Consider the following 72,089-nt stretch of genomic DNA (forward strand, 5'->3'; position numbering starts at 1 on the left):
ATTAACTAATTCACACTGTGACATCATACATCAGTTTTTGTAAGGACTTATTTGCAGACCATGTATTTTTGTGCATACAATAATAACAACCCAGGGTTCAAGCCTAATCTAAGTAAACTGTGCCAATCCAAAGAAGAGGCCTAGAGCAGCGGGACCGGATCCTGTACAAACAGACCAGAAACAAGCTGAGCAAGGAGCTCAGGGTAGCTAAGAGGAGGTAAAGTGAGCAGTTAGAAAACAGGTTCTCAGCCAGCGACCCAGCACCAGTTTGGAGAAGCTTGCAGCACATCACAAGCTACAGGAGTCAATCCCCCAATCCTGTGGTGAATCCTCAACTGGCTGACAACCTTAAGAACTTCTACTGCACATTACAAAGACCACCATTTACACCTCCCATCTCCGCACACTCAACTCACACCTACACATAAACACTACCTGGAGCCCTCACCCCCCTCTTTTCTGACCCACTGTCTGCTCTAAAGATCTGTGAGAAGGATGTGTGTCTGCTCTTTTAGAGACAGAACACCAGGAAGGCTCCAGGATGGCTCCAAGACCTGATGGTCTGTCACCCTCCTGCAGATCTGTCCTCACTAACTGGCGCCCATCTTCACCCAAATCTTTAACAGATCTCTGGAGCTGCTCCACTATCAACCCAGTCTCAAATAAGTCTACCATCACAGGATTATGTGACTACAGGCCTGTTGCCCTTATGTCTCAAGCACATCACAGGGCCCTTGGTGGACCCCTTCAGTTTGCTTACCGGGCAAACGGGTTGGCCAGTGATGCAATCAATATGGGACAGCACCACAACATGCATCCAAGACCAAACCAAAACCAAGGACGGATGCCAGGTTCTTGTTCATGGACTTCAACTCAGCTTTCAAGACCGTCATCCCAGGCATCCTGATCACAATCAGTGGATCACCTGCTTTCTGACAGGACAGGAAGCAGGTGACTCTCTTGTCCCATCAGAGCTGTTACCTGGAGGACTGAAAAATCTGATCTGCTAAGCTCATTAAAGCACCGCCCACGCCCCAACTGTATGTCTCATTTTCAGTGGTGTCTTAGGTCGTTCACTGGATCCATACAGCAAAATTCCCTTGACACCTCAAAATTAGCTCAAATGTTGATCTTGGTGGCCTTCTCTAGAAATAAATTTCTGTGACCATGTATTGGCTTGTACTACCTGTGGCAGAAATGTCTTGATGCATGCTCAATCCTCTAGATATGAAAATCCAAAAAACTGATTCTGTTCATCTGGATGTAGTGTTTTCAGTGGGAGAAACGTTTCGTCACTCATCCAACTTAGTGACTTCTTCAGTCTCAGCTGACTGCAGGTTTCCTCAACCTTATAAACAGTACCTTTGTACAATGACTGAAAGAAGCACCACTGATGAACAATGGGCAACTGCAGCTTTCCGTTTATCTCTGGCATTTGTTAACAAACTCTCTTGTTCTTTACACATCCTCCCATCATTATTGCTTAAAAGAGTCCATCCATCCATCCATCATAGGGCAAGAGGTGATTTTCTCTCTACTGTTATATCGTTATATACTATTTACCTTACCGTAAAGCACCTTGAGGCAGCTGTTATTGGAGCTATGTCAATAAAACAAAATTGCACTGAATTGATGTAAAACATCAATTCCACATCAGACATATACACAGTGATTGTCAGCCATATCTATAACAGATTTCATGGCCATGGATTGCAGCAATAAGGCAGTATGTGTAATGACAGAATTAAGACTTGTTCTGCATATATAGAGTTTCAAGGAAAATAAAGACAGATGCTTCACTTTTGCTGTTCTCACGCATCAACAGAAATAAGGCAAAAACACATTCCTGGTGTCAACGCTGGCTGTGTTTAGCCCTGTGTGTGTGTGTGTTCTGCCCTCGCACTAGGGCCCAAATAACAAGCAGTGCTGGATGCGTTGACTCAAACTTGAGGCTCCTTGCCATCGTCAGCTGATAACGTCAGTAATGAGCTCTGTCAGACATTGAGGCTGACTGATGTTTTCCACTGCTGATGAATCTCACTGACAGCTGAAGGCCACATGCTAATGACAGATCCATTTGTGCAAATAGTACTCTGACTAGGTTCTGCAGTGAGAGGTGATGAGGTCACTAAATTCTCAGCTCAGGGTAATGACCAAGTGAAGTAATGAAACTTTGCACTTTAAGCTTTTTGGTTAATATTTCAGCAAACTGGATAGAAACTGGATAGACGATAAGAAGCACAAGTTCACTTGTGCTTCTTATCTATCTATGTAAGAGTACAAGTTCACTTGTACACTTTTATGCAGGAGACTTTTGTGTCTTCAACAATTACAATTTTTTGTCAGATCCAGTTGTTATATCAGTACACGCTAATATGAGTAGCTTGAAGTGAGGATTTAGGGGGAAGAAGGAAGTAATTATAAGCTTCGAAGGTGTACAATGTTTCTGAAATTTTAAAGTAAAGCAAAGTTGGTCTCTTTTTTGATTACCTGACAGGAGAGGCTTTGAGGCTTTGACTTACACAATCTTGTACACGATTTTTACAACGAGATGTTTTCAATTAAATTTTAGTGCTCTGAGCATTTTTATTTCCTTAAGCATATTTCTGGCCATTTAATTTCTGCAATGTCTCAATATAAAAAAGAAGAGCAATTTCAACAATATAACTTAGTTATATATATATATATATATATATATATATATATGGTATATAAAATTATAGATACATATAATTGTATTTTTCAATTCAGTCATATATTTATTTTTATTGGGGATCTACTGTGAAAAATAGACATTTCAATACTACATAGTAGAAAACCAGGAACCTTTCTTTTCATTTAATTATTTATCTATTATTTAATTACTTTAGTGTCGTATTAATTGCTGTTGGCGGACCTTTATCACTAGAATAAGCTGTAAAATTTGTGAAAATATAGTTACAATTTCAAAATGTATGCCCTCTGTCACATTTTCCAGTGATGTTCAGTGGGTTGGATTGGAGTCATTGCTGGGCAGATTCTGGTCCCTGCGCCTTATGTTTGACACCCCTGGTTTTAGCCATGGTTACATTCAGAAACAACCCATTTGATTGCTTTATTTTATCACTGTTTGTATTACTTTTTAGCAGTTTTTTCCCCTTTCCAGATGGAATTGACAGACTTGACCTCTCAGCTTTCTGTGCCCAAACTCATTTTTATTCTCGATATGCAGCGAGACCTCTAATGTACAGCCCACACAATGGGAAAAACAAAAGTTCCTCGCCTGATTCAGTGTGAAGGTGAGTATTATTAAGTATTATTTTCTTGACCTTCACAACAATATTTTCTTACAGTTTTAGTTAAAATTAGTTAAAATTAGTTAAAATTAAGAAGGCATCGGGCGGGGGTGCAGGGGTGGGGGGGGGGGGGGGAATAAATCCCTGTTTGTTTTATAGTGAGTGATTGTTTCCCCCATTGGTCTAGTGGAAAGCGGAAGAAACCAAACAAACAAAATTCTCTGCTTTAAAGGACACACCCTTAGTGTTTCTAACACATTAAGGGAACCTTGAGGCCACTCATAAAATAAAACAACATCTTTCTCTCTTGGCCATAAAATAAAACAAGATTGGCTGCCTCCGCAAAAAAACACACAGGCAGCACTTTTCTCCCTGTTTTCCTCTGAGAAGAATGATTGTAAATGTGTAATTAAATTAATAAAATAGTCCCAGATACTAAATCACCGCCCCTGAGGATGCCTGATTGCACAGCTGTGTTTGTGCATGAATGCATTTTTTGTGTCCAAGCAAAATGCCTGCAACAGTGGGTGCGTGCAGGAGTGTGTGGTTACGGGTTAGCATATTAAAAACACAATGGCAACACAGCCTTTAATTGTTCCCCATTCCTGAGGGCATGCGGCCCATACTGCATTACCTCTGGCAGTTTGTTAGAAAGTTAAGGATGAGGACAATGTGGCATTAGTTTTGGTACATGGTGCCAAGTTCTGCCATAATAAAGGCATTAAAAGCTCCTCATTAAGTTATTTTTGGTTCAGGGGTTGGCATGGTGGGGTGCTGTAGGTTAGGGGGGGGGGGCACAGAAATTAAGGTAGGGTATTAGATGCCAGTGATTCTGTGCCAGGGCACCTCTATGTCACTGGTGGCTACAGGGATAATTAGAAACAGATGCTTCTTAATGTGGCTCCATGGGACCTGTGTGTTGTGAGAAAAAAGAGAGATTTCAGGGGTGTAGTGGAGAAGAAGGTCTAAGCCGTGTTAACATACATGGAGATGAATTTAGATTTTCTTTTCTACAGTTTTTGGCTTTGTTTTCAAACATGTATGGACAGCTTTCATTCTACTAGATATGCAGGAATTTTTCTCTGAAATGATTTACAGCCAGGATAAGAACTAGATAAGCTCTTATCATAGATAAGAACTAAAAGCAAAACAAAAAAACAGCATAAAGTAGAGATTGTTTCACAGGCAGTAGCTCACTGGCTATACCTGTTGTTCCTAAACAAGTGGATCCTGAATCCCAACCTGGGCTTGTCCCATATGTGTGGACTTGATATATTCCATGTTTTTTTTCCCTAGAGTGCTGCTTTTTTCTTGTCATTGAGAAAGGGGAAGTAAAAAAAAAACTGCGTATGTTGACTCAGGATATGCACTGTAAAATCTTCTTAGTTCCCAAAACTTTAAAAAATTGTGCAAACTTGTTGCCTTAAAAGACAACTAAGTACAGTTAATAAGTTCATCTAAATTAAAAAAAAACAAAAACAACCCCAAACAGCTGCCGTTTGTATCCGCGATCTTGTTATTTAAATCACTCCCCAAGCTCATGATTATAGTGTTGTAGTCAGAATGTGTGGCAGGCACGTTTATAAACCAAATGCAGGACTCCAAAGCACACAGGTTGAATTCAAAGTTTATCACTTCAGTTTTATTGCAGAGCTTTTGAGGAACTGGACTAGAGGTCACCGTCAGCGGCGGAGACCATTGAGTGGTCTGAAAGGACAGACGTCAGCGGACGATATGGGATCCCTCAGGCTGTCTGCCTGGCTACTGGTCGTGATGGAAAGGCTGAACCTCAGATGCAGGTGGAGCAAGATCCTGCTGATGCAGGAGGCTCTTGTGGCTCAGCTGAGCATCTAGGTGATGTAGTAGGCTGCACCAGTGCAGCGTCTTCCAGAGGCCCAGAGTGAAATTTAAATTTAACTGCATTCCTGTCATTCTACAATTTTGGTAGTCAAAAACTAATTTCCACAGTTTATTATTATTCATTCTAAAGTTATTAAGCTACCAAAAATGTCTTTAAAAAAAAGCTAGAATATGATTACAACACTAAAAAGAAATTAAAAATCCCAGATTTGACTTGACTTTTATTCTGTGGGCATATTTACATGAGCAATAAAAATATAACCTGACCAAGCACCTGCTTAACTTTGGTTTATTGTATGCATCATTCTAAATGAACGTGTGTAATTTGCCTGCATTGGTTCCCATGGTATAATACCATCACATTCCCTGTTCCCCAGTATCAACTTGTCTGTTGTGGTTTGACGATGCAGCTCAGGAAACTGTCACTATGAGCAAACTTCATCATGATGTTTACAATGGGGCCCATAAAATATGGAGTTGGTTTCTGAAGGGAAAAAACTCTATGGCTCTGTGCCCTGGATCTGATTAACTCTGTGTTTGTGGGAGGATATCTTGATTAGTGTGCCTCTATTACAATGTACTCCTTCAGTTTATCATTTCCTTAGATAACCTTCTCTGATTTTGTTCAGTAGAGAAATTTGTGGAAGACAGATGTTTATGGAAGCTACAAGTACCAATATGATTTAAATATATCCAAGAAGGAAAAAAAAAAAGATATAGACAGCTAAACTGAATGGACCAAAGACATTTTATGGAAAAGAGTAGGGGAGACCGGGGATAGTTGTAACATTTTTCACATTTCTGTCTGTAGCTTGGAGCTCTTTTAAGGTAGTGGATTCAAAATGTAATGCAAAGTATTTACATGTCTCGGCTATTAAATAGTGCAGCTATTTTCTCTGCAGCACAATTACCCATTGCATGGTATGGTCTCAAACACAAAGAGTGAAATGTTACAATTAACCCCATAGTCTGGGTTAGTTGTAACATATCCTGGGGTGAAATGTAACACAATGAAATAAGGGTACTGACAAAACATTAACATGTAATCTTTTTTATTCAACACATGAATGCACTTACATCCATTTATGTAGCTATGTGTGTGTGTGACAGAATGCAGAAATCTAGCTTTTGAACATATTCCAAACCCCCAAAAAAAACATATTATGGAATTTTCTGCAACTGAATATTTCATTAATTTTGGTTGGTCTTCCTTGAGTTTGGCCTCATTGGCTCAGTGGGCATTATAACCTACAACTCTTGCACCAATTTTGAACATAACAATGAAGCTGAAAAAATGTAGTTGTTCACCAGCATCGCAATTCCATTACTTTTTATCATGGCTTACCTTGGTGTGGTTTGCAAAGTGCTTCAGAAAGATGAGGGAATCTGTTTCTTGCATCCATCCTGATTTATTTCCACTACCAGTACTTCCTACTGGTCCATCTCTGACACAGTGGTCTGCATAATGTATGTGTGGGAACACAAACAGTGGAGGAATTAACCGCATATACATAAGCGACCAGTGACCCTCTCTCTGCTGATGTCGTTCACAAACTTGTTTAATATAAGTTAAAGTAATAGTGTGGTAAGTTGTAACATCTGCATTATTGTTACAACTAACCCAGACTGTTGCTGTTACAACTGACCCAGACTCCTATAGCCATGAACTAGCTAATATTACAGCCAACGGCTAAAACATTAGCACTAAAGACCTACACAGAATATATCCCCATAGACATACAAATAACATAATTTAAGTTTGATGAGTTTAACTGCAAAGCAGATAATGCTATTAGAAATTGAAATAAAGTAGAAAAACTTACTTTTTGGCATACAAATTACTTTTTTTCGTGTTAAATTGTCTGTGTTTGACAAAATGTGCTGATTTTTCACATGTGATAGCAGAACTGAATTGGGCATGCACAGGATGAGTCACATCATTTGAAACTTAGCCCTGATTGGAGAAATTGGAAGTGTTACAACTGACCCACGTTACAACTATCCCCGGTCTCCCCTATGTGTTATTCTAACTTTTGTCACAGGAATATAAAAAGAATTAAAAAAAAAAAAGTTAAATGCTGTTGGTTTGTGAGCTATGTTAGCTAGTCAAGGTCAAGGTCAAGGTCAGATTTATTTATATAGCACATTTCCAACAGCCGATGCTGCACAAAGTGCTTAACAATAACAATAAAATTAAAAACTACAGTGTAATACAATAATAACAATAGAAACAATAAAATAGAAGAATTGAAACAATACTAACTAATTCAGATAAATCCAAAATGCTTGGGTCATAATGTGTTAAAAGCCAGAGCGTAAAAGTGTGTGAGCTATGTTTATTACTATACTTACATTTGTAACCACACATTTGTGAGGTTGTGTCTTCATAGTAACCTACGGTGGCCCCTAGAGACAAAGCATGTATAAACTCCAAAACACTTACAAATTCCAAATAGCACGCACAAACTCCTCAACACATACAAAATCCAAAACACATGCAAACTCCAAAACACATGCAAAATCCAAAACACATGCAAAATCCAAAACACGTACAAAATCCAAGACACGTACAAGCTCCAAAACACATACAAAATCCAAAACACGTACAAAATACAAAACACGTGCAAAATACAAAACACGTGCAAAATCCAAAACACGTGCAAACTCCAAAACACGTGCAAACTCCAAAACACGTACAAAATTCAAAACACGTACAAAATTCAAAACACGTGCAAACTCCAAAACACATACAAAATCCAAAACACGTACAAAATTCAAAACACATACAAAATCCAAAACACGTACAAAATCCAAAACACGTGCAAAATCCAAAACACGTGCAAAATCCAAAACACGTACAAAATTCAAAACACGTGCAAACTCCAAAACACATGCAAAATCCAAAACACGTACAAAATCCAAGACACGTACAAGCTCCAAAACACATACAAAATACAAAACACGTACAAAATACAAAACACGTGCAAAATCCAAAACACGTGCAAAATCCAAAACACGTGCAAACTCCAAAACACGTGCAAACTCCAAAACACGTACAAAATTCAAAACACGTACAAAATTCAAAACACGTGCAAACTCCAAAACACATACAAAATCCAAAACACGTACAAAATTCAAAACACATACAAAATCCAAAACACGTACAAAATCCAAAACACGTGCAAAATCCAAAACACGTGCAAAATCCAAAACACGTACAAAATTCAAAACACGTGCAAACTCCAAAACACATGCAAAATCCAAAACACATACAAAATCCAAAACACGTGCAAAATCCAAAACACGTACAAAATTCAAAACACGTGCAAACTCCAAAACACATACAAAATCCAAAACACGTACAAAATTCAAAACACGTGCAAACTCCAAAACACATACAAAATCCAAAACACGTACAAAATTCAAAACACATGCAAACTCCAAAACACATACAAAATCCAAAACACATGCAAAATCCAAAACACGTGCAAAATCCAAAACACGTACAAAATCCAAAACACATGCAAAATCCAAAACACGTACAAAATCCAAAACACGTACAAAATCCAAAACACATGCAAAATCCAAAACACGTACAAAATCCAAAACACGTGCAAAATCCAAAACACGTACAAAATTCAAAACACATGCAAACTCCAAATCACAACGGAAGTGCTCCAGGACGCTAGGGGCAGCGTTGAGCTCGATTTGTAATATAAACGGCAAGTTTGTTGCAAACACATGGGCTCTAGTCTCCATTGCGCTTCCCAGGTTGCCTAGCAACTATGATACTAACAGCTGGAAACGTGTCATACAACTTTTTTTGACAGAAATGAAGGAGAACATATTTTTTTTCATTTGTTTGTTTGTTTCTACAAGAGCTTTGTGTGATTTGATAAGTATCTGAGGCTGAGACCACAGGACAGTAAAACATGATTTTTGGGCTTCATTTCTGTACTGAACAGTCATTTAAGATTAGCTAGTAAATAACAATGAGCTAATGTTGTTCATGAGACTAAAGTCATATCACTTTGGTAATGTAAATATAATATGGCCAATATTATGGTTATTATATTAGTCATTATTAGGTATTACAGCAGTGAACATGAACTCTTTGTCAAATACTGAGCTTCAGTACAGATTCAAGTTGCAGTTATTTACATGTCTTACCACCTTAAATCTTCACTCAAAGACAAGTATATAGGAATGACTGCCAAATTTATTTGCCACTGAAGCCGAAGGATGGCATCTGAATAAAACCTCTCTTGACATGCCTAGATGACATTAAAGCTTGGTTGGCTCTAAACTTTTTAAATTTGAATGAAAAGAAAACAGATTTGTTGGTGTTTGGACCCAGTGGCCCCTGTGAGTCCTCTTCTTTTCATTTGGAACCCCTGGAGGTTTATTTTAAACCTGTTGTTACTCCCCTTGGTTTTAAGTTGGACCAGTCCATTTTTATCATTTAAGGCGACTGGCAAGAGTGAAATCGTTTCTTTCTAGGCAGCACTTTGAAACCGTGATCCATGCTTTTATTTCTTCCCCTGTGGACTACTGTAACACACTTTATGTGGGGGTCAGTCAGTTGTTACTCTGACATCTGCAGCTGGTTCAAAATGTATATTGACAGTGCATAGGTGTATCATATATGAGACAAATGTTGTTCCTTCAGTATGTTGGCATTACTAAATTTGGCTCAAATGCTTACATACATGTGTAAAAAGAAAATGTACAAGCTGTGAGCTGTTTCAAATCAAATCACTTTTATTGTCACATCACATGTGCAGGTACATTGGTACAGCACATGTGAGTGAAATTCTTGTGTGCGAGCTTCACAAGCAACAGAGTTGTGCAAAATACAATAATGTAAACAAGCAAAATACAAGAATGGCTACATCTGAAACTAATAAATATATGTACAATATATAATAGTATATATATGTTTCTGATAAAATGAAGAGTAGACTGATGTATTAAATATTCCTTTATTGGGTGAGAAAATCAGACCATGTCATAACTGCTTTAAGTCATACAGAATAGATATCAGAGCTTTAAACAGGCTGACGTCTGCTAAATGGGTCAAACTGGGCAGAAAGTATACAAACTAGAGATGGCACGATACCACTTTTTTATGTCCGATACCGATACCGATATCATAAATTTGGATATCTGCCGATACCGATATGAATCCGATATAGTGTTTTTTAATCAACAAAACTGTTTTTTAAAATATCTTGCTGCATTTTGCAAGTCTGCAAGTTCATACTCAAGTTTAAAACAACAACTACACTAAAGCTATTCTGTTATACCTGTATACAAAAAAAATATTTCATAGTTCAGCAATACTGATCAATCTAATAAACTTAGACCTACACCATCCTCCCTATTCTGGTATTTTAAAGAGTACTTAGCGTAAATATTAAGCAACCTAACTAATAGGGTTCCAACTCCCAGCAACAACAAAAATAAATAAATAAAAAATAGGGAACCACCCCTCACACTCCACCTCATGATGCTTAATCAACGTAATCAACCTTAATTTGATGCAGTGTGAAAAAAAATGCACAGAAATCAATTATTTTTCAAGAAATATTAAATAGATTCAACATCTTTCTTCAACAAAATTGCAGACTGCACAGATGGTACCTTCCCAAATGAAAAAGTACTATAGCTTACTAGGGTATATATATTAGACTTAATAGTTACTATATACAGTAATTGACTTCTATTCATTTTACATCAAATTAAAACTTTGGGTGTCAGATAATTATTTATTAAAAGCTAGACATTTTAAATGAGAATAAGAAAGAAAAGTATGTCTTTGTGCCCCCTTTTCCCAGTTAATGCCCTATCGGCCCCCCTGGCTAAACTTTGCTAGATCCGCCCCTGCACAGTTACCAGCCGTCAGCTACGTAGAAAAAGATCCTCGAGTAGAAAGTAATATTAAATAAATTCTAACAACAGCTTATCAAGCTTAAACGTGCTGCTGTTGTTCAGCCGCTGGTTTGCTCTTTCTGGCGCAAAGTGGACCAAAAACAAACAAGAGAGACTCACGACAGAAAAGCCGATCAGCTGATCATTAGCAGTTTCACGATTGAAGTAGCAGCCGGAGAGCGAGAGGCAGTCGCTCGTTAAGCTTAACGTGGGAATGCTTTACAAACATTCAGAGATGGACTTACACACTTGCTTTACTTTTCTCGGGGATAACTTTGTCGGAGATGAAATGCCAGGTTGCTAGCGAAGCTCCAAATGCTATCCAGACCACCGACAGGTCCTGCATGCCACAGCTGCTCTATCACGTGATGCATACTGCTCCGACGTTCTGAGGCGAGTTACGGCGTGTTGCAAGTTTTGTGAGGTGCTTTCGTGATATTTAATGGATCGGATTACATTTTTTATTTTTCTCCGATATCCGATCCAGTAATTTAGGTCAGTATCGGACCGATACCGATACGTAATATCGGATCGGTCCATCTCTAATACAAACACATAACATCCTTATAGAATATGATGTAACACTATAGATCAACTTACTTCAGAATATATAAAGCATATAAACAATTACAGCAATATGATGCAACAAACACAGCAGTGCTACTGATCCAAAATACTCAAAGCTTCATAGAACTGAAACAAACATTTATTTTTAGTTCCATTCTGCTGCTGATACAGACTTTAGGTTTCTGAACATTAAACTTGTTGCTGCCTTTCATAGTGTGTAACTTGAAGGCCCTGAGTACTTTCTCCCACACTGGAAACACTGGAATGATAAAATTATTTGAACATTACCTAATAAGACTGATTCAGGACAGACAATTAGTAATTTTAAACTTTCCTAGCAGTCCTTCACAAACAGGGAACAGTCTGTCTATTCTCTCCATCTGTCAGCTGCTGCTGGCTCTTCCTCCTCCTCTTCCTCACATACTGCTGAGATTGTCCTGGTGGATCATCAGGGGTGCAAAGCCTCACAGATGATGTAATGCAGTGGGTCCCTCAGTCTGTCCTCACTCTGGACACTTGCAGGTGTCACACATAGAAATCAAATGTGTGATAAGCTGCAGGATTCAAACACAAGTGTGACTTATAAATACATGTTCATACTTTTATTCCACAATCAGAGAGAAAGAAACAGAGAGAGAGTGCAGGACAGACAGGTGACAGTCTCAGGTGTACACACTGCTACAAAACAGCACCAGAGAAGGAGGATTTAGTGTTTGTGTCATTACGAGTGCTAAACAAGAAGAGTTCCCAGATGGTACAGTGGACACATGTGTGACTCCTGTGATTAAAGCATCTTTCTTTCAGCTTAACGAGTGAACCGTCAGCTGACTGACATGACTGACTTTAATTACGCATAAAATCATCACATTCTCTGTAAGATTAAAGTCAGCTATTGAACGGCGAATATTTTGAAGTGAAGGCTTTAAAACCAAGTTAGTACAAACGTCGCTAATGTCACATAACTTTCCCGACATGTTGCCAACAGTAATGTTTTAATGTTCTTCATTATAAAAACATTTGCGCATAAATAAGTGACATAATATTCAGTACTTACTTCTGGAAGTTTACTCTTCGTCCGCTCCGCTTCCGCCATTTTTTTTCGGCAAAATTATCCAAACCACCGCCGCGCTATGAAGTCTGGGATATGTTGGGCCATGAAGGCTACACAGACCCATCCTTAAAATTCAGGGAAATTAAGGACACATTTGAGGGCCGCATTTCGAGCAGCCTTTGAATTGGGACAGTCTTTGTCGTGTCGCTGTGACATAATCGGCCTTAAAATGCGGCCTTTAAGGCTGCAGACCCCAAATCCGGTCATTGGTACTTCCTGGCTTGTGTAGTTACTAGGTAACAAAAGCTCAACACTGCCCCTAGCGTCCTGGAGCACTTCCGTTGTGTTTTGGATTTTGCATGTGTTTTGGAGTTTGCGCGTGTTTTGGAGTTTGCACGTGTTTTGTATTTTGCACGTGTTTTGTATTTTGCACGTGTTTTGTATTTTGTACGTGTTTTGTATTTTGCATGTGTTTTGTATTTTGCACGTGTTTTGTATTTTGCATGTGTTTTGGAGTTTGCACGTGTTTTGTATTTTGTACGTGTTTTGTATTTTGCACGCGTTTTGTATTTTGTACGTGTTTTGTATTTTGCACGTGTTTTGTATTTTGTACGTGTTTTGTATTTTGCATGTGTTTTGTATTTTGTAAGTGTTTTGGACTTTGCACGTGTTTTGTATTTTGCACGTGTTTTGTATATTGTACGTGTTTTGTATTTTGAACGTGTTTTGTATTTTGCATGTGTTTTGTATTTTGTACGTGTTTTGGAGTTTGCATGTGTTTTGTATTTTGTAAGTGTTTTGGAGTTTGCACGTGTTTTGTATTTTGCACGTGTTTTGTATATTGTACGTGTTTTGTATTTTGTACGTGTTTTGTATTTTGCATGTGTTTTGTATTTTGTACGTGTTTTGGAGTTTGCATGTGTTTTGTATTTTGTACGTGTTTTGTATTTTGCATGTGTTTTGTATTTTGTACGTGTTTTGTCTTTTGCATGTGTTTTTTATTTTGTAAGTGTTTTGGAGTTTGCACGTGTTTTGGATTTTGTAAGTGCTTTGGAGTTTGCACGTGTTTTGTATTTTGTACGTGTTTTGGAGTTTGCATGTTTTTTATATTTTGTACGTGTTTTGTCTTTTGCATGTGTTTTTTATTTTGTAAGTGTTTTGGAGCTTGCATGTGTTTTGGATTTTGCACGTGTTTTGGATTTTGTAAGTGTTTTGGAGTTTGTACGTGCTTTGTCTCTAGGGGCCACCGTAGGTAACCACACCTCTAAAAGTGCACCCTGATGAGACCCTGAAACCAAACGTTCATACTAGCATAGATAACAGGTAATGTGGTAAGTTCTACTGTAAGAACATCTCCACCCCTATCAAGCTCACCCAAATCAACAGAATGCAAACATCATAACAATGCCCAGAAGCCCAAATTAGTGGCAACCAATAGCGAAGACCAAGAAGCCAAGAGCACTAGTGTGCTGTGTTAGAAACATACATGAAAGTCTGCACCAGTGTCAGAAACCCACACAAGATCTAGTCAACCAGCACATCTCAGTCCTGCAGACATAGTAAGGACATCCAGAGTGAATGTCCCAGAACAGCGCAGAAGCCGAGGGACGGTAAACAGACCCGAAGGCTAAGCAGGGCACCCGTCAGCACAACCCAGGCCCCACGGCCCACCCCCCAAGGCACCCCAGGACTGCAATAAACAGACCAGCGCAATAGATGGGGGCAGATGAAGGAAAAGAGAAGAGGAAAGGAGAGAGAGCCAGAGAGGCAAGTCAGAAAGAACTGGCAGAATCAGGCAGCCAACCCACCCTCCACCCCACGCTGCTGAACAGGTGCCAGAAGCCCAAATTGCCCAAATTGCCAAATGTTGCTAGATGTTATTCAACATGGAGGCATTTCCAGGAAATGAAGGTGCTTTTTTCCATTGTTCATTTGCCCAAAGAGCCAAGGTTAAACTTGGCTTTAGATTAAGATTGGGGGTTTTGGAATGAATTGTTGTGTATTACAGTACGTGGTTGTGGTTTGGTGTTGGGGGTTGAGAGTTCATGAACGTTAAAATATTTATTCTTTGGATTTAGGTCTTGTTGTCTCCTGATCTTTTACTCCAGCCTGCCTGTTGATTCTCAGTACACAAAAAATCTAAACAAGTTGAAATACTTTTAAATTATAACAGATGTCTGAGAAACAAAAACATAAACAAACTTATATTTTACTGAAAGTCTATTTACAGGAATGCTTTCAGTCCATCTCTTTTGTGTTCACTTTAAAGCGTGTAACCTCTTGTTTCAACCCACATTTGTTTTGTTTATGTCTCTGAACCAGTAAGTCTAATAAAATTTCATTTTCGAAATAATCAAATCTGTTTATGAAGAACATAAAAGAGTTAACAAGGAGAGGTCATAAATTAGTCTAATTATCACAGCTTTTTTGTTTGGAACAAGGAGTCATTATTGCTTTGCATATCCACAAACACAAAACATACTTCGATTTAATGTGATTAACTCAGCTGAGCCTTGACATTTTTGTGCTATAAATCTCTATACTCTGCTCTCACCAGGGTTTCTTTACCTCCAGCGCTGCCAGAAAAGTCCAAACCTAGCTCATGACTCCCATTCATTTTCTTCCCGTCATAATGTAATCAGGTAATAAGAGCATGGAAACAGAGCAAGAGCTCACATACACTGCAGGACTACCAGAATCTCATGTGGAGATGGGGCACCACTATTCACAAAGTATACCTATGCCAGAAACTGCTAACAGACATTCTCTCCTTTTCCCTTTGCTTGATTAGGTCCAGATGTGTGTGTGTTGGGAAACAGCTAAGATGAGAGACAGCGAGGCCGCCAGAGCCACAATAAATTTGTGGAATGGCTAATGAATAAAACAACAGTGGATTAAATGTGCCATAGCTAAAAATAATTTGATTAAGAATCTGAATTGGCGGCCAAATTGTTCTAAGCCATGCTGGAGACAGCTGTATCTTTATTTGAGCTCTGATGTGCGGGACCACATTTTCCCTCATAATGAGTCTCTACAAGACTTCGATTGAGGTCTTTTTATGGGGATTTCTGGGCAAAGCTTGAGGTCTGATAAATCAGTTGTCATCACATCTGATTGCCTGTTTAAAATGTCCTAAACTTTCTGATTCTGTTTAGTCAGATTTGGTTGGGGTCAATACAAAGTCAAAACACACTTCTGCTTAGTCAATAACCTACCTGTGTCCGCAAGTGTCTCGAGTCCCTGTAAGTTTCAGTAATCACATAACTCAAGAAAGACATGGGCCTTTTTGGGACCATCTTTGTAGTCCTGCAGTCCCCCAACAAGCAGTCTATAGACTGTCAGCAATGACATTATGCATAGGTAGTCAGTGTTGGGAATGTTACTTTTCAAAGGTATTCCACTACAGATTACAGAATACATGCCCCAAAATGTATTTTGTAACTTATTCCGTTACATTGCTCAGTGAGAGTAACGTATTCTAAATACTTTGGATTACTTAATATATTATCATCCTTTTTACAGCTACATGAATGTACTATTGCTGTGTGATTTATTACTATTACTGAAGGCTACTCGCCATACCAACACCAACTAGATTTTTAAATCTTAATATAAAGTGAGTAACAGTAGGGTGGACATTAGGTAAGGCTGCACTTTTTGCACCGATCTCGTATAGAAAACTTTTCCACGCATATATAAAACAGGTCCGCGACTCGTAAGGGGACCTTTTGCTGGTATGTCGGGTTCCGTGTCGGGCTCGTAGCCGAAAACTAGCTTTACTTTGTTGTCTGGGTCAACTTTGCTAGTGAGAGACACAGAGAGGCGTTGAAAGGCTTATTGTTGTGGAGGAAAACACGAACACAGTGTACAGTTGAATAATTTTTAAAAATATTTCTTTACGTCGTTATGCAGGCCGCAAGTAAAAGTGACGCGAGGTTGAGACACAGGCATTAGAGCCTCTTAATGCGTGTTTGGGTTTCCACCAGTGTGGAATTGCCAAAAGTAGAGAGGGCATAGCCTAACATATGAAACAGGAAAAGACCGCCATGTAATCCATTCATTTCAACAAAGTAACTGTATTCTGAATACCCCCTTTTTAAACAGTAACTGAATACAGTTACTCATATTTTGTATTTTAAATATGTAATGCTGGTACATGTGTTCCGTTACTCCCCAACACTGCAGGTAGTATCCTGGCTGGTTCAAAGGTAAGACAAAAAAATCACTCATGAGAACCACAGGCAGCATGATTTTCAGGTTTCATTGTTTTTAACATTCTGTTTTACTTTACTAAAAAAAGTTAAAAGTTAATTAGGTTAAGTTTCTCCCTGGAAGTCTTGTTCTGACACTGTGTGCTTTGTTTTCATCACAGAAAGCAAACATCAACTTCTGTCTCACACTAACCAGAATTTTTTGTAGAGGCAGAGAGCTGCTGAGTTTAGTCTCTTACAGTGACTGAGCAATTTCTGTAATTTGTAGCGAAGGAATCCATAGTCACATATGCCTCTTTTCCACTTGTGCCCACTCAGCTCAACTTGGCTTGACTCCATTCGGTTTTGGTCGTTTTCCATTACACTTGAGTACCACCTCAATGTGTACGGTGTCATAATAGCAAAGTCTAGTGATGTCATTTTTATGAGATACAAACACAACACAACAATGGTGGACATCAATGCGATGGTATACCTCCCGCTTGGTCTATGGGTTTTTGTCAGAGTCATTAATCAACCACGGTGTTAATTCTTGTGCACCCATTTACCTCTTTGCCAGGTTTCAAAAATGGCGGTTTTGATTTTTGTGAATGTGTCATTCTCATGACTCATTGAGTGACACCACTGACTGGCCAATCATTGGCTGCAATCTGTTGAAGTCACATTTACGGATGGCCTCATGTTGGTCAACCCGGCCAAACAGATACTAATAAAGTACCTGGTACCAGGTACTACCATCTGATGGAAACCTTAAAAACCAATTAGAGTCACCGATCCTTGCCATGACATTGGTAAAACATGCGAGGTCTGGAAAACATGGAAATGATGGTGATGTCATGGTCTTTGTGCGAGTTTTACATTCTGTGTTTCAATCTTTCTAAAAAGGTGATAAAGGGAATCAGTGTACATGACATCAGGCTGTTTGGTTAGCAAATTGGCAGCAGATGTTACCACAAGTTCAGCGATTCGAAATTAGGTTAATATATTTTGAACAGCAGCTAGCTGGAGAGAGGAGCCATTTTAAAATGGAAGATGACTGAGGGATCAGTGAGGACTGGATGTCATTTTTATAAACAGCAATTAGAAGGAAGTTCTATCACCTTTCAGCTCAAAACCATGGTAACAGCCTGACACTTTAATCATCCTCAGTTTCTTCAAGGCTCTGATTCTACTCAGACCTGCACTTCCTGTTCTGTTGACTGAGCAATGCGGCTTGTGTGATTTTAAGGACATCATTACAGAGCAAAGGTGATTACTTACTGCATGTGTCCCGTGGTGCTCTATCTGCCACGGGCAGCCCTCCAATCAAAACAAATTACACTTCTATGTATAGAGTGAAGCCAAAAATATTTGGACACCCCTTCAATGATAGTCTTTTTTAACAGAATTATATGTCATTGTAGGAAAGCATCCCAATGTCATGGTTGGGGCAGGCCAGGTTATTTTTTGCTTTTTCTTTTCTTTTCTTTTCTTTTCAAATGAGATGTTGAAATTCAGGCTTATGGGCGCCTGCCTTGTTTCGTCTGCCTTACTGATTTCCTTAGTCTCGATTCCAACTCTGATTTTCTGTCTGGTTCTCTGAGAAGCCTTGCCTCAATCTCCAGTATGACAATACCTGAAACCTAAGAGAAGGATTTACCTGAAATACTCACCGGCCTGCTCACTCTCTACCTGCTCTCCCACTTTCTGTTTTAATGTAAGTGATTTAGCAAAAGTATTGCAGTAACAGTTTAGGAATTACACCAATTTTTATACATAGTCCTCAATTTCCAAAGGCTCAAAAGCAGTTGCACAAACTAATTTTAAATGTAAGGATTGTTTTTAATGCTGGCATAAAAATCCTGTGCGGTGAATGACTGCCTGAAGTCTAGAATCAATGGACATCATCCAGTTCCTCACTTGAGATGCTCTACTAGGACTTTATTGCAGCAGTCTTCAATTGTTTTTTGTTTCGGGGTCTCTCTGCCTTCAATTTTCTCCTCAATAACTGAAAAGCATGTTCTATTGAGGTAAGATCAGCTGACTTACTTGGCCACTGATAAATATCCTATTCCTTTCCCTTGAGAAACTCTTGGTTTGCTTTTTCAATATGTTTCGAGTCATATTCCATTTGCACTGTGAAGCTCTGTCCCATCAGTTTCACATTTGGTTGAATCCAAGCAGAGTATAACACTGTAGACTTCAGAACCCATATTGTCACTTCTAACAGCAATCACATCATCAATAAACACTAGTGGTCATGTTCCACTGCCAGCTATATACGACTATTCTATAACATAGCCATCACCATATTTGACAGCTTATGTGGTATGCTTCAGACCATGCACGTCTTCGCTCAGTCTTCATATTTTTCTCTTCCTGTACATATTCTGGTACAAGGTCATATTGGTTTTGTCTATCCAAAGATTTTCTGTTTCCAGAATTGGACAGGCTATCTTCTCACACAGTCTAATCTGGTATTCTTGTTTTTGAGCGTAAACCCTTTGAGTTTCCTTTAATTGTAGAGACTGGCATTGATAGCCCTACATTAAGATGTCATAAACTGGCTTAACCAGTGGTAAAAAATGCACTCAAGCCTGGAACCCAAACAAGGACCACGGAGAATTATTTTTGCTTTAAGTCCTTTATTTACATGCTCAGAGGGTTGTATGAGATGATGAGGGAGAAGAGGGGTTGTTGGAAATCACTCAGATTTTAGAGGAAGCGTGGGCTACAGGGAAGACAGGAAAGACTTAGTCCTAGATGATCTTTTGAACAATTGACACTTGGAGATTGTCCAGAGACAGACAATTTAGCCAGGAGAATTTACTTGTAATTTTCCAGGGGGGAGATCTAGAGACAGGGGTGCCACCAGGGATTTGGGGCCCCATGAAAAAAATATCACTTTGGGGCCAACCTTAATATTGCAAACCATGCCAACCCTAAAAATATAACACTTTGGAGACACTGATGAATATTTTGCTTACACACAGAGTTTTTGAATTCAAGACATTTTTTGCATTTTAATATTTTTAATGAAAATATTATTAGATTTTTTTTGTTACATCACCTTACATCAAATACAGTGTGTAAAATATATGCAGAGCAATATGCACTTCTTCAAAAACTATGCTCTGTTTATGTGGGTTAAAATGCATTATTTAAAAATGATTTCTAAAAAAAACAAAAACAATTAGACAGTTTTACCTGTCTCTCTTTTCTTTTCTTCTTCTTTTTTTAACTATAGACTTTACTTTTAACAAAGCCACCCCCCAGTCTGTACGGTACAGACTGTACCAAACCATATTATGAAATAAAGAGGGGAGAGGCAGGATCAGAGACTGACCCTACCTCCCCCTGCCTTTGTTGCCAAGAATGAAATAAAGCTAATGAGGGAAATAAACGTGTTCATAAGTACCTTGTGAAGAAGACTTTATTTTATGGTGATAGGCCAATAATTTTTATATACATTTTTATATAAAAAATTTTTATATAAAAAAAGACTATTTGACTGTTTTCCTTTCTAGATAGAACTTTATTAATCCCTCGGGTGGGTTCCTCTGGGAAATTCGATTCTATGGCCGCTGCCAATCACGGGCGCGTAGAATCATCATCAATTTTCTCCTCTGTCCAGATGGGGGAGAGGAGGTCCATGGGTCTCTGTGTCTAATGAGAAAGGAGCTGTCAGAGGATGAGCAGAAGGGTAAGTGATTGGGATTAGTATTCAGAGAGTGCTTGAAGAAGTGACCAGCTCTCCTTAAGCTCTTATTTATACAAAAAATGGAATCAACTCCAGATCTCTAATTTGTAATGAAATAACGAGAAGACAGGCCTCACCTGGCCATGAAACAGCATGTCACTCAATTGCTCAATTACTTTTAAACGTCTCAAAAAAGGAGACTATATTAAAGAATTCCCTGTAATTCCTAACACAAGTTAAGGCAACGCTTATGTTGAACCCAGGGAATTAAAGCTGTAGATTTGCACATCAGTCACACATATTAAGTATTTCATTCAAAATCCATTGTTACGGTGTTGGAGATATAAAATAATAAAGAAATGTCATTGTCCAATGCCAAACATATTATAAAGAACACAACAGGTGGCAAAGCTGGAGTATTGTTCAGAATTGGCTCATTTACATATAAGATCAGGGTTTCTTCTAAATGTAACCTGTAAATTACAATTCCCCCAAATGTACGCACTGCACATAATACACATAACTGTGTGTTGGCCATGAAAGAAATTATAATTTACTAAAATTGGCTTTTACTTCCAGTGCACACACAAATGTACTTTTAAGTTTTGATTGTAGAAATGTTTGTTTTTTTTAACCAGAGTTGCAGTTTTCTTTGAAAAATGTACGATGAAAAAAAAGTTGAAGAAATGCATTTCATGGGTTGTTGTTTTGATTAATTAGAGGAACAACTACAGCAAGTAGCCAAGTTTGAAGGTTTTGCAGAATTCATTGCCTTGTTTTCCCCTCAGAAAATAAATTGTCTTTAATTAGTCATGTATAAACTAACTTCAGATTAATGTCCTCTTGCTGTGTCATAGACTGGAAGAACTTTCTCAGATTCTGGGAAAACCTTGACACACGTGGATGACAGATCTGAAATGGTGAACTTCTGAACTGAGTGAAGTCATTCTGGTAACTCAATTTGCCATTCTCTTTTATCACTACTATCCATTCATATGAGGTATTTAGATGCTTCCTCCACCTCTAACCTTAAACTGCCTCTACAGGTCATCTCAGTAATGAGCCATCTGGTCCTTCCTTCCTAATCAGCTATCCAAGGCTATCTCATCCTCAGCCCAACACAAAGTTATTCTCTCCTTGCCATCTGGCCTCCATACCCAGCTCTGTCTCAACTCTGCCAGCGATTTGTGCCCTCCTGAGGTGTTTCGTCTTTTCACTTGCACATAATTGGCCCCCAGATGAAAAAAATGATGTGAATGCCAGTTTTTATTAGTTGCCAGGCAGGGGTCATTGTTTTTACACCATTCTTCTCCTCACCAATGACAAGGAAAAAACTATGCCTTTACACTGGCTAAACGGAAAACCCTGCACTATGTTAAATTCAGATCATAATGAGTACAGTAAAGCAATTAAAACCAAAAATGTGGATCCAGGTCTTTTAAGGGCAGTTCTGAAATTCTTTTCTTGCCCTGCCTGCAGTCAACAGACCACTGCATTCACCTTCACCATGACTCACTCCTTATATTCAATTCAATTCGATTCAGTTCATTTTTATTTATATAGTGCCAAATCACAACAGTTGCCTCAAGGCTCTTCAAACTGAAAGCAAAGGCCCCGCAATGATAGAGAGAAACACCAACTATCAAACGACCCACTCTGAGCAAGCACTTTAGCGACAGCAAGAAGGAAATACTTTAACGGGAAGAATCAGTCTCAGAGAGGGGCAGCCATCTGCCATGACTGGTTGGAAGTGATGGGGTGGGGGAGACAGAATAAGAGACACACTGTTGAAGAGGGATTAATAATAATTAATGACTAAATTCAGAGTGATGTATAAAACCAGTGACTGAAAAAGGTGAGTGAAGAAGAAATACTCATCAACGCAACAGCCTAAGCCTATTGCAGTGTAACCAAGGGAGGATTCAAGATCAACTGATCTAGACCTAACCATATTCTTTAGAAACAAAGGAAAGTTTTAAGCCTAATTTTAAAAGTAGAAAGCGTATCTGTCTCTCAAGTACAAACTTGGATCTGGTTCCACAGAAGAGGGCCTGAAAGCTGGAGGCTCTGCCTCCCATTCTACTTATAAGTAAGCCCGCAGTGTGAGAGAGAAGTGCTCTTAGAGAATGTTTGAGATTAAAAGGGAGGTTCGAGATTGGCCTATAACTAAAGATAAACATAAGATAAAGATTCCTAAACTGTCGTGGTACTTGGGTATTGTACAGTAAAACTGGAGGAAAGCTTACGTTTCAGCAGACTACCATACATACATTTTTACTTGGTTACGCTCATCATTCATCCACGAAATTAGATACAATAAAATAGCAAATATAATAAGATAGCAAAAATAAAAGTATAAACATACATAAATACAGTTCTGCTAAAAAAAAAGATATTGCACTTTACAAAAGAAGGATATTACACTTGTTGGTGGGTAGCAGAAGTCGTGGAATGTGGGTGTTATTGAATATTGTGCCATGTTGCAGCTGTGGTGTTTTGTACTAGATATATTGTTACATTTGGCAGCATTGATAAACATTGTACTGAGTATTACACAGGAATATTGCAGACAAGGGGTGGTAAGTGAAACCCAAATAGCTGGGTGAAGTGATGTCTTTTTAAGTAACGGTTTAGTTTACTGCGATCTGGTGACTTACAGAAAGGCAAACTGCATTACAAAAAGTTACAAAATATATTTTGCATAAAATTTTTCCCTATCATTGTTAAATAGATTAACATTATTACTGCATATGTTTAGAGTTGAGCTCATTTACTTGAATATAAAGTTACTTTAATAATATATAGTTGGCGCTAGCGTCCACTCTCCAACATTATCAGACTTTTCCTTGCTGATCTAATAAAGCAGTTGTTAAAAACATCTCCTCTCCCCACTCATGGTGGCCAATGTGGGTAGCAAGAGGACACTCATCTGTTAAGATGCTTAAATACTGAAGCTTGTTTACTTGTTAATGCTAGCTGTGTCTCCATATGAGGCGCAGACCATAGCTGATCTCAGAACAGTAAAAGCTGAGCGAGCAGCAGCTCACATAGCAGACAGGTCTAGCCCGGATCTGGTGTCAAGCTGGCACTGCTGGCTGACTTCTGGCATGGTAACTGCTATGTTATCCAGATATGGGCCAGCCCTGGCGTAGATAGCTCTGTTTTTGTGATGGCATGCCACATCTGGCCTGATTATGGTTTGGTTTATGTGGCCCAGGCTCATAGAAAACAGGTCTGGCCTGGATCTGGCATCAAGCTGGCACTTCTGACTGACTGGTGTCATGGCTGAGTGTATGTCAACAGATGTGGGCCAGGTGTGGCAATGATGGCAATATTTATGTTACTATTTACCTATTTTAGTTAGAAAACCCAAATGCCATTTTGCAGTAATATACTGCTATGGTAGCCAATGTTTCAAACGCAGGTTTGACAGGTTTGACAGGTTTGTGAGTGTACACTCTAGCTCAGGAGGTAGAGCAGGTCACCTACTGATCAGAGGGTTAGTGGTTCAATCCCTGGCTCCTCCACTCTGCCTGAATGTGTATGAATGTAGTTAGGAAGCACTCAGTTTAGAGAAAGTGGGTGAATGTTGTATAGAGTGCTTTGAGTGATCTGCGAGAGTAGAAAAGGGCTGTGTGAGATTCACTGTCTGAGTTTTGTCATCTTACTTTTGCACTATTATGTTCTGGCACATGTTGTTATTACATGGCTTGATTAAGGTACACTTTAGGCTGACATCTGGGGCCAGAGCTGAAACTGTTCTGCCAGCACAGGGCCAGCAGTGTGTCTGAAACTGGCCCATGGCTGCACACAACTTACTCATAGCCCACATATTGCAAAGAATGACGGCCCTTTGGTGGCCCAGATCTGGTTTGCCAGAGGTAATCCACACATAGGCCAGCACAGTGTGTCTCCAACTGGCTTTGTGCTGGCCCATGTATGGGCCACCTCTGGCAAACCAGATCTGGGTCACCAAAGGGCCGTCATTCTTTGCGGTATGTAGGCTATGTGTAAGCACATTGTGTGGGCCAGATCCGGGCCATACCAATTTTGCTATGGGGGAGTTTGCCACGCAGTCTGGTTTCCCATCAGATTACTGCCAAAGACCTGGGGTTTATCCACAACCCACATGCACAAAGTACAAGAAAGAATCTCCTGGCCTCTCCGCTAGCCCCCAGTCATTGTGAGCTGTACCTGGCTACACCCTCAGTGACAGAGACATTTTTCTATAAGACTGAATTAAGCACAGCTTTCAGCGACGTGTAAACGATGGATGCACATATTAACTGAGAGGGGATTAGCTTTATTGCAGCGCTGTCTGAGATAAAAGGAGAGAGATCGCTTTACTTCGGAACTGTTTCATTCATGACTATTTTTAGATTTGACGCTTGTCCTGACTGAACCTGGTTTAATTACTGCCACCTTACAGACATGTGGTATGTAGGCCATTAATAGAAAGACTAATATTTAAGATCAAAGTGTTAATTAATGGTAGGACTTCTTTGAGTGTGAGTATGATTGTTTTTTCTCTAATTGTTACATTTTTTCTTGAAGAAATGTATTAAGTCACAACTAGTTACTGTGAGAGGAAAGTTCAAAAGAGTGCTAACTCTTTGTTACCCGGGCTATAGTACCGAAGAAAAACATGGGGTTGTTCTTCTTTTCTTGAATCAGTGATACAAGTAAGATGTCCCAACTTTAGGAAAGCCTTTGTTGTTATTGTTATTTTTCCTTTGTTTATGGAGCAACAAACTCTTTTTGCGGGCTAAATAAAGATCTTCTAATTTAGTGAGATGCCATTTCCTCTCTAACTTACTGTTTGTCTGGTTTAAGGCGCACGTTTGAGAGTCATGCATGGGAGTCAAGTGCTTTTAATTTGAAGCTTTATTTTCAGTGGAGCCACAGTATCGAGGGTCGTATGCAGTGAGGATGTAGCACTACTAATGAGATAACTGACTTCTGTGTCGGCACATGGTATTGAAGAGAGTAACAATGGGGGAATTAAACATCCTTAATATAATCCTTAATATCCTTACATTTAGTTTACTTTCTGAAAGATGCCTACTGTACTGAAATGTATTCCCCACTGCTGTGTGAATTTTAAAATGTTATTAAGAGAGTATAGCCCTGTAGCCTTGTTCATCTTGCTGACGCAAACTCTGTTTTTGAATTAATAAATGCATGTCATGGCTGTAGATACTTCAATGAAAGTGTTCCTCATTTGGTGAGATATTTTCAGGAGAGTTTTTTCCCCAGAGAAGAGAAAGGGAACCTTAATCATCCACTTCAGTTGCCTTCCATAGTATTCCCATTCATTGAACTTGCAAGTGCATTCTTTAATTTTAGGAAGTAATCAAATTGTTGTATAAAGTCCTACAAGTTTCCACTAGCTCTCAGTTTTCTTTTGTTTTGTTTTGTGATAAATAATGCATCCTAGGACGTGTGTGTGTGTAAAAAATCAATTAATTGATCAACAACACTTAATGACTATCAAGCCACAAGCACAGAGCTCAAGAACATTTTCAGTCTGTTGATCAGGTGTTCAGAACGTTGCCTTTTATCTTTTTTATACAAATGATATTAAGTTGCGAAGATAAATAAAATAACTCGAAGCACATTTTAAGCTCATCAACGTATAATTATCTAAAGAATATACTGATATTATTCTTGTTGATGATCTCAATTAGATTTCAAGTTAGTTCTTTCTTCTTCGTTGTTTTAATGCAGGCGATATGTAGGACTTCAATTTCGTGGGTCTTTTTGGGGTCCTTGACGTGGCATTAATAAACAAAGATGGCGGTGGCGTTTACACCTTCGTTGAACTTTACTCTGAATTAAAAACTTTGTAGTCTTAAGTAATTTGAGTATTTCCTACATGTGTCTCGTTAGGCGAGTTGCAAAATGAGCGGTTGGGCCGGTTTTTCAGACGAGGAGCTGCGCAGGATACAGCAAAAGGGTAAGCTAACCTTTCTTGAGAGTCGGAACACTCAGCACTTCATTCTGATATTTTATTCCTACTTCTTTTTTTTTAGTAGTAACCATGGTCACGTGTACTTTTCAGACTCTACTGTATCTGCACCTCCAGTTCGGGGTCGAAAACCAGCTTCAGGTAACCGGAGTCGGCAGCAGTTGCAGCGAGAAAGAGCCCTGCAGTCAGCAGCCCAGAAAAACGTAGGAGCCGAGTCACTGGTTCTTTCACGCGAACAACAACTCACCAAACCGTCCCCGAGGGAAGAGCCTAAACCCACAGCCCCGGCGACAACACCCACTGTCAAACAAGAGGTGCAGCAGAAGCCCGCTATAATGAAGCACAATGAAAACGACCAACCGACTACAGAAGAAGAAACCCCAGTGGTTAAAGAGCTGGATAAGCAAGAGGTTGAATTGTTAGTATGATTTTGTTCTCACGTGCACTGTAAAGATGACAGGTAAACTGACCAATATTTACATAGTAGGTGTAATACCAGGGTAGCAAACATGCCCAAGTATGTAAACATAATTGTGTGTTTTCATGCACATGCTGGGACATTCTGTGCTCTTCTTTGAGACTGTATCACAGTGAATCAAAATATACAAATAGATCCAAAATTTGTTGGACGAAAACACATTTTTTGCAGTTTTACCACAAAGGATTTTAAAACAATCAAGACGTGATTGAAGCGCAGACTTTCAGCTTTGATTAATAACATTTTTAGAAAAATTTATCATCAACTGTTTAGAAACCATACCCATTTTTATGCATACCCATATGGAAAAGATATATATAAATCTTATAAACTTTGTATCAGTCTTGTGTGAAACTTGTATAAAAAGCATATAAGTGTGAAAACAGATATAAGATCCCTTGAAAAATTATATAATGAAACTTCTATGTTTTGGATACTTACTAAAACAATGTATGAAAGTAATGCGAAAGTGGCCACTTTCATGAGTAAATCACATATAAGTTTTTACTATTTCTTTTCCGTATGGGTAGTCCCCCATATTCAAAAGTTCAAAAGCATTTGGACAAATTTAATTTTAAATATAAGGATAATTTTTAATAATTGGAAACAGTCTTTCTGCATATTTTTATCTGATTGTCTTTCTGATACAAATTCATGCTGATTTTATTTAGCCAAAGAATTAATTTTCAGCAGGCTCTTTCAGATGTTTTTTTGGTAAAGTCTACTCTGGTCTTCTTGTTCTTGAATGTAATTAGTAGTAGTAAACCTTTGCATTTCCCCACATAAAAGTACCTCTTGATTTTAGACGTTGATAATAATACCCACCTCCTTGGGAGTGTTCTTGACTTTGTTAGAAGTATGCAATGCCCCCTTAATAATGTAGTGCTGAATGGGTTATCACGTAACTCCTCCGGCCAGGAAATGTTGACATTGTTGAATGTTGACATTCAATCGTGACATTGATTTGAAATCATATCAACGGACTCTAGTTAATACGTCTTTAAAAATAAAAGTCTAGGAAAGTTTTTCATATATAAAGCTAAAATTTCACAGCAATCATTATATATGTCATTGGGTTTCAGAGACAGTCCTGCAGAAAATGTTCCAAAAAGATTAGTAGCTGAAATTATCCTTCTGTTAAATCCATTAAAATAAATTGAAGATCTGCGCTTTGGTCACATGCAGATTGTTTGATCCAAAATCCACTGTGGTGTTGTACAAAGAGAAAACTGATTTTTTTTTTTTTTTTAAAAATCTCACTTTGTCCAATAAATTATGGACCTAACTGTAATTCTGTATATTTGGTTTCTAGCAGTGATTTGTATCATTAATGTGTGTTGTGGTTTTGCGTGTATCTGCAGTCTATCTGGGTGAGAAACAAAACTTTAACTTACCACAGTAGATGGCTCCTCTCTGCCCCAACTTTGCGGCTGGATAATTAGCACTCATCAGTGCTGTATCAATGTTTAGTTAATGTTCTAGTCAAACATAAAAGTGATGGTTGTGGAAAATAAACGCCTGTGCTTCTGTATAGACAAATCATTGGAAATTATTGATTTCCATGCTTCCAGGACACAGGACTTGTCAGGGTATCCTGTCATTGTAACAGTGGCTGTGGATCCTTTGGTTCCTGTGGGTTTCCAAAATATGGCCTCTATGGAACAGACTTGTTTCAGATTTGGAACAGATTTAGATGTGTGTAGTTTGGGAGACCTGTAAAAACTCTGGGTTCTTTGTCCTGCTCCTTTAACGCTTCCTGAGGAGTGTTTTTTGCACTGCAAGTGTTGAACTTTCTTGCAGAAGCAGGACGATTTTGCTAGGGACTGTTGTTCTCGTGGAGGGTGTGGAGCCTTGGTTGGTGGGTGATGTGGATCAAAGTGATATCCACAAGAATGATGCATGATTCTTTTGGTTATCTTTGGCTGTCAAAGCAAGCATATTATATGATGCATGTGATTTGAGTGATGTATAAATGACAGTACTGTCGGTCTTGTACACATGTGGCTCACATTTCATTAAATTCATGCATACTACCTCAGCACTGTCCACATCTTACTCAGTTTCTCTCTTGGATGAATAAGGTTTCTCTGATTCAGATTCTGATCTGCACCAGATACTTGGAAAAAACGGAATCAGAATATCAACACACAATGATCAAAATCTTAATAATAATAATTTGCCAAACCCATACCATAGGGTGCTGTTGTGTTTGTAAATTAGAACGATTTTGAAAGACACTGCTCCTTTCATAATCCTGATGTTTTTTGTTTGGTCTTTCTGAGATGAAATTGCAAATGCATTTGTTTAAATTCTCATTTTGTGTGATGGCAGACGGGAAAAGACGCGTCTGGAGCAACTTCAGCAAGAGCAAAAAATCATCGAAGAGAGGAACAAACGCAAGAAAGCTCTGCTGGCAAAAACTATCGCTGAGAAGTAAGTGTATATATAGTTTCATTCTTTTGATCGTTGTTATGAACACAGAGGCTCAAAAGAGGCCCCCTTTAAATATCACTAGAGTATCAAGTCAACATGATGAATATAAATGTGCCTCAAAACTGCAACGATTAAGGTCAAGGCAAAAAAACAATATGTGTGAATGGTTTATTATTTTCCACAGATCCAAACAGACTCAGGAAGAGACTGTAAAGCTAAAGAGAATCCAGAAAGAGCTGCAAGCCCTCGACGACATGGTGTCTTGTGACATTGGCATCCTGAGAGGAAAGATAGAGCAAGCCAGTTGGGACTACTCAGCTGCAAGGTAGCCTTAACATCAGGAAAAAATATAAAAGAAAGTGTCAGTAAACCCTTTTCCACAGCTGATGTGAATTTGTCACAATATTAAAAGCACAGATGTGTTTTTAATGACTTCATGGCCCACCAGTACACTTATGCCCAATTCACACCTGGTACCTGTGATGCAATCACATTAGTTAGGTCACACCTTAGGCATTAGAATGCATCCACACATGCATGTCAGTTGACCAGTTGAAGTGTCACTCTCCACTAGGGATGAATATTGACAAATTTCCTTGATCCCAATGCAAGTGGCTGAAAATAAACATGGAAATGCCAAAACTGCAGTTCCTCCATTCAGCTGTTTTTGTTCAACTGCTTATCACCTGACAGTAACTCTGCGCTACAGACCATCCAAGAATTTTGTGCTAGTTTTTCCTGAGTGAATTTTTAATGATTTTTATTAGTCTTCTACATCCTGCTGATTAGCAGTACTGTGTATGTGAACCTCTGTAGTGAATCTGCACAGTTTAAAAAGGCAGACTGCTAAATAAACTTGCTAGTGTTATCCCTCGAAGCTTGGTTTAGCAGTCCACCATCTGATCTAAATACAGGCAGTCCTGGCTTTCAGAAAAATCATCATGGAAACAGCCATAATACAAGTGTCGATGATTCAAAATGCAGAGTCTGAATCGGTGGGTGATGTTACAGTGACTTTGTTTTTCTTTTAGATACAGTATGGATATCAGTGCCATTATAGATTGTGGTTATATTTCAGATTGTTGTAGACCATCAAAGGTTGTTTTTAATGTCAACACTTCATATGGGGCGATCGTGGCTCAAGAGTTGGCAGTTTGTCTTGTAATCGGAAGGTTGCAGGTTCGAGCCCCGGCTCAGACAGTCTCGGTCGTTGTGTCCTTGGGCAAGACACTTTACCCATTGCCTACTGGTGGTGGTCAGAGGGCCCGGTGGCGCCAGTGTCTGGCAGCCTCGCCTCTGTCAGTGCGCCCCAGGGTGGCTGTGGCTACAATGTAGCTTGCCATCACCAGTGTGTGAATGGGTGAATGACTGGTTGTGTAAAGCGCTTTGGGGTCCTTAGGGACTAGTAAAGCGCTATATAAATATAGGCCATTTACCATTTCATTTATTCTTTGCCCTGAGTCAGATCTATATATGACACAGTGATGAGAGTGGAGATAAATGCTGTGTGAAACAGCCATTGGAGCCTTAGCGTCACGTTGATGTTCTTCCTGGAGCCTCTCCGAAAACAGTTTCTGCTGTCATTCAATTTGTTGAACAGTAACTCCTAAGGGGTGTGTTGCTTTTTATTGCTTTTATTTTCAAAAGTATAAATTCTTGCTAGTACAGGCTGTGCTTTGAAACCATAGAAACACTGCCCCCTACAGTACTTGTGTAACCTTTCACAATATATGCACCATGCAGAGGACAGAACAGCTAAAATCATGAGTCATTTATCATGAAATACAGGAAGTTAAACCTGTATCTTGTATTATGGTGTTTTACTTTCCCAGTGTAAACAGTCTTCTGTCCTGTGATATGGTAACTCTGTATTTGACCTAGTTCATGAAGCTGCAGCCTGTCATGTAGTGACATTAGCCCTGTATCATTACAGGTGTTTGTATAATGAAAAGACAAACCCGACCTTCACACACTCGGTACACTGGATTCTGTTATGATTATGCTGATTTAGTCAGTTGTTAAGATGTTGCTGAGATGCAACATAATAGCTAGAGGTGAAATTTGATTTTTGGAAATGTTTGCCATCATCTGGTTTGTTACCACAGTGTTTCCAAACACCATGTGGTCTTCTGTCCTTTGCAATTAAAACAATATTTCTGCATTCAGACATTCTGAGAGAATAAGCATCTGCTCTCAGCGGGTTACGAGACACTGCCAGTACAGTCGGTTTTAGTTCAGTCACCAACTCTGCATGTCATTTTTTTGCATTCATTGAAGTGCACGGTGTTCCAGACATAATAAGCACCAAATGAAAGAAAATTTAAAAAAAAAACCTAAAGTATATGCAAGCACTGCTGAACTGACCTTTTTGTTAGTTGCCGAATAAGTAAAGTGTGTGTGTGTGTGTGTAGTTTCTAAACATTAATTTTAACAAACTTCATCATCAAACAAATCATCATCTTTTCACCGTCCATGAACTCTGGTCTCCAGTATTTGTCAGTCCCAGTATCAATGATTGCATTCTGTGAAGACATGCCCTCACTGTGCCTCCGACTGACTAGCGTGTATTGGTACAGTTAGATGGTTAGGATAAGGCAGAATGGAAGACGGTCTTCACGAAATGTGAGAGAGGAAAATAACTAATGCTGTGTGCTGTGACACAGAGAGCAGAGAACGTAAGCTCTGTTCCCAAAATGGAGCAAAATGGAGAAACTTAAGCAGGCTTTTGATATTTACTCACTAAATGTAGAGTTCAGTAAGAATTGAAGTTATTAGTTACTGCGTTAACTTTATTTACTTTAGTCCATTATTTAATGTCACTATTAACAATAGAAACTGTTTTAGATGAATTGTTAAGAAATTACTACTTTTACTACTATATACAAGTCTTTGACTTCCTGGAACCAGAATGTGTTTATTTGTTGAATCATTATTAATTTAAGTTTGAGTTTTGTTTATTCTTATATAAATTCTCAGGATTGTTTTTCTTGAAAAATGTTGTGAACTCCATTTGTGTTCCTAAGTGGTTAAGGTTTGACAAAAAGCAGAAATAACAAATGAGCACATTTCCTAACACATTGGTCATATGACCAAGGATATTTGGTCATAGCACTTATGAAATATAAATGAACATACTTGGATCTTTTTCAGCACATATTCTAAATAAAATAAAACAGTTACTTATTCGTGAGGGAAATTGAGCTCAAAAACAGCATGTCATTTCTGAGTGTACTGTTTTGATCCTCTTCATGTTTCTTAGTCATTTTCTTCTCTTATTTCTCCACAGAAAGCGTTATGAGAGGGCAGAAGCTGAATACGTGATAGCCAAGCTGGACCTTCACAAGAAAACTGAGGTGAAGGAACAGCTGACGGAGCATCTCTGTGCCATCATCCAGCAAAATGAGCTGCGCAAAGCCCACAAGCTGGAGGAACTGATGCAGCAGCTACAGCTTCAGGCTTCTGAAGAGGAGCTGGAGAGGCAAAAGGAAGAGGAGAGGAGAAACTTAGAGGTGCAGAAAGACGTGGAAAAGGAAAATGGCTCTGTGGAGAGTCAGGAGGTAAAGGTGGAATCAACTAAAAATTGTGGACCTAAAGAGAAAGAGACTGTGAAGGAAGAGACTGGAGATTCTGAGCAAGACTGTAAAACACTAGAAAACTGTCTTCAGAGTAAATCTGTGGCTGTGTCGTGAGGCAATCTTAATCTGTTATGTGCTCTATAAATATCTGTTATATACTGATGGGTGACAAATTGTACAAAGATGTTGTATCAAGTGTCTGTATCAAGGTGTTGACCATCACATGTGGGCAGAACAGCTGATGAGATTGTGGCGATCACTGCCACACCTCAGTCTAAAATGTAATGACTGTTGAGGCCAGAGCACACGAGTCACGTCATTGTTATCATCTAGTTAAACATGGCATTTGCATCAAATAACTTTGTACTGTAACTATGACAGAAAATTATTCCCCACAGCAGAGTATGCCTGTTTAAAATCAATACTTATTTTATTTTTTTAAATTACAACTTTACACTGACAAGACAGACGGATCACTAGCAAAGCATCGTTTCCAGATCGACGAAGGGGAGGGAGAAAAAAGACACGATACAAAGCGAAAAACACTTACAACATGATTCTCCAGCTGATAAGTTTCCCATGTTGGCATCCTTGACAGCCTTGGTTAATACAGAAGAAGCATCGTTATGTTTTGGGTTGTATTTTTGTTTTAAAAAGTCGCAGCTCATAGAAAGCTGTATGTTACTAACACGATTGGTTAGTCTGAAAAACTCATGTAGCGAAAGCTCACAGAGAACATCTGGTCTGATTTCTGGTGTTATGTGTTTCACACATTTTTTTTTATTATTATTATTATTTGTGAGGCTGCTTCTATTTAATTGTTTAAACATTGAGAACTTTACCTCCTTTTGTTAAATAAAGAGTTTGTAGAATATTAATATATCGGGCTTGAGAAACACGAGTACTGTATCCCCGCTGGCTTTGAGTGAAATATTTAAAGCAATAGACTGGCCAGAGTCGTGTTCAGTTGCTGGGTAAATCGAAGGGTATCTTGTAGCTGTTATCTTCAGGTGTGCACTTTTATGTTTGTGTGTGCTTAAAAAGCAAAGTCCTCTTCTTCCAAACATGGTTTCCCATCACATCTCTGAGCATGGGTCGAATTCAGAAGATGAGTGTTTTTGATTGTTGTGTCTTTGTTGTAAAAGTGGAAGGACTGGTTGTGTTTACTTTGCAGAAAGCCGGCGTTTCATGCATATGGAGTGAGGCATTAATCATTAATCCCTTTCTGTTCTGAATACAAACTGTCGTGACTTATGTGTTGTAGATGACGCTATTTGCTGGTGCTGGGCTTGTATTTCACAAAGCTAGAACTCTTGTCAGTTCAGCTAAGGAGCAGTGGGCTTGCACGGTAAGGTGATATCTGTTAATGTATGCTCTCAGCTGCATGTGTTTCTGCATACTCCAAGCTTATCTTTTCTCTTAGCGTACATTTTTGACAGCGTGTCAGAAAATGTATAAGAATCTAATGTAAATGTAAATCTATGTAAGTGAAAATGACCAAAGTCTGATTCATTTGTGTGTTCAGAAAATACATAAAGGCTATTTAAATGGGGTAAAAAAATATTTTAAAACATCATATTTTAGAGATGTACAAAAGGGTAATATTTTACTAAAATAAACTTTTTTAAATTGAAAATATCCATTTGTATTTTCTTTGCGTTCATCTTTTTTGGTAGAAGGTTATCTACAGAACTGAAGCTTGCTGTGTGGGAAGGAATTTACAATGTGACCACTTTGGGTCTCCAATCACTTTCTCAAAGTTTTTCAAAGTGCAGTGTTTTTGTATACTGCTTTGAGATTTTACAGCTCCCCGGTCACATCTGGCTGTCTGAAGGGGAGACCGTAAAAGCAGCTTTTTAATTAGTCGGAAGGTTTAAGTTCACAGAAGGAGAGTGACCACCGTCCGTCTGTCCCTGTAGAACCTCTAGGATTCTGTTCCCAATTACCCAAATGAACTAAAACAGATTATTATGTCATTTTTTTTGAGCATCCATTTAAAAATAAAATGTAATCTAGTGTACTCTCATATAGGCTATATAACTCGGCTATTTTGAATTGTGCATTTCAGGAGTATTGTAATTTTATGCAGCTTCATACCTCTATACTGATCTTTATACTATATTTAGGAGGAAAATATTGTCATTTTTAATCCACATAAATGACTCCCCTGATTCACACTATGTACACATAAAAATGTCTGTCATGTCACTTTGGTCTGCAGTAGAATCTTGAATATCCTTAAAGTAGTGTTTTCAAAGTTAATCGCTAAGATAAATGCCGTTTTCAAATATGTCCTAAGTCACAGCTCTTTATCTGTAAAACATTCTGAACTGACTCTTACAGACTTTAGAAATGTAGCTCAACTTGGACCGGCTGCATCATTAAATGCTGCTTCCATCTATGAGTAGCTGTGGCAACATGAGAGGGTTGGTTAGTCTGAAACGCTGTCACATACCAAAAGCTTGCAAAAAAACATCCGGTCTGATTTGTAGTTTGTGTAGTCACTCAGTCAGATCGTTTGATCTTTCCAGGGTGAGTATTTCACACAAGTAAAAATGACATAAATAACCAGAATATACAGTAACTTTAGCAGCATGAATGCAACCATTTGGCATGCAATGCACAAGTCAGATTTAGATGACTTTATAATATCCACTTGCTCTGTGTACTGAAGGAATCACAGCACAAATATGACCCTAGTTTAGTCACACACAGAAACATGACAATCTGAGCACACCTGACACAAACACGGTCCCTGTAGAATCTCATGACTGTTTTTAATTCCTGCCCTTCCATCTTTTAACTAATATTCAATAAGTTTTGCACTAGAAAGCAACTATTTGATTAAAAAAAATATGTATGTTAACACGGCAAAAATACTTTTGTTTTCAGCTATTTTATTTTATTCTGCGGCTGCTTTTATTAACGTTTCTTCTATTTTTATTGACAATATTAGACTTTACATTCTCCCATATGCTCAAAAATAAGATTGTTTATTCTGCATTCGATTCATCACTGCTGCAGTTTTAGTCTAAAATTGTTGCAGTCCTTCCAGATAACTCCGAAGGGGACTCCCTGTGAAAGGAAATGTGTTCTAAATTATGACAAAGAAAAATGAGAAGATACAGGCAGCGCAGATTAAGGCATCCAACGGGGCTTCAATCTACAGCAATCGCTTGTACATTGAAATGTATGTGTGTGAGAGAGTGTGTGTGTTGGGTCCTGAGTCGGACTTCAGAGAGCAGAGGGTTTATAAAGTAAAGTGTGATTTATGTGGCGCTGCCGTCCCTCGACAGGTCGAGAAAGACCCTGAAACCCGAGAAGTCCGGCAGCCACAGAGAAACGGGGGGGGGGGGGGAAATCAAGTTTTCTTAAAAATATCAGCCATCTGGACGAGCCGGACTTCACCTCCACGCAGAGTGAACTCTGAACTCAACCTCAGTACCACGGCACAAGATAAGCATGTGTGCCATCAACGTTTTTGAGCGGAAACGGTGTTCTATACGGGATCTCCTCCTTATTCTGTTAACGGTCTGCTCTGGAAATTAAGAAACTAACCAGTAAATGAAACAAATGTCACTTCTGTTTCTGATTGAATTTTAAATACTTGAGCCGAATTAATGCTCAGGATCCCGCCAGTAGATTCAATCTTTGTAAATGTGAACTATAGAGTTGAAATCGTGCCGTGCCTGTTTCAGCTACACTTTCAAAGAAATCTTTCGACAAGGCTGTTTTACTTTAAAAGGAAAAGAAATTTATTTCAGGGGAGAAAGAAATAAAAATAAACTCATTTATTAAAACAAACAGTCATATGCATTTATATATCAAATGAAATTAGTCACCCTAACTTTAAACAAAGACGAATTAAATCTTAAACACATAAATATCGGACCCAAGACTTTATGAGGAGAAGTAGTTATTTATTTACACAGTATGTCTTATGATGATGAGTTCTAAAGAGTCCCTGGTTGCAGGCTGTTCCGAGCGGTTTCTGGGGCTTTGTAATAATGAGAATCAGCGCGGCCGAATTAATCTCACACGGCCACTTGTTCTGTAAACTCTCCGTGTTGTTTTAATCAGGAGCAGATTTGCTTTTTTATGTCGGAACACCACAGACCGTTTACAGTTACAACAGTGCTGCATGTGAGCCGCCTGCAACAATGGAGAGAGCAGCGGAACAAAACCAGTCATAAAATATAAAGAGGGGACACATACATGAAGTACATTTACTCGCAATTACGCGCAATTACTGTTACACCGCGTTTATCTGACAGCTGGAGTTACTTTGCACATTCTAAATGGAGATAAATTGTATATGCCTGTTTGTGCGCGAACGTCTTTTATCGCCATCAAAGTTTGGAATATTCTATATTTTCATACAAAGCTCGCGGTTTTTGCCGTCTGTTCCTCACTAGGCACTTTATGTTGTATAGTTGTGTGTGTGTGTTTTTTTTTTAATTTAAACACATTGCTTATTTAAGCAATATTATCCATTCGTGATCTCATAATAGGAAAATCAGCATTACGACATATAAACGCATAAATGAACAGAATGCGTGAAGTTCAGCCTAGTAGGCCTAAATGTTATGTTTTGAAATGCAATATCAGAAGTACACGAGCAAATAACACATTTTCCTTATTTTCTGTGCGCTTAAGACGATAACAAGGTCAAATGATTTGCACAGTTCTGGGGTCTTTGGTTATTGATCTATCGCCATTCCTACTTAAACCCCGATAGCTGTCTCTGAAAACTGTAATCAGTTTAGAATCTGTGTGGGAGAGCCGCAGCGGTCGGTATGCGAGGAGAAATCCCGGCGCAGCCGCTGCAATCAGGCGGCGTGCAGGGGGTGGGCGTGTGTGCAACATATGGTTCCCTGCACAGGATGTAAAGAGTCAACAAGGAGGCCATTTACTCCCAATTAGGGAAATAAAACAGGACAGGGGCCAAAACGCTACTCCAATCAGCACCAGGGGTCACTGGACAGCGGCGGCGGCGGGCCGGGCCCCTCATCATCATCATCATCCTCAGCCCGGGGCCAAGGCTACACAGAGGGACTGAGCTAATGCACAATGAGCAGACAAAGAAAACACATTACGACCAAGAGGGAGGTTTTGGTTTAAATCTGTATATTTTGACTGGCAAGTAGTGGAAGAAGTGCAATGACAGAATACAGTATTAATATTATTACTGCGCATTCTAAGTACATGTTGCAGAATTCACACAGTGCACGAGTCATTTGATTTGACTAGCTGTAACTGCTACATTTGCATTTAAATTGTTTCTGTGCACATAAAGAGAAAACATTTGTGGAATGACACACTTATGAGACTGTCCGTTTTTGTATAAGGTGCAACATTTTCCATGTTTGATCTTCGAGTAATCCAAAAGTAGTCAGATGATCTTTTTTGGTTGCTTATTTTAAAAACATTTCTACACTGTAAGTGACATGATGCACTGTTTTCTCCAAGTTCAATAACAATCTAATGAACTAAACAAAAGCAGCAAAGTTCAGTTTGGAGATATGACTTTAAATATACCGGTAAATGGAAAATATCACAAAACCTGAAAAATAAATCCAATACACAACCAAACTAACATCAGCATATAAGTCACTGTATTTTTCTATGCCTATGTATTTACAATGCATATGCATTGTAAATATTTAGGTCGTGTCATCTGTGAATTCTGAAAATTTATTTAATGGAATCCATCAATGTACAGCTTGCGGCTCAATTCGAACTATTATAGAAGTATAATTTCTTTTTGACATTAATTTTGGATTGTGAAAGTGGTTGTTTTAACATTACATATTAAAAAGTTCATCAACCAGAATCTGTCAAATTTGTTCTACAGTCTGTATTTTCTTCTGTGTGGATGGAAGCCTTGTAGAGTGCAGATGCAGGCTGAAAACTAACAAGTCAAACAAAAAATATAATAGAATAGTTCAAGGGAAAGAACATGTTTAGACATGCTTCATAAAGACTTTTTTTACTTTCCCTCCACCAACTGCAAAACAGTGCACACTCTAATTATCCCTCTACACACTTTCAGTTCTGACATAAAATAGAGAGTAAAGTTTCAGGAGTCTGTGATCAGGTTGCACTCAAAAATCACCAAAACCCGTTTTGTGAAACTTTGCATTAATTTATGACCATTCCTATTTTTGGCTTGTGCACAGCCCTAAGATTTGTGAGATGCACTTTACTGAAGTTAAATCTGAGCCCAGAAGTTGCCTGTCAAACTCAAACAGATGATGTAACACATCATGTAAAAAAGCACACACACACACACAAAACCACTTGAAGCTTGTAATCAACAGTTGGTTGTGATTTGGGGAATAAAGAAAGTCACATTAATGTAGAATAAATACAAAAAAGTATTGCAACAACAACACTGAAATGGATAGCATACATTTTTTGTATTCATATGGTAATGTTAAACTTGGTTAGGCATGTTTTTTTTTAAAAACAGTCTCATTAAAGCAGTGCTTATGTTACTGGTATGACGTGATCACAACACTTGGACTGTTCTACATCTTGGAATTCATTTATGACTGAATATTTCTGACTTTGATGGCCTATGTTCCTGTTTTGGGCTGCTCTGTCAGTCTGTCAGCTATGTTAGAATGCACAGACTGATACAATGATATTTATTGGAAACATTAAATACGTGCAAGCTATTGAATGAAGCTGAAATAAGTGGAATACTCATTTTTTTATTTCAACCATGTTATCATTTGTCTCTGAAGTGCTTTAAATGTGTTTGAGGCTTGGTGTTTTTAGATTATGTTCCATTCATAAATTAAACCCATATATTGTAACAGCAAAATAATGTGCACAAATAAATCATTTGCAAAGTACTTTTGTGCTAACCCTGATACTGATTTCTAAACCATTTCAGCCACGTGCACAGATTTTTCCTGCTAACATCACTTCTGCAGGATGGCATATTCGTCTCAGAGATGTTTGGACATTTCGATTTGCCACAGACAAACTGTAGCAGCCAGGGCAAACAAGTCACTTTCACATTGAGCTCAGAACAAAGAATAGGGGCCCTGAATGAGAACACTGAGCTTGAGTCATGGGGAGGCCTTTTCCCCCCATTTTTCATTCTTTCTTTTTTTTTTTTCTTCTTCTTCTTTTTTTCCCTTAGCTGGCACCAGAATCGACTTGTAGCCATGAAAAGCGAATCTGGGGGAAAGCTAATGATGAAAAAGTCTACTCTATCCCTGTGCCTTCATTAAATACATGGAAAGAGCGAGCGAGGCACATCTGGATTCAATCGGTGGCCCTTTGATGGCATCAAGTGTTCTTTTCCCAGATCAGGGGCTGGAAGCTACAGGACGTCTATGGCACCTCAGAGCCTAGAGTCAACTCTTGCCATCTGAATACATGACCCCACTGCCATAACTGGGTGGCTGTGGTTCGTGAGGTAGCGCAGGTTATCTACGAATCGGAAGCTAAGCGGTTCAATTCCCCCCCCCTCACACACACACACACACACTCTTTTAGTCTGAAGCTTCCTTGGACAAGAGTTGCAAAGAAACACTTGTATATATAAAAGTGTTTTTAATGCTGAGTTAGTAGAAAAATTAAGTACCATTTCATTTACAACAACATTAGCTCCTTCCATTTCATCCCTCAACCTCCCTCAGTCAGCTAACCTCTAGCTTGTGTATGAGACAGGAGTCAATAACCAAAGCATTTCATGCTTTTCTAGATTTCACTCCACTATATTTTATCTAGCAAAGAAAGAAAGAAAGAAAGAAAGAAAGAAAGAAAGAAAGAAAGAAAGAAAGAAAGAAAGAAAGAAAGAAAGAAAGAAAGAAAGAAAGAAAGAAAGAAAGAAAGAAAGAAAGAAAGAAAGAAAGAAAGAAAGAAAGAAAGAAAAAAAACTGGCAAATGTGCTGGTAATCCCCTACCATTCTAGTACCAGTATAAATGATTCTTACTGCTTTTTTTCATACTCAGGCTGTTTCATCCTTAGCTGATTTGAAACATGGAAATCCCCCCCAGATCTCCAGTTTGAGGAAATTCAATAAATTCACATTGTATTTCTTTCTTTTTTGTTTGTGTGTTTGTTTGTGGCCTAGCTATGCTCCTGTTTTTTCTCCGTCTGTCTCTTATTTCATCTCACTTCTCTAAAAAAAGGGAGTTTTTCCTTCTGACCGTTGCCAGGTTCTTCCTCACGGGGGATCATTTAGACTCACGCTTTGATACTTGTATGGTCTTTACCTTTTCATATAACACGCCTCGATATGTCTTTTGGTCTGTATCCAGAATTTCTGACTTTAATTTTCAATGCTTTGAAAAGATTACAGCTGATAATCAGAATTTTTGCCTTGTATTACATATCAAAATTTTTCTGGCACCAGTGAAACTGAAACTGTTTAAGGCCATCAGTTCAGCATTCAGCTATGGACTGGAAGGGGAATTTGTAAAAGTACCTGAAAATCCTAGTCTGGTGTAATATTTTAATGGTGTGATGACAGAGGTAAAACTATCATGAAGCTATCAGGGGAGGGCTGTCAGGCTCTGGTTGGCTGGTAAATTAATATATTAGATCCTGGACAATATTTGTGAACAGGATGTCATGTAAGACAATTCATCAATGTATTGAATGGGATCTGCATTTTTTAAGTGCAGCTCATGTAGATTTTTGCATATTTTACAATTATAAAGTTTAAAAAAATTGTGAAAAAATTCCTTTTTTTTTCAATTTCTTTAAAGGCCAGACAGTTCAGTGCCTATTCAAGTGCCTGTATATAGATAACCAAGGATTAGACATGGTGCCCACTAAACACATTTGTAGATGCACTAACAAAGTGTGGGTTGACCCAAAAAAATTTTTAAAAAAAAATTTGTTTGTTTTTTCTTTTGTTTTTAGAATGTATTTAGTGGCAGGAACATCACGTGTAACATACAAATAAATACACTGTCAAGAAATGTAAAACTCGTGCGTTTCTTTTTCGCGATCTAAAAAATGAAGAATAAAACATTGTTAAAAATCACGATAAAATACAAACAACTATCACTATTATAAAAAATACACTTTCGAGTGATGTTTGTGGGACCTCTCGCTGGCCTTGGTAATTAGTTTGTAGTTTAAGGAACGGTTTTCAGTTTCAAATCTAAATGTAAAAGAATGGATGGTTGGTGCCATAGTCGCCCTGTAATTTGCTTCTATCATTTCTCTAGCTCAGCCAGCACTCATGCGGACAATCCTGTGGATAGACTGACTGGCACTGGTTATGGTTGATTTAACTGGTGGCACACCGCAGGACATTCAGAGTGGGTTTATCAGCACACAAAGATAACAGCGTGCCTCCCTTCACACTCTGCTGCCTCCTGCATCCCCCGTAAGGACTCTCAAGCTGAGGTTTATCAGAGAAAAACGGCCAACACCAGGCGGGCTGTCGATGCTGCTGATGTGATGTTTTCAGCTTAAGGGGGAAGAGGGTGGTGGGGTCATGAAAAACGTCAGACACAGCAAAAGCGTTAGCACGCAATTACGGACTTCTTATTAAGAGTGCGGTTGAAAATCGGCCCACTTTCGTAGTGCAGCAAGTCTCTCTTTCCAGCTGTGTGTGTGTGTGTGTGTGTGTGTGTGTGTGTGTGTGTGTGTGTGTGTGTGTGTGTGTGTGTGTGTGTGTGTGAGTGAGAGAGAGAGAGAGAGAGAGAGAGAGAAGCTAGCCTGAAGGTGAGGCGGTAACGTCCTGCCTCCGTGCCTCTAGCTGCAGCTGAGCCAGATTTGTGCGCACACAGAACTTTACGCATCTGGTCGTCATCAGCAGCAGCGGCCACTCTTCCTGCTCATATGTGGCTCAAACCGAGGAGGAAGAGAACGTCTTCTTCTTCTTCTTATATGATTTCTTGAAATTGAAAAAAAAAACGCGACTGGACGAACACGGGTCGGTCATTTTCTTCTCTGACTCGTACTGCTGGATGTATTGGCTGTAAAAAGATTTAGTGGGGAAAGCAGGAACAAGTTCGTTTGAGAACTCCGTTGCTGATTTGGATGTGAACAGATCCACCCTCTGCTCGGAAGTCCCGAGTTTTTATCTGGCTGTGTTTTTCTAGAGGCGCTGCTAGTGCTTTCTGCATGCACGGATCTACTTGGCTCACTTGCGCTTCTCTTTCTTATTACCGCTCTCTTTTTTTCCGCTGGTTCCCACTTGCGTCATGACTTCTAGCTATGCACATGTAATGGACAGGCAAGCTACGATACCAAACCGCCTGGAAAGCCCAATCACGTCTAACCTGGACAACTTGCAAGCCAAAAAGAACTTCTCAGTCAGCCATCTGTTGGATCTGGAAGAGGCCGGGGAAATGGTCGGTACCCAGGCAGACGAGAGCGTCGGGGAGACGGGGAGAAATATGCTGGAATCTCCGGGGCTGACTAGCGGGAGCGACACGACCCAGCAGGAAAGTAAGTGAAATGCTGATGAAAAAATGTTTTAAAAGGATGGGACGAAGCTCAAAATAACACGTTTTTTTTCTTATTATTTGAAATAATCCTCAGCGAACTGTTTTAGCCCCTGTTGATATCCCAAGTTATCATTCATCATTTCTTGGAAACAAATCAAATCGCAGACAAAAGTAGTTCTCTTGACAGGCTGAAAACGAAACGTGTTTCTTTTCATGACTTGCTGGCGAGCGTCCGCGCGCAGACCGCACGAACGGAGCTCTGCGAAAAGCCGCGCGCATGGAAGGAATCTTCTAGTGAGTTTTGGCAATGCATCATCCCTGACGGTCTCCCCCTCAAAATGACCATTAATTTACCATTAACACTCTGATGTCAGTGAAGTATGATGCTGATGGTGGACATGGTCAGTGAAGTCTCCTTACAAGTCTAACTTCGGAGTAATAAATCTTTTCCCCACGACTGTTGACCTCAGCAGGGCGCTTTGTTTTGCCCTACATTTAAGAAGAAAACACCAATAATGAATTTTGAAAACAGACTGAGTCATGTAGACGTGCGCAGGTGTGACTTATGCTTTGTGAATATTTGCATAGCCCTATCACAATTTTTATTAGAAAACATTTTAAACAAGGCCTCATCCCCGCTGGGTGTGCAAAAATGAAGCCGATATCTTTGACACTACAGAGGCGGGATCTAATCCCTGGGCTGCCGTTGGAATTCCACTGTGAGAATCGAGGTTAACATTTCCAACTTTTCTTTTGGTATACGTCACTGCCGAAGCCGACAAGAACCTGGATAAATTCAGCGCAAACAAACAAATACAAATAGATAAATAAATAAAAAAAATGCCACTGCACGTCCTCTCCACCTCACCGCTGAGAGAGTAAATAAACGCTCCCTTCTCCCCCCTCCTCTTTTTCTGCTCAGAGGGCCATTTGGAGAAGTTGACACAAACGTTATAGCCTTTAATGAGTGTTATTGTTATTTTTAAAGGCTAAAAAATCGTCTGTGAGAAATATGGAGGAGGAAGTGGCGGGGTCACGTCGTTAATCTACGGTTATTTTCAGCCTGTCAAACACTTTCAGAATATCGGAGCCTAGTCATTTGTCATAATTACCGCGCGTGTCCTCGTTCCGACAATTAAAGAATCAAATAACAGCATCTCATCAGCTCTTAATTTGTGGAAACGTGACTCTGACAAACCACAGAAGGAACGAATCGATCGGATTTAGAAAACAAATGTTTTAGAGTGATGAGTAAAAACTGTAGTGCTAGTTTTCCGGCTTTTATTGCATTAAACAAGAAATCAGACTTGAGCAAGTTTAACATTATGATCTGAATTATTACGCAAGTACATTATTATTATTATTATTATTATTATTATTATTATTATTATAGGCAACAACTGATTCAAACATTTGAAACATTTTTAGTCCACGTTTTAAAAAAAAACTTTGCACAGATGTCCATTATTTGCTTGGGCGTCCGCAAAATTTAATAAAAATCCAAATAAAATAACAAAAAATTGCCAACTACACTTTTAGTTAGGAATCAGGTCCCCTCTAACGAATTTGTCTTGGCAGCAGGACTAATTGACTTTCACTGATCGCTGCTAATGAGATCAATCTATAGTCCCACGTGTTGACCACACTTGAAGCTGCCAGAAGGATGATGATGGTGCTGATGATGGCGCTGATGATGCCGATGGCTTTGATTTGCTGTTTTAAACATCACCCTGGAGGGTTAATTAAAAGCTGTGCGACACCAAACCGCTGCCCAGGCGCTGCACGATCTATTAAATGAATGAGTCTTTTCGGGAAGCTGAGTTTTTTAAAAAGCTATTTGTGCCTGCGTTCTCAATAAACCTCTACGTGACGGCATTTGGACCCATGAAGGTTTCCAAATATTTTATTCCACGAAGAAAACTCGCGTGGAATTGATAGTTTTTAAATACGCTTTAAAATTTAGAATTGTATACAAGTACTGTTAAAAATACCTGCGTGGATTCCGTTTTGTGTGGACTGTCCTCTGTCCTGTCATATTTTTTTTATTTAAAATCTAAAAATGAAGTCCGATAGAATACTGTAAATAAATACCTTTTTTATACAGGCCTACAAACCTTTTGATTTTATTTTTTTTTATTGCTGAATCGCCCTAAAAGTGTTATTTAGCAGTCAAAATGTTTAATTTAAGTTATATAATAACATTTAATTCCTATATGTTTAAATGAAAGTTTAGACGCACATTTAGGTTCTGACAGATCTTATTTGCTGTCCACTTTTCTCCGGTTGTAAAGTCGGCGGGAAGGGCGTCACGATTTGCTCCTTAACTCTCAGCCTGGAGACGCGCAAACGCTGGTTTCTGGTGAGAAAGCTGTATGCGGTCGTTGGTTTGCCATGTGTGGCCTTTACAACTCCAGTTTACTGCAATTTGTTCTTTTCCATTTAATAAACAGAGTTTCAGCCCAAAACTGTGGACCGTGGTGTCTGCAGAGCTGCTGTAATCACTTCTAAGAAACTTTGGTGCTGTAGCTATGTTAAATATTTTTGAAAAAAGAAAGAAAGAAAATAGGCACACACATTTTCATGTAAATTAATGAGGTTATTTGTTTTTGTCTGTGGTACTGCAACATGGTCATTGTTCTTTGTGAGATTAAAACGTGAAAAAGCAAAAAACAGGCCTGGAGAAGTCATGAAACTACTTATACTTGCATAAACTACTCTCGTTGTGGATTCAGTCCTTCCTTCCAAGATTTACGTTTTATTTTCAATAGAAATGAAATGAAGATGTCATTAGTAAAATCTATTGGCTTAAACCTCATGGTGGCAGGATGCCCACAAAAGGTCACAAGGCCAGTCTGATTAACTGGATTATGAAGAAGAAGAGCAAAGGATGGGGGTAGTTGTAGTTTTAGGTTTAAGGTATTTTTAAGGCATTTAGCGCATAAAATAAAGGCAAAAATATGAATACAATAGCTACTGCTTTTTATTACTTTCAAGCACTTAAGGAATAAAATATCACTTCATGGATTTGTTTTAGTTAATGAAGCATCTTTGCACTCTCCTCCTCAGTTTATGGGTTGGCCTCAAATGTGAAGTAGAACCAATTTAAAGGGCTCAAAGAAACCAAAATGAACATTGTCACTCCAACCCTTCAGCAACCCCACCCCACCTACACACACACACACATCTATTTGTGACTCAAACTGTCTTACAGCCTGCAGTAGCAATTGTGTTTAAACGCTGTGTACTGCAACCATAAAAATCATAATTATTTGTACTTATAACTGTTCATGGTTTCAGCTTCTGAGTCTCGATCCAGAAATAAAGGTGAAGATTCAGTCAAACAAAACAAATGAGACATTTGGTTGCAGCAGTAAAACAAATAATCGGGTCAACAGCAGCACACGATCAAAATCTGAAGCAAGTAAAGTGAAAAATATGGACATAAAAAAATCATAAATTCACACAAGAATACATTTTTTTTATTTACAACAAATTATTTTTCTGTCTTTGCTTTTTTCCTCTTGCTATTTTTAATGTATAGGCCTGTAAAAATCCTTTGTATGGAGCAGCAGAAGAAAACACTTTGTGGTCAGCTTGACTGAAATAAATTCATTAAGAGTTACAGACAGACATCACTTTTTATTTTAAGGGCTCCATTTTCGATTCCAGCAGGTGAACAAGTTTACATTTGGGTTTTTTTGCCAATCGACTGACAGCAACTCTTAGAAGAAATGTTGACAGCTAAACAAACAGGTTACTTGACGATCGAGTAATGTTTGACACACTGCCAGGAGTGTGTGCGAAAAATGAATCAATACAACAACAATATCCCGTGTTTGGCTGAAAGTTCATATTTCTACTAACAAACATGCTCCAGAAATCTTTTTTTAAAAAGTGCATAAAACTGTAAATGAGCATGAAAGTTGAAGTAGTTTCTATAGACTTAAATAAAGATTCCAAGAAGTGGAAATTTTCAAAAGTAAAACTTTTTCTTCAACAGCAGCCAGCTCCATCAGGTAACACATTACCCGATGGATGAATGTTGTGAATAACTTTTAATTTTTAATGTATTCCACAAAATTTCCAGAGCATGTGACTGAAAGCTCAGAGAAAAACTGGTCTGTAAAAAGTGCTGCAATAAAAGTTCTACTTAATGATTTTTACATTAAAAAAATACACACAGATGTTTCCAGAAACACGGCCAATATTTGCCATTCTGGTTCATTAGATAAAGTTTATGGATTTCGTGTAACCCCAAAATAAAGAATAACACATTTAAAAAGAACTACTATCCCAACAAAACGAATGTGCTGAATACAAAATCCCAATCAGAGACACAAAATCTGTAGCAGCAAAAACCCAAATGATTCTTTTTGTCTCAGTTGACTGAAATCTCTCAAAATGTTATTACTGCTAAGTAGCATGAAACACTTGAGTGTATTGAGCAACGTCCTACCTTTGCATATGTGTGTGCACATAACTACAGACTGTGTGTATGTGTGGATGTAATTAGGAACACTTTAGATCACAGCCTTATTTTTCTGTGTGAAAGTGTTAGTTTGTGGTCCTGTTGTGCAGCCACAATTCACCAACACTGATTTCACCCAGCGGGAACTATCAGACTGAGCACATGGAGCTCTTCCATAATGAATTACACATTCAGCTTTGCCAAAGTGATTCTGTTACTTTTGTTTTTGGCTTGTGTGCTAATTAGTTAGGTGAAGAGCCAAGTGACGTGTTTCTGCAGATCCAGAAATTATTTCACAGCTTTTTAAAAGAAATCGTACTTTCTATGAGGGTAAATATTCATACATAATATATAGTTTTATATATAAACATTGTTTGTTTACAAGAAAATAATGATAAGGATAAACCACAAAAGGTACTGTTAATAAGTCAAGTCTTCCTCTAGTAAAATGTAGAGCTATGATACGTTGTGTCGTTCTTTGCGTATTAAACTTATTAAATGACCTTCTGCTCTAACTGGGCAGAAACAAACCTCAACTTGTTGACCTCAATCATCAGTCTTTAAGTGGTAGTGTATCTATCTGGCTATCTATCGATCGATTGATCAGTTTTATTCATTTTAATTTGTGACTCAAACTGTCTTACAGTCTGCAGTAGCGGTTGTGTGTCAATGCAGACAATGCTTCCTGCTGTATTTATATAACAATATAACAGTTACAATTACACTTATAGTTAATTGCAATTATAACTGTAATTATATAGTCGTTTGATTTTTTTTGGGGTAATGCTTGAGCAGAACGAAGCTGTTCCTCTGATTCATAAAGTTCCTTCTTCCTCTTTGTGCAGATGAACAGATGAACACAGAGGAGAAGAAGAAGAGGAAGCAGCGCAGGAACAGGACCACCTTCAACAGCAGCCAGCTCCAAGCTCTGGAGAGGGTGTTTGAGAGGACACACTACCCCGATGCTTTCGTCAGAGAAGATCTGGCTCGCCGGGTCAACCTCACCGAGGCTAGAGTGCAGGTACGAAAAATGTATTGCCACAGGAAGGTGGCTTCAATGCTACGTGGCAAAAAAGAAGAAAAGATGTTTTCCTGAGATTATAAACCTTCAGTAATAATTCCACATTCTGATACTTTTATTTCGACAAATACTGATTCCTTGACATTTGATTCTCCTGTTATTTGAACATTTGATTGAACTGTTGGCTAGATTCTAACTTAGGTAAAGAGAGAAACAACAAATGCACTTATGAGATTTGAAATTAGTGTTGTACCAGAATAAGTCAGATATAAAATAAATAACTTTCTGTTAATATACAGATATGAACTTATATGATACAAATCTTAAAATAGAACATATTAAATGAATATTTGACTAAGCTGAAAAGTTTTAATAGGAAACTGCAGTGCACGCGGTCACACAAACAGCACGACTCCTCACAGCGTCAAATCATCTGTTAGCTTTTAACTTAGTGTATTTGGTTATTAATCCTTCCTAATAGGCGAAAGTCATTAACAGCTTTAGATTTTGTGTTGAACTAAACTGATAAGAGCTGACAAATATCTCTTATCATGCCAGAGTGATCTTTTAGATAATTACTGATACTGTAAAGTCTGTTAGCAGTTTGCAAAAACTCCCCAGTGAACCGACCGTGATTAGAAAAGTGGATGTAATGATGTTTAATTTCCTCAGTTGTTTACAAAATGTGTAAAACACACAAGTGCTGCAACAAAAGGGCTGCTAAATACGATGCTGTCAGCGGGAGAATGAACTACTGACTTTGATATGAACGCCACAAAAACAGATACAAACTGGGATGTATAGTGTTCTGAAATGGGTCTCGTAAAATGAATGTTTCCAGTTGTTAGTAAAAGTTTTGAATTCATGAAGGATTTTTCATCCAGACACACACTTGCGTGCACCGAACATCTGATAGTCTGCATTTCTGTTCATGAAGCATGTGTTGTATTCCAGCGTGTCATATAAGTCTAACATACTGAATTAGAAATGATGTGTTTTATTATGTTGCGTTATAATTTTTTCGTTATATATTTCACCACAAAATAATTTGCATGAATGCAATAAGAGAAAAAGCGTTCAAAGATCAACTACAATTTGAATTATTGTCAATCAGTCCTTTGGTAATAGATTCTGTCCTACAGCAGCTTGACTGATATTATGATTTGCATATTTAAAAAATGGTACTGTGGTGTAGTGGTTAACAGGTAACCTCACAAGCAAGAAGGTTTTTGGTGTGAACTTTGTGGTCTGCTGGGGCCTTCCTGTGTAGACTATGAGTGTTCATTGATTGCTTCCCAAAGACCTTAAACATGCATGTTGAATATGATAAGATGGTTCTCATTTGGGCAAAGGTGTGAAAGTGAGAGCGGGTGGTTGACTGTCTACGATGGACTGGAGATGGGCAAGACGTATCCTATCGCTCACATTATGTCTCCTTCCTCTATGTCCCTTAGGTGGAAAAGTAGTAAAGAAAATGGATGGATTAAAAAAAACATAATTATAAATGTTTTTATTAATTACAAAACATGTAAATGTCATTGAGTTTATAGCTGTCACACAGGCGATCAACTTTAAGGTAATTAGCCGTACGTTCAGCAGCCCCAGTTCAGACAGCAGACTCTGAGATGACATTTATGTAAATGCAAACGTCACACTCAGCTCATTCTTTGTCCTCACAGCTTTATGACCAGTGTTTGTTGGTTTTCTCTTTGTTGTACTGGATAATCTGCCACTCTTCACTTATAAACAAGAAAACATTTTTTCTTAAATGCACTTAGGTTTGCCCTAGAAACACGTGACTTATGACTAATAATTAAACACGTGCATTTCTTGCAGGTATTGATATATACAGTGTCTATAAACAAATCAGTGCTATCTTTATACAAAACAATGAAAGTATTTATTCTGTGGCCAGAGTGAGAGGGAAAGAGGAAATAGTGATCTGGGAGTGAGACAAGCAGCACATCTGTGATTAATGTGTAGCAGAGAGCAATGCAGAAATGCTTTGATAAAAGACTTTGGGTAATTCCTGAGGCAGTGCGTCAGCAAGCCCCTCTGAGTGCATACAACTTATAATAATGAACTCAGTTTCAGAGTAAGGAAAAACATCAGCATCCTCCACCTCAGTCATCGTCTACTTAATGAGATGGTTCTGCTGGTGGGGGTGATAAGGACGGAAAGAGGTGAACTACAGATGAAGCATGGACACACGAGCGAGAGCGTGTGGACGCATGGTCATTTTAGACATTAGACTAGATATTTGGATTGGAGACAAGAGTTTAGGTGGTCTTTATGGATCTGCTCCTTTATGGGTAAAGATTTTACTACAATTTAATAGACATGAAGCATTTCTTTTATACTGTGTTTGTCTTTTAATTGACATTAATTGCTGTTTGTGTACAGAATGTAGAAAATGAGCTTTCTTGTGTTTAAAATGTGTTGAAGAGTGAGACAGAACTATTTAAAAAAAATCCATAATGATAGATCGATATTTAAAAATATCTGAAAATATCTGTTACACTGACCAATCGTAGCTTCAAGGGATTTCTATAGATCTTCAGACAAAATCAAAACGTTGATTATCCCTGTAAATAATAGTGGAGTGTAATATGGTCCATGGAGTGCATGTATGAAGCACTTGTTAGGCCATTCAAAAAGCAAAGTTACTGATTTGCCATTATATCCTGATCTGGGTATGAGAACACATGTCTGAGGATGACTTTCTTTATTTTAGAGCTTTTACCAACAGCTCAGAATTTTCTCTCACAAGTGAAACTGTGAGTGTGAGACACCATATAAAACCTCTTTTTCTTACTGATGTCATACGACTTAATTCAGTGCTGACTGAGAAATTTTAGCGTATTTGACTGCAAACTGTTGTAGGATACCACAAAAAAAAAAACATCTTACTTCGGACACAGTGAGCACGAGAAACATTTAGAGCTTCTATTTCACTGCATGGTTAGAGATAAAATGCGGTTTGTTGAGCAGGCCACAAAGTTGGCGATTACATGGAGAATTATGAAATTCTATGAATGTGCCCAGACTATAAAGATAGAGGTTTCTGACACATTACCAGCTTTCAAGGTCAAAACTTAAAGTATATTAAAAAAAAACTTCTTGCTTAATTGACCAACATTTTGGTCAATACAAAAAAAAAAAAAAGACCAATGAGTCTGGAAAGACTCACCATAGTTCCTCATACTTCACAGTGCTGTGCCCAAGCTATAAATATTAATAGTCCTGAAAAAACTGCAATTTTGGCATTTTGGGCATCACCATGTTGTTTTATTGGAGTCAGAGTTTACTTTATATGTGGACGAGAAAGTGGAGCTAAAAGTATATTAGGGAAGGCTTTCTTTAAAGCCTGATATCTAATCAGTGTCAGAAATATTTAAGCAGGACCACTGGCATACTGGTTGGTATGTGTGTATTTAGCTAATGAAATCATAATAACCTGTTGAATAAATCTATTAACTATGGTTGAAATTTTGCTGTGAGAAGTTGAAGCTTTTTCAATGAGAAAAAAGCTTGAATACAACTCTTTCAGCTGTATTCAATTGAGTTTAGCTTTATTTATATAACACCAAATCTCAAAACCAATGCAAAGGAAGAATTCTCTTCTCATTGGTTCTTTAACAGGAAGAGACTGCAGTATGACTCTTCAGCAATGGCTTCATATCTAGTGGCTACATCTTATTTTTTGATATACATATATGTATGTTATGTTTGGATTAAAGGAGCAGTGCTTTCATAGTCATGAAGATTAAAAAGCGATGACTAAAAGACAAACAATGTGCTCTGTCCTTTGACTTTGCAGGTGTGGTTTCAGAACAGGAGAGCTAAGTTCCGCAGGAATGAGAGAGCTATGCTGGCCAGCAAAAATGCCTCGCTCCTCAAATCTTACTCAGGAGATGTGACGGCAGTGGAGCAGCCAATTGTGCCTCGCCCTGCACCTCGCCCCAACGACTACCTATCTTGGGGGAGTGCTGCGCCCTACAGGTATAGTCCCCTCGAACATCACTTAATAATCTTGCAGCCACATTCTGTGCACAAAGCCTACTTTGAATACAAATGGAATTCATTTTCTCAGTTTAGAGAAGGACTTCCATTTATTAGCAATTTCCCAAGAAATCTTTCCTTTTTCCCAGAAAAAGGGAAGAAAGAAAGGAAGGTGGGGAAAGTATAAAAAGCCAGAAGAAATAACCACTAACACGAGCAGTAACATCACCGTAACAGTTCTCTCTCTCTCTCTCTCTCTCTCTCTCTCTCTGTCACACACACACACACAGATGCTGCGTTCTGTTATTGTTTAATTTCCTCCTCTCCTACCTGCACATACTTTTCATTGTTCCGCTAAAAGTTTTCATCTCCTGTGATCCTGAACTCAAGCAGACTTATACCTCAGACAGTTCACACACACACACACACACACACACACACACACACACACACACACACACACACACACACACACACACACACACACACACACACACACACACACACACACACACACACACACACACACACACACACAGTCCATTCAAACTATATTTCTACACCAACAGCGATGCCTTGTGCATTTCGAATAGTAAAACAATGTTATTTTTCTTTTTGTCTAATTGTCCATGCAGACAAACCAAGGCTCACTGCTGCAGCATATTCTGTGTATCCAAAGCCGCATGCATCTAATGCCTCCATGCCGCAGAGCTTTAATAGAAAACAGTTAAACGTCCCATGTCCTCTTGTGCAGCCTTAAACAAAATGATGAACATCTGCACCAAGTTTCAATTAATTCAGTCTGATTGCTTTTGGGTAAGCTTGCTGACAGACAGAACAACAAACAGACAGATAAATAAACAGCAAATAAAACAACTCTCTGCTTTTCAAATGTGACATGCTCATCTATTACAATGAACATGCACACTTTAATATGACCAAATCACACATACACGAGGTCTCAGAAGCTGATTAATCACTAAAATTAATTTCTAATTAAAAGGACTGAATCACCCAGTGCATTTGTTTGAAACTGAGCTTTAGGTTATTACAAATCCTTAGCAAATGTGAACCAACGTGGAACAATCTAGAGATAAAGGAAAAGTTTAGTCTTTAATAATAAAAGCAGACTAAACTACTGATGAGTTTAATCTTCTTTTTAAAGGATTTGTTAAAAAATAAAAATAAAGTAATGGCAGATTAAAAATATATACAAGTATTAAAAAAAATCACCATTAACCCAAATTTAATCTTCATAAACACATAAATATTTACCTGCATTTTACTTCCAAATTTACTTCTTGAAAGTCATTTCCTTTTTATAAAAAAAAGTCTCTTCAGCTTAAACTATTAGAAGTCTATACATCCCTAAATGTCTGGCCTGTCCATTTATTTCTCATTGATGAACAATCAGGCGGAAAAAATTTCCACTTCATTTCTATAGCACTGAATATGAAATAATATCGCACAATAATCTAAAGCCAGATTGTGTTGACAGTGCCGTGCTGACTGTCTCTGAACGATTACACTGTAAACCCAAATGTTCAAATTCATTCGTGTAAACCTTCTTTAAAAACAAACAAAAAAAAAACGTTTTTTGAAATAACAAATTGTATATTCAAAAAATATTATACTCAAACATTTTATATATTGTTCTAGGTATGTGTAGACTAATGTTTTGTAAGTGTCTTACTGGCACCTCTCAAAAGTGGAAAATCTTGCAAGAAATGAATGTAGTGAATGTAAATGTCTCGACTGCAGCGTTTAATTTGTGATGGTATAAACTGGTTTAAAACTAGATGTTCCTGACTAAAGTAAAGGACTCTGCTTTTGTAGAGAAGAAAACCTTAAACCAGAGACTATGACAATAAAGAAATCTCAAGTGAAAATATTGGAGTTATATATATACTTAAAAATACTTAAGTAGCCAAGTACTACATCTTGCATGTAATGAAAATATTTAAATGATGAAAAAAAAATGTTATTCACAATGACAACTTGATCTATTTGTTTTCAGGAGAAACGACTGGCAAGCATGTATGCCTAAAATAGGTACATGTAGTCTTTCCATTTTAATAACTGTAGTGAAAGTTGAGTGAATGTGACCTTTAAATGCTGTAATACTGAGTTAAAGATCGACCTCTGTTCCTACATTTTCATTCTGCCTTTTAAACTCTCTACATCTTTGCCTTCTACCCTTCATATGCAACTTTAATCTGTTGCACACATCTAACTTTAAGCTAATTGTGGTGAATCAAAACACCATTTTCCTCTCCCTGTCCCTCATCTAACCCCTCTGTCAGCACTTGAGGGCTGGGGATAGATCCTATGACCCTCCTGAAGAGGTGATAATGTGAAAACAAACCATATTAAATCCACTACTGACCCCCATGACCCCTCTGTGCTACACTACACGAGATAATGAACATCGCACAGAATGACAGCGCTCTCCTGGGCAACATTTTTGTGACTCTGGTTACATTGGTCATGATTTACAGTAATTCTCAGTTCTGAAACTGAGTATAAAATGTCAAACCCTACAGCTGCAGCCAGGGAAATCTTTGTAGCAATAATGCTTTGTAGTGCCAAGAGTTCACTGTGCATTATCCCTAAGCTGGTATCCAATGGTGGCAGCGTGAGTGCCGCAGAAAATATTGCCCACAGAGAGTCTCTTTCTCTTTCTCTCATATATATATATATATATATATATATATATATATATATATATATATATATGGGTCATTATCTTTCTGCTTATCTTTCTGATTTCTGCTGATTAGGTTTCACATACTGCTATTAACAGACAATATAACCACCAGCTTGGTGCCTAGACAACAAACATGCAAAAACACCGGTCATGTTCCTGTAGGGATTTTAGCTTTCAGAGTAGTTGATGTCACATTTAGTTTCAAAGGTTTTTTTGTTTCTTTACATATTTACATAGAGCTGCAGGTGATACTGTAATCCACAGATGATGTAACTTTTCACCTATTCTTCCTCCTTCCTCTCTCAGTGCCATGGCTACCTACCCACCCACCTGCTCCAACACCAATACATCCCAGGGAATGAACATGGCCAACAGCATTGCCAATCTGCGACTCAAAGCCAAGGAGTACAGCTTGAACCAGGTGCCCACAGTCAACTGAAACACTGAGAGGCTAGGGGATCCCAGGGGAAGGGAAGGAGCCCTCTCTACTACAAGACCCCCCAGACCCAGAGAAGGACATTGTCTCTGGGATGAACATTATTCCACATACTCTGGATCAAGAAGTATTCTTTTCTTTCTGGAGCAGCCATGATGGTATACTACTATCAATGTACCAATGTGCAAAAGTGCAAAAGCGTGTGATGGCAGGATTTTCCCCAAGCCAAGTTTTCTTTTTCTCCTCAGCATCACTGAATTCTTGTTCACACAAAAAGACATCTAGACTGGATGCTGTAGCCAAATATCTGCACAGTTTTGCATTTGTGATTGTGACTTAAATGGAGGGTTAGTTCCAGTCAGAGAACTTGCTTAAATGGAGACTCATATGGACTACATGGAATCCCACTTTTTCTATGGTGTTGGATAAAATTACACACCATAATTGGGATCATCTACTTTCTTTCTTTTTATGTCTTCAACAAAATGACAATGACTTCCTCTGACATTTATACAATTTAAATTTTTTTTCACATTTCTTTCCATTTTATACCACTGACAAACAAACATTTTCAACACATTTTGAATTTCATGTAATAGTCCAATATAAAGGAGAGGCTAATGTATTTCTGAATCCAAAATCAGTAGATAATTTCATATGATATCCTTTATTTGTAACAGAATAAAAACTTGTATATGAATAAACATGCGTTTCAAGCAATAAAATTGCAGTTTCAACACATATCAGAAGGGAGAAAACAGTTGTTTTCCAATATTTTCCAGGTTTCCAGCACTTTCTTTAAACAGTTCCTGACTGAGTCTTTACGCTTGCAGATTATTATAACAAAAATATACTGCCTACGATCAGTCAGCCTTGAATTATGCTTCAAGAATTATAAGGAATAAGTGTGTTTATAGATGAGACCATTTGGAAAGCAAACTGATCACGAACCTCATGCAAACCCCATAAAAAGAGAGATTTACAACCAGAGAACAGATGCTCCTTCAGAGAAACCCCAAGGTCCTCCTGCTTTGTGTGGGGGATAGGCTTGGGGGAGGGGTGTTTTCCTGATTACCACAACCTGAAATTTCCATCTTAAAAATAGGATATTTATGAGCGGCGAAATCTTGTCCTTGCTATGGAGGCCCTCGGGTCTTGTTTAACTGTATGACTCTTAAACAAGGTGTTTCTTCTCCCTGCCCCTCATAACCTTCACTGTCAACAAACATAAGTTGATACTGGTCTTTGAATGGTGTTCCCAGACTGTAAAAGCCAGGTTGAATGAAACCGTAGCTGATGAGGAAGTGTTTTAATTTGGTGGACTTAAAAAAAATTGGCATGCGTGCCATCGTATGAAACGAACGAACGAATTGTCATTTGCATAAGTTTACACTTTGCCTAAACCTTTACGTTAGTGGTGTCAGCAACATTACATATGTGTTGAACGGTGTTTGCAACATCTCCTTCATTCTTATTGTTATGCACGAATCTGTAGAAAACTCAGTGGGATGCAGGCCTTAAACTGTTTATAAGAATGAAAATCTTCATTTACACACAGTAATTTGGGTAGTTTTTCATAATTCAAGTATCTTCAATGCAAGCCGGCACTGTCAAACAGTTACAGAGCAGAGCAAATGTTAGTCATAAGGAGAGAAACGGTTCACTGATGAGATTTTAGGGTTTTTCCTGACTTGTATGTCACTTTTAAGGAGGGGTTTTTCTTTTTCCTTTTCACCCATTTCATTTCTTGCTCTGGGTTGTTTTCCTGATCACTGATCCCTGACTTTGGGATGTCCAGTGTCAGACCCCTGTCACCCTCTCCCCTGCCAGGCGCCCAGGCTCACCTTTCACAGCCAGGGCCTGGCTGCCCCGAAGTAATTCCAGATGTGGAGATCTTTTTGACCTCCCAACCCACCCCCACCTCAGCTTCCCTTCTTCATCCTCCTCCCCCAGTTTCGCCTCCAGGCCCTGGACTGCAACTCCATCAGGGCTGACAGCGTCCCCTCAGACATCGTCTCTACTTGAATGAGCACATGACATACAAGGCAGCTCCCCCATTACCACCGCTCCTCCTCCACCCGTCACCCTCACCCACCCACCCCCCCCCATCTTAGCAGCACATCTGGAGCTCATTACAGAGGAGACAGTAAGAGCGAGGGAGGGGTGAGGAGTCTGCATGCAGAGTGTGTATGTGCAAGAGAGCGGGAAAGAGAGCGTTACTTAACTCGGCTCCTTTGAAACATCCATCTTTTTTCTTCCTTTGTTCCTTTCTCCTTTTGCTTTTTTCTCCTTGACTTTTGCATTTCACCTTCTTTTCTTTGCTTCCTGCCCCTCACTCTCTGCCTGGAGTAAGCTTTGTTCTGCCATCAGTGCCACATGATCACAAATACTTTATTAATGAGTGGTTTTGGAAAAGAGCTCAACACAAAAAATAGAAAATCTCCAAGCAGTCTGAGTGAAATACTGCACAGCTGTTAACAGTGTGTGGTTTGGGTGAACAACCAAAAGAATGTCCTGAGATGTGGAGTTTCCACGCAAGTCAAGTTGACTGAGAGGTTGCACTATTTGTGTGATTAAGTCACTATTATTACACACTTTTCATAAACACAGATGCAAGCTCGACTACACCCTCTGTTGGATTGGAAAGGAAACATAATTAACTTCAAGCTGCCATCCCAAGGCTAACATTGGTGAGCATATGAACTGTTCTTGCATTGCCAACGAGTGGTTGTTTTCCTTTTCTTTACAATCTGTCTGCTTTTTCCCCATAAAAACGATGCTTGCTTTTACTGATTAACACGTGTTATTTGTGAAGCCTGTGCTTCCACCAGAAGGCATTTAACCTGAAGAGGTAGCCCTCACTTTTGCACATTTGACCATCATTTGTATTATGTGCAATAACTTCAGGATGGAGTTGATGGAATGTTCTTCAAAATTTTACTCAAGTACCTTATTCAAATTGTACTTTCTGTTACTACATGCTGGAAAATTGACAGCTTTGCTTTTATGCTCAGCTCTCTCTTAAACACAACAGAGCTTTGAGTTTTCAGTATAGGTTTCTGCATCTCTCTGTAGTCTTATCCATCTCAGAGTTTTCATGCGAGTGCAGTCACCGAGCATAATACGAGATGCTGTTTTGTTTGGGGTGGGTTTTTTTTACATTCAAGAAGAATTTCAGCCGAGTGAAACTGTCTGGACTAATGGTAGTTCTCAATCTTTCTCTCTAGGTGGAGAAAAAGAGAACATGAGTAAAACCTTTGGCTTGTTTGATCTGACGACGAGTAAACAAGTCAAAGGTTTTTGTAGCTCATCTAAACCTTTTTATGTCTGGAGGGCAAACTGAGTCAGCATGCCTGAAACATTTCCAATAATTCCTGTTTGCTCATGAAAACTGTGCACACACAGGAGCATAAGTCATAGCCGATACAAAGGGTGGTGGATGTTACTTTGTTTTAGTTAAGATTGTTGTCCTTATCTTCTGGTATCTGGCACATCTAATCATTTGCTCAGGCATCTTGCACTGTCTTATTTCCTTGTAGTGATCACAGATTTGAACTTGGGGATTGCAGTGTTATTGTTACATACAGGGGTGATGGTCAATGCTCCAAAAATAAGAGTTAACCTTTAAATCCAAAACTCCAAATGAAAGGCTTTCTGCACAGATCCTGGGTTTTCCCATGCTGCAGTTAACATAGTAACAAAGATAGTTTTTGTCTCCTCCTGGATCTAACTTAATTATGGTGTGATAAATGCTTCTGGCTCAACTTAAATAGCTGTTTGGACTATTTTGGTCCTGGATGAATTAGCATTTTAATTCTCTAAGCCCTTCTGAGGTCCAGCAGGGAAACAACCAAAACAACAATTATGGTGAGTGACGTGACGTGAGCTCTGAGACGCCATCGTTGTATAATCATCGGCAGAGCTCATATTCCCTTATGGCACATGAACTATTTAAAGGAGTTTGTCAATTACTTACAGGAAGTTCAGCCTCTCGCAGCTGAACAAATGTATGACCTGGGAAATATGACAGAAGTCTCAAGAGCACAAACATTTACTGAGCACAGGGAATATTACATTATTCATCGAACAGGCCTCGTAACACATTTGTGTTTTTACTTCTCGCTGCCTTTAAAACCGTCTTTCACGATAGAAGTAAAGCAGCTAAGCACTTTAAAAGACGACGTTATCAGATTATATCAGATTGTAAGATTACAAGCAGAAAGAGGGAGTGGGCTGTGTATCTCATGTGCATGTCTGCGCGTGTGTGTATATGTGTATCCATATGTGTAAACGCACCAGTATGATTGCATTTTCAGATCACTTTGCATGACGGCATAAAAAAAGTTGTGGTTCAATGCAAAAAAAAAAAACCCTTGAAATTCTAATATATAAAAATTTCACGATTGGATTTTTTTTAGTACTTTTACTTAAAAGTAAAGCTGCCATAGTTGCACCTAAACAGGAACTCAGATTATTAAATGTCTCACTCCCTCTGCTGGACACTGAGAGAATGCACAGCTGCGACACAGCCAGGAAAAACAGTAATCTCAGCTGCTCCATAAGTAATAAGTGTTCGTGCTGATATAAACACATAAATCAAAACATTAAATGAAATCTAAAATCCGAACCACCTATAACTCAAAATAAAAAATAGGTTAATTTCTTAAAATAAATATGGTGCATTTTGTGTATTCTCAACAAGGTTTTTTAAAAAATGCAACGCAAAAATCAAGGATAATGAAACTAGAACATTTTAAATGTTTGTACAGTTGTTCAACCATCAAATTTAATCGCAGAAACTGATTTAAAGTAAAGCTAATTTAATTTTTCTTAATGGTCTTCAGAAATTCAAATCTAGCTTGAATCAGACATAGATCTCCACGAGAAATCAGAAAATTCAAGTGAAAAAACTAAAACTAAAAAACATGAAAAATGAGCACAAATTTGGAAGCATTCCAGTATAGTGCAATCAATACACTTTTTGTCTTTTGGGCTGATTTAGCTGGGCTAAAACTAAGAAAGCTGTGAGGAGACGTGCACCCCGTTCTGTGATTCTTCCCATCACACCCAATCCATGTTCCTCTGTGTTCCTGACTGAAATAGAGAACAGTAAACCTCCTCAGCTATCTGTAGCAGTTTTCTTTAATGGGCCTCGTGGTGGCCAGTTAGAGATGATTTGAAGAAACATGATCCTGGAGCTGGATCACATCAACTAAATGTTGGCACATCATATGGGTCTGGGCACGCATGAGGATGTAGGAGTAAGCGATAGAGAAATGTCTGTTTTTGGAGAGTGTTTGTGTATGTAGGTGTGCGTGTATGTGTGCGTGTGTGTGTGCAAATCAAAGTATAAAGAGAGCTGCAATTTAAGCACAAGTCTTTAGATCTGTGCCTGAACTTTAGGCAAGGTTTCTTTTTCTCATTTGAAGGCAGGTTTAGTTTTCTGTAACAGTTTGGCTCAGCTGGAGCCTGTGTGTGTATGTAGGTGTGTAAGTGCAATCAGCACTATATAAATGGAAGTGAGCTCCAAAATGAATATCATTGTCACATCTCATGCCAGAGCAAATTCTCCATCCAAAACGAACAATTTGGAGCCTACGCCTGCCATGGAAAATCTGCCTTCAATTTTCCCAGTGGTGGCGGTGTGCACAGTCGCCCCTCAGACTCTTTTTTTCCACTTTCACACACATACATTGACTTCACAAACCAAAGACCAGGCTTTCTTTTCCCTCACACACACAATGACTTGGAGATCCAGTTGGCCTGCAGCAAGTGGACCCCACAGTTTATTTTTTTTTCAATTATCCATTTAGCGTAAGTGGCACTCAGCTGATGGGCAGCACGCCGAGAGGAAATGTTTGTATTGTCCTTATTTAACAATGGTGTTTAAACTAATACCTGATTAGCAAGAGTGAATCACCTTAGGGAAATAGATTTTTAACACTGCTCTGTTTCTTTTCTTTTACTTATAGTAATGACCCATCAGAATTTCTTCAAAACAATGTATACACTTTTTCTCTTCCTGACATACTATGTGTGTCTATGTGTGCTGGCCTGTCTTGGATCCAATTGTCACCACTTAATCCAGAATTATTGGGAGAGACCACATTAATGCCTTGATGCAACGTCTTCTGAAGCCCTGTTTGATTATGAAGGCTACGCAATCCCCCCATTTAACAGCACAAGAGGGCTCGAGAAGGGCTCAAAATGATGTGAATCATATGCCATGGCCTACACAATCACAAGATGAACTCCATTTGGAGACTGTGGGTTAACATGTTAGACAGCACCATCGTTAAAACAATAATTGGAAGAATGGTTTCCGTTCCACGAGTAGAAGTTGTTTTTTTTTTTAAAAAGGACTGAAATCGTTCATGAGCAATTTTTGAATTTCACTGAGTTCAAGTATTTATCATTAAGTAGAGATTTTCTTTTTTAGTTTGGAAAATAGTGTTTTAACTTAAAGGCAATTAAACGATGAGTTTATGTAACTCAAATAGTGTTTGCGAAGAATGTTGGAGTCACTCCAGTGAAACGCCAAATACAGGCAGATATATGGACTCTCTACTTGAACTTTTTTTTTTTTTTGAGCGACTGAGCAGCTATGTAACATGTGTTTGTAATAAGGGAGCCACCTGTGGGCCGGCAGAGTTGAGGTGGTGATGAATATCAGTGCCAGGCTGGGACAAGCAGCATATTTCCTTCAGCAGTAAAGCTTTTGATCACTCCATCAGCTCTGGGCGCAGGAATGAGCTAATATTAACAGTCAGCTGAAATGTCCTAACGTGAGTAGGAGCGTCACACGCAATTATGACTAATTCAAACAAACAGAGCAGGAAACTGCAGAAAGGTCCAAATATTCTCTACAAAAGAGCAAGCAGACGTAAACGTAACGTCACTCATCAACACATCTACACACCCATTTACCTCACACAGCATTTGAGTTTCCCTTAAATAAACCTCATAAGTAGCTTTAAATAAAAAAAAGACTAATTTGCAGATTACATTCATATATCTTGTAGTTGTCTGTTGACCTCATGGATGTAATCACCGAGACCATGTAAAACAGGCATTCCACAAGGACTAGTCATGTTTATTGTTTAAGGTATCCAAGTATTTGTCCCCCTTCCTTTTTTGTTGCGTATTTGTCACATACATGGTTCAGATCATCAAACAAATTTTGACAAAGATACAAAAGAATGAAAACTGCAGTTTTAAACCTAATGACTGGTTGTGATGGCCAAACCCATGGCCACACTCTAAAGTCGGTAACTTTTGTATTTTCATTCATTTGAACATAGTAATACATTTTAGTTGCCAATAACTTCATTGATTGGTTTGGATACATTTGTTCTATTTGTAAGCGCGCACATTTAGTTTACTTATGTATTCATACTACTTAATTTCTTTGCTTTCTGACTAACTTTTGTCTTTTTATTTCTTACCTGCCATCATCCCTGGGAGTTGCTGGACAAAAGATGGTAGCCAGGGTTTGAAACCATTAAATACAAAGGAAGATAATTGGACCACACCACCACTTCCTGCTGAAGGGGGGAATGTGTGTTTTCTTTACCTTAAAAACAAAGTATTTGTATTTAATTAAATATTTCAGTTTAGGGTTTAATGGGGTTTTTGAGTTTCTTCTTTAGTGTTTAGTTTATTAACAAACTAGATTGTACTGCATTGTTGTGATTTATGATTGTGTTTGTTTGTTACCCCTCATGTGTCACAATGGTCTGATCAGCCATTATATATACCCTAGTATGTCATTTCATGTTTAGGTCAATTATGTACGTTTGGGGCAGTCATTTGGTTTGTTAAGTTTGCAGTCGTTGCCTGAGTTCAGTTTTGTTTCTTTGACCTCTTTTATGAGCTCAGCATTTATTAGTCTTGTAAATATAATTTTTGGGGGTTAAATAAATGGAAACTATATTTTTCTAATAATTCCTGGGCTCCTCCTGTTTTTCAACTCGGTCCATCACACTGGTTGTGCCTCCGGTTATTGCTGCTTGACAGCAAGTACTGCAATCAAGGATTCGTGATAGCTGGCAATGAGTCTTTAAGATCGCTGTCGAGGAATTTTTGGCCACCCTTCCTTGCCGAATTGTTTTAATTCAGTCACACTGGAGTTTTTGGGCATGAATGGCCTACTTAAGGTCATGCCAAGGCATCTCACTCTGATTTAAATCCAGATTTTTATTCATTTATTTTATTAATACATTTAGCCATTCAGAGGTAGACTTTTTGGTGTGATTCAGATCATTATCCATCTACATAACCCATCTCCGTTTGCACATCAGACCACAAACTGATGGTCAGAAATTCTCCTTCAAGAATTTCTAGTAGAGAGCAGAATTTAACCATTCTTAGCCACCAGCACGTTTGATTGTTGGTAGGATTTTCTTATCATGAAAAGCTGTGTTTGTGTTCCACCTTCCACCAGGTGGAACAGGACACAAACCAAAAATCTCAACTTTTGTCTTGTCAGTCGACAGAATATTTTCCCAAAAGTCTGTGTCATGATCTAGATACTTTTTGGCAAATGTGAGGCAAGTCTGTGTTCGTTTTGGTTAATAGTGGTTTAACGTTTAACATTATGCAATCCATGGATGCTGTTTTTGCCCATTCCCTTTGTTGTTGTTGAAACCTGAACCTTAACTGAGGCTGTTCTGGGTATTTTGGTGTGACCCCCTGGATGAGTTGTTTATGCCCTCTTTTTTTACTTTGATAGGCCGGCCACTAGTGGGAAAGTTCACCACTGTTACAAGTTTTCTCAATTAGTGGATATTGGCTCTCACTGTGGTTTTTTGGGGAATCAAGAAATATATTTTTTAGCCTTTCTAGATGCCAATGAATTTGTTTCTCACCTCTTCTCTGTTTTCTTTAGATCGCGGGATAATGTGTTGCTTTTTGAGATCTTTTAGTCTACTTCAGGTTCCTGGTTGTGTTTGAATGATTTCTTGATCAGCAAACAGGCCTGAGTGTGGCTAGTGAAACTAAACTCAGCTTTTCAGAAAGTTTTGTTAATTACAGTTAATTCATGATTTAGATTTGGATACCTTTACTCCCTTAATAAATAAAATCATTTAAAAGTTGCATGTTGTGTTAACGTCTAATATTAAAATTTGTTTGATAATCTTAAACATGTGTGGTAAAAAATTATAAATCAAGAAAAGCATGAAATTCACAGCACTGTATATAATTGAAATTTGGGTACTGCATAGAAATTTGATGAAATGTACAGTGATGAGACCATTTATTTCTGGCAGTTCTGCTGTGACCATACCACGCTTTAGCTACGCTACTGTCATAGTTTTTGTAACAGCTGCATTCAGTAAGCAGATTCAAACAACTGATAACTGACAGGAGGAGGCGCAGATAGATCGGTTACTGCTTTAACTGTCTCTGTGTCTGCCCTCACAAGCCATCTCTCCAGAGTATAAGCCAGTTAGCCGCTTGGCATGAAGTGTATTATTCTCTGCTTTGATAAAAATGTTATTTTCCACGAACTTTTGAAGTACCTTTATGATATGAGTATAGTGTTCCCCTTCTCAAGAAGATTAGTATCCAGGTAGACAAATATATTCAGGAAATCTCTGAGAAGGTCATGGACCATGACCTGTAAGACAGCAGAAGTGTGATCTGGTTTAGTCCTCAAATCTATACATGGACATAATATAGCTCCCCACCTGCTGGGGAGGATGAGGGTCGGATGACTCCAGCATCAAGTGAGTCCTTGATACATGGTTAGATGTTCAGGGCCTGAGAGGCTATAAAATGATTGGAGGGAATCAGTGCCCAGGAAGGAAGTCAGTGGCACAGTCATATGTCCAATGTCGGAGTAAGGCTAAAGCTTTTTCCTTGTTGAAACCTCTTTCATTATACAGCTCAGGACCAAGACAATACTCAGATGGCAAATGATCATGTTGCTTTTGATCGTTTGCCTATGGGCAGAATTGCTGACTGTAGGCAGAGGAAAGAACAGTAAGAGCTTTAGCTTTCATTTTTTTAATTTTTCCGGTTAATGTGAGTCTCAAACTAAGGATATCCAAGAATATTTTCTGCAGTGGAAGAAGCCTACAAGAAGAATTGTTGTTGAGTGTAGCAGATAGTAGCTGACGGTAGCATGTGGGGTTGTTCGTCTTTAGGAACAGTCTCACACGCACACCAGTATCCCCATGGCTTAGGCGGGAATTGGATTTTGTCAATGTGGACACTAAGACCTTAAAATCCTTGGGCTCATCACAGGAAGCTAATTCACCTTTTACCCACAGAGAATTATAGACCATCACTCTGAGAGCCTTTAACTTCCAGCCAGTCTCTGCCACAGCTACAGCTACTGCCCTGACATAGACTAAACAAACATCAGCCTTCTACTCTCGAAATAAATGATCAAAAAAAGATTTGAATGATAAATTGTTTATATGATACTGATTGAATGAGATTGGTACACAAATATGATTCTCCCCACTTGACTGTCCAGCCTCACAACAGTGCAGTAGGATATTTTAATATATTCATCAACGAAACCCATTAGCTCAAGCAGATTGTCCCAAGCGGTCCTAAGCTGGCTGGATGATGGTGAGGATGACACGTATTCCTAAACAGAAGCGCCCGGTACACCACCAACTCATTCAGTTCTGAGATATGTGAAGATAGAGACACCAGCAACTATAGTCTTGTCTTCCAGGGGCCAGAACAGGTGACACTGAAGAAAATGGCTCAGGGTAAATGAACATTCTGTAAAATTATAGTTTATGTCGGCAGTAATGACAATCGAAACATGACCAATCGAAAAAACAACATGGAATTGATGTGTGACTTTGCAAAAACAATGTTGGACTCTGTAGTTTGCTCTGGTCTCTACCCCAAACAGACCAGTGACATGTTTAGCCTCATTTTCTCCTTAAGTTGCTGGCTGAGTGATGTCCAAAAATGACATGGGCTTTTTAGATAAATGGGAATCTTTCTGGGGAAACTTGGTTATATTAGATGGCATCATCCCAGTTTGGATGGAGCAGCTCTCATTTCTAAAAATCTGAACAAATGTACTAAACCACAAAGCAGAGTTGCAGTCTTACACGCCTCTCTGCAGCTTCTCTCTTCTGGTCTCACCTGAAACCCCATCCCCTTAGACTGTGTCTGCTCCCAAACAGACAAAAAACAAACTAAAAACCAGCAAAAAACAACTTAAACATAAAAAACAGGACAATACAGCATCCACATCTGCACCAAAGCGTAAAACAGTGAAATGTGGATTATTAAACATCACCTCTCTCTCTTCCAAGTCCCTATTAATACATGTTTTAATCACTTATCAACAATTTTTTGGCAACAATCCCCCACCTCAGCTTGTAAATCAAGTAAAGAAGCAGAAAGAGTTATAATCCATTTAAAAGCCTGAGACTTAGCCTTGTCCACTCCAGCTGGAAAACTCAAAATCCAGTTCTATTTGATATTATCTATCGTCCACCTGGGCCTTACACAGAGATTTTGTCTTAATTCTCAGACTTCTTATCTGATTTAGTGCTCAGCTCGGATAATATAATTATTGTGGGTGATTTTAACATCCATGTAGATGCTAAAAATGACAGCCTCAGCATGGCATTTAATCTGTTATTAGACTCAACTGGCTTCTTTCAAAAGGTAAAAGAGCCCTCCCACCACTTTAATCACACTCTGTCCTGTTCTAACTTATGGCATAGAAACTGAACATTTAACAATATTTCCTAAACTGTCTTTGTTCTGATTATTTCCTGATAACATTTCAATTTACAATATTGGATTACACAGCAGTAGGGAGTAGATTTCATCACAGCAGATGTCTTCCTCAAAGTGCTGTAACTAAGTTTAAGGAAATAATTCATCCACAGCTCTCTTCTTCATTGCTTTGTGCCAACACAGTGCAGAGCTACGCTACTCCCACAGAGGTTGATTATTTTGTGCCACACCTCTTCACTGTTTACAACTCTAGATACTGTAGCCCCTCTAAAAATTAGAGCCTCAAATCAGAAGTACTTGACTCCCTGGTATAACTCTCAAACACACTTTAAAGTGGAAAACTGGTAAGCTGGAGAGTAAATAGTGTCTCACTAAATTAGAAAAGCATCATTTAGCACAAAAAGCCAGTTTGCTGCTCTACAAAAAGCCCTCTGTAAATCTGGGACATCTTATTATTATTTTCTTTTAAAGTCTAGCTTTAATATTCTTTTCATTCATCTGTCCATTCATTTTTATCACACGCGTTTTGAACTATAGTTTTGTTTAGCTATAGTTTAATTCAGTTCAATTTTATATATTCATTTATTTATTTATTGTTAATATACAAATTTAATGCATGTATTTAATTATTTGTTGCTATTAATCTTTGTCTCTCTTCAACAGTATGTCTTTGTCCTGTCTTCATCTACTCACACCCAACCGGTCACACCAGATGCCTTATTCTGTTGGATGCTTCTTCCTGTTAAAAAGGAGTTTTTCCTTTCCTTCCTTCCTTCCTTCCTTCCCACTTTTGCAAAAACACTTGCTCATTGGCAGTCATGATTGTTGTGATTTGCTCTATTCACTTTATAATATTGTGGGGTCTTCACCTTACACCTTCAAATTACAATATAAAGCTCCTTGCACTGTTGTTGTGATTTGGTGCTACACAAATAACATTGAATTGAATAAAGAGAAATGGGTGAGTCACTTCATCTCAAGTCAAATCAGATTTTTTTTGCTCAACCATTTAATAGTTGCTTAAAACTTTTGTGGTCTTGAGTATTGGCTAATTAAAATATGAAAATAAAAATAAAATAAAATTCCTGCATTCCTGTAAAGCTCCATATTTGAGCACACCCTAATTTTTTTTTAAAAAACATTCTCATTCCAAAATATAACTTTTCTGACAATTTCTGAATAATATATATAGTCATATTTAACAATAAAACAAAAAATAAAAAGGAAGAATGGCGTCTGTAGCTTGAATACATGTGGCACACGTGGAATGTATGGAACACATCCCTTTTTTCATCTGAGCACATGTCATGAAATAAAAACACATTGAGGAGTAACTGAAAGAACGTATGTGCACATAAACACCACACAACGGAAATACACGATTTTACATGACTGTACATCAACTGTGGAATGTAATGCATTATTTGGCCACTAGGTGACATAACATCAATGGCTCGCACAGACTAGTTTGAAGCAAAAACCAGGACAGATTTAAAGGAAATTTCAAATCAAAAAAAGGGAAATTCACTCATATAAACACACAGAGGGAAACACATGTAATGACCTTGTTATTTTATTGTGGAGATGAGGACAGGAAAAAGACAGGAAAAGAAAAGCTCGGTTCATACTCTGTCTGTTCTATAGCCTACATTTAGTTTTACCTTTCACGGTGAATTTTCATTTTAGTAGACTTTTGTAAGTTTTGTAACATTTAAATTCGGACAGCTGTCTCACTTATCGATATCTCACATGCCTTAATAGTATTCAGTTGTAATATGCATTTCTTATCCTTATTCATGTCTCTTATGGTAATAGCGTGCCTCTTGACATGCTGCCAGTCTGTCTAAAAGAATATGTCATCTATCCAAGCAAAGCATTGTTATTTTTGCACATGTTTTACCCCTCACCTCGCAACTCCCCGCATTGACGAGCCGGTCACATGGTTTCCTTGGACGTCTGCGGGAAGGGGGGGACACAATCTGCGGGCATAAAAATGAAAATCCAGAATACCCTAATGGAGGGGGCCGGGGGTGAGTGTGTGGGGGGGGGGGGGGGGGGGGGGGGGCGCTTAACCGACCAATGAGCTGCAACGGGAGCATTAGTGGTGGCGTCATAGCAGCAGCATCTCTGACTCCAGATTGAGGTGACTCCTGCAACCATGACCGGATGATGAAGGGGTAATAAACGGATACCGATGATGATGTGCTCGTGGAGGTGAAGAAGAAGATGGCTAAAGAGAGATGCTGCTGTCACCGCAACATACGACTTACATACGAGGTAGTCACGCATCGTCTATTTCTGTTTGTGCTGTAATGTAGAACCGGTTTGGCGGAATAACAGTAATAAAGATGGAGACACTTATTCTCGTGTAACTGAAAACAAATTTAGAGGAAATGCAGTGCATAAGAACGCAATGTGTCGTTAAATACCCGCCCAGCAGGCATATTATGTTGTAAACCAAAATCCAGTGTTGATGCTGTCAGGTGGTGATAAGCATCTGATTGGTCCGCAGGAGGTCTGGGACTGTTATTAGTCAATAACTGTTTCCTGTTCCTAAGTGATTTATTGATTTCTGAGCTATATGATTTTCATTAGCAGTCTCAGCACAGAGCTCTTCCTCTACTGTAGCTTTCCATCTAAAGGGCAGTACTTGTGATTTTTCCATCTCTTGAATGAATTACTTCTCTCCAACAAGTTTCTAGGCTTTCTCAAGTGTTTTTTAGATAGAAGACAGAGAATAAAGGAAAAGCAAATTCACATATTTCAATGACTGTTCTGACTGGCAGTGCTGATGTAATTTATGCAATATTTTACATTTATATCAAAAATATTTAGACAATAGTTTGAAAGTTAGATTGCAATTGTACATGTATGCTGATCTCATTATATATAGAATGTGGTCACTCTGATTAGGCTGAATATGCTACATTCTTTCCAATCACATGACAAAGTCCTTTTTGATCAGGTCCTGTGATGTGTTAAAGATCAAATGCTATCATATTATCCCAATTGAATCCTTTGCTCTCCAATTGCAGGCCAGAGTTTCTAAACGTATGATTCCAGGCACACAAACAAGATATCAGGCCCTCTCCTGTGGAACTAGCTCCCAGTCTAGGTTTTGGTGACAGACATCATGTCTACTCTTAAGACAGGGCTTACAGTTAGTTTTGGATTAGGTGACCACAAACCAACATTATTACAGTTTTTGTTTTCTCTAGATTATAGGATCATCACTTTAAATATAACACATTTAAAATTCAATTAATTACATTTTATTTATTTTGAGCAAAATCATGGCAACAGCCCCTAAAATGATAAAATGGTTTAATTCTACACATTTTTATGCAGGTTTTTTTGTTTAACCCACCGAATTAAAGCTGAAAGTCTGAGCTGAGTTGTTTCATTTAAAATTCATTGTGGTAATATACAGAACCAAAAAGGTTGTCTCTGTCTGTCCAAACATTTATGGACCTAACTGTAAGTGGAGTTTTCAGGTATCTGTACTTTACTTTAGTAGTTATTTTTACTTTTTACTTTTACTCCCTACATTTTAAACAAATGTATGTACTTTCTACTCCATATATTAACAGACTTTGCACTTACATCTACTCATGTTGTCATTCAGTGATTCAGGCATAACATTCATTACTTTAAGGACCACTTTTGTGTGTTAGATGAAGATAAACTCAAGCTGTACATTTACTGTAGTACTGTGCTAAAGGTAATAAAAATCTTTTACCTTTTCACTGTTGTAAAGGGTAAAAGGATAGGATAAAATACTTTTTACTTTAATTAAATCAATTAATTAATTTTTTAAACATTTTTATTTGCATCTTCAACTGAAAACCCAAAAGTGCAGCAAGTTCTCAGTTAAACAAATATTTACTATTCATGTACTTTGTTAGGTGTATTTTACACATGTATTTCATTTGCTGACACTTCCACGTGTAAGTGGGATGCATTTATCCAAAAGTCAGTTTTGCAAATAAGAAAGAAAAAAAACCTGTCAATTTTGTGTAATGTTTGTTAATGTTTAATGACTGAGCATTATGTCACTTGTAGCTTAGATTTGTGATATTTGAGCCAAACCATCACACTGAGTTATTGATTATTTATAAAGTAGTTTTTCAAAATATGCGCTTTGGATGGGGGAGGGCTAATAAATGCATTTGTCTTCTGGCTAAATTTGAGTGAAAACACCTGGGAAAATAATGTCCACATGCTCAAACTGTTGATCAGCTATTTTATGATGTTGATTTCTATCGTGAAACATTCTTC

At 38.4% G+C, this 72,089-nt stretch overlaps 3 protein-coding genes across 4 annotated transcripts in view; all 3 read left to right on the top strand.

The window, feature by feature from the left end:
• Nucleotides 1–26,347: 26,347 nt before the first annotated feature.
• On the top strand, nucleotides 26,348–33,840 carry gorab (golgin, rab6-interacting). Its single transcript, XM_026147997.1, has 5 exons — nucleotides 26,348–26,530; nucleotides 26,636–26,960; nucleotides 29,352–29,453; nucleotides 29,638–29,778; nucleotides 32,740–33,840. The coding sequence occupies exons 1-5, from the start codon at nucleotides 26,476–26,478 to the stop codon at nucleotides 33,140–33,142; spliced, it is 1,026 nt and encodes a 341-aa protein (XP_026003782.1). The 5' UTR covers nucleotides 26,348–26,475; the 3' UTR covers nucleotides 33,143–33,840.
• An 8,920-nt stretch (nucleotides 33,841–42,760) lies between these two features.
• On the top strand, nucleotides 42,761–56,794 carry prrx1b (paired related homeobox 1b). Of its 2 annotated transcripts, XM_026148008.1 has the most exons (5): nucleotides 42,761–43,457; nucleotides 48,770–48,945; nucleotides 52,766–52,947; nucleotides 54,965–54,999; nucleotides 55,961–56,090. In XM_026148008.1, exons 1-5 carry the CDS (start codon nucleotides 43,211–43,213, stop codon nucleotides 56,014–56,016), a joined length of 696 nt encoding a protein of 231 aa, XP_026003793.1. In that variant the 5' UTR covers nucleotides 42,761–43,210; the 3' UTR covers nucleotides 56,017–56,090. The 2 variants fall into 2 exon arrangements, with proteins under 2 accessions (XP_026003793.1, XP_026003792.1); XM_026148007.1 differs by lacking the exon at nucleotides 54,965–54,999 and having other exon boundaries at nucleotides 42,765–43,457; nucleotides 55,961–56,794.
• A 13,116-nt stretch (nucleotides 56,795–69,910) lies between these two features.
• The window catches only part of pde4dip (phosphodiesterase 4D interacting protein), a 95,508-nt gene continuing 93,329 nt past the window's right edge, over nucleotides 69,911–72,089 (top strand). The window contains exon 1 of the mRNA XM_026148218.1: nucleotides 69,911–70,088. The gene's annotated coding sequence lies outside the window, so the exon portion shown is untranslated. The remainder of the gene's footprint in view (nucleotides 70,089–72,089) is intronic.

This window comes from Astatotilapia calliptera, chromosome 17 (genome assembly GCF_900246225.1).
Source record: "Astatotilapia calliptera chromosome 17, fAstCal1.2, whole genome shotgun sequence".
Lineage (NCBI taxonomy): Eukaryota > Metazoa > Chordata > Actinopteri > Cichliformes > Cichlidae > Astatotilapia > Astatotilapia calliptera.

Excerpts from the sequence above, each read along its gene's own strand:
- prrx1b (XM_026148007.1), top strand. The coding sequence starts at position 43,211 with ATGACTTCTAGCTATGCACATGTAATGGACAGGCAAGCTACGATACCA. Across the intron at positions 43,458-48,769 it reads CGACACGACCCAGCAGGAAA|ATGAACAGATGAACACAGAG; the intron begins GTAAGTGAAATG and ends CTCTTTGTGCAG. Across the intron at positions 48,946-52,765 it reads TCACCGAGGCTAGAGTGCAG|GTGTGGTTTCAGAACAGGAG; the intron begins GTACGAAAAATG and ends TTGACTTTGCAG.
- gorab (XM_026147997.1), top strand. The coding sequence starts at position 26,476 with ATGAGCGGTTGGGCCGGTTTTTCAGACGAGGAGCTGCGCAGGATACAG. Across the intron at positions 26,961-29,351 it reads GATAAGCAAGAGGTTGAATT|ACGGGAAAAGACGCGTCTGG; the intron begins GTTAGTATGATT and ends GTGTGATGGCAG. Across the intron at positions 29,454-29,637 it reads GCAAAAACTATCGCTGAGAA|ATCCAAACAGACTCAGGAAG; the intron begins GTAAGTGTATAT and ends TATTTTCCACAG.